Raw genomic sequence first — 72,089 nt, forward strand, 5'->3', positions numbered from 1 at the left:
AAATTTTGTGTCTCTAAAGAAGTTTAAACTTTGTAGTTTAATTATCAAATGATCAAAGTTGAAAAAAATGCACACACATGACCTCTATTTATAGCCTAAGTGTCACACAAAATTGGAGGGAAATTTGAATTTCAATTCAAATTTCACTTGAATTTGAAATTGAATTTGTGGAGCAAAAATTTGGAGCCAAAATGTCAATAATCATGATTAGTGAATTTCAATTATGGTTCAGCCCACTAATCCAAGATCAATTCCAAGATTCTCCACTAAGTGTGCTTAGGTGTCATGAGGCATGTAAAGCATGAAGGGCATGCACAAAGTGTGACTATATGATATGGCAATGGGGTGTAGTAATAAAATGCTCACCTCCCCCTATAAAATTTAATTGGATTGGGATTCTACCAATTCAATTAAATTTATTTCCCAACACACACATGAAATATTCACTTAGTGCACGTGAAATTACAAAACTACCTCTAATACAAAAACTAGTCTAGGTGCCCTAAAATACAAGGGCGGAAAAATCCTATATTTCTAGGGTACCCTACCTACATTATGGAGCCCTAAATACAAGTACCAAATATAATGACATCCCAATCTAATATGTACAAAGATAATTGGACCCAACCTTGGCCCACGGGCTCAAAAATCTACCCTGAGGTTCATGAGAACCCTAGGGCCTTCTTCAGCAGCTTTAGCCCAATCCTCTTGGAGCCTCTTGTTCATGGCTCTAGTGACTAGTCCCTTCCTAGGGAGGATTGCATCACCAAGGCACAACACGTACTCTCTAGCAAAGAGTAGTTCATCTCACACGCATTGAACTTCTTGCTCAAGTAATAGATGGCCCGTTCCCTTTTTTCGGATTTGTCGTGTTGTCCCAGCACATACCCCATCAACTTATCTAATACTGTCATGTATAGGATAAGAGGTCTTCCAAGAACTGGTGGCACAAGCATGGGAGGATTCATGAAACACCATTTAATCCTTTCAAATGCCACTTGATAATCATCATCCCATTGGACAAACTGATTTTTATGCAATAATTTGAAAAAAGGCTCGGAGGTGGCATTTAACTGTGATATGAATCTTGCTATGTAGTTCAACCTTCCCAAGAAACCTCGGACTTATTTCTCGGTACGTGGCTCGGGCATTTCGAGGATTGCTTTTACCTTGTCTAGATCCACCTCTATTCCTTTCTGGCTAACGACAAAGCCGAGTAATTTTCCGGATCTTACCCCAAACGTACACTTTGCGGGATTCAGCCTTAATCTGTATTTACGCAGTCGCCTAAACAAATTCCGCAAATTGACTAGGTGTTCCTCCTCCATCCTTGATTTGGCGATCATGTCATCCACGTAGACCTCGATCTCTTTATGCATCATGTCGTGGAATAACGCCACCATGACCCATTGGTATGTTGCCCCATCGTTCTTCAACCCAAATGACATCACCTTGTAGAAGAAGGTTCCCCATACAGTGATGAAGGTTGTCTTTTCCATATCCTCCAGTTCCATTTTTATCTAATTGTAACCCGAAAACCCATCCATGAAAGAGAATAGGGCAAAACTAGTTGTGTTGTCTATGAGAACATTGATGTACGGTAAAGGAAAGTTATCCTTTGGACTCGCTCTGTTTAGATTCTGATAGTCCACACACATTCGCACCTTCCCATCCTTTTTAGGGATCGACATGATGTTGGCGACCCATTCTGGGTACCGAGCAACTTCCAAGAAACTGGCATCAAATTGCTTTTTCACTTCTTCCTTTATCTCTAGGGACATCTCGGGTTTCATTCTTCTCAATTTTTGCTTTACCGAGGAGCACTCGGGATTCAGAGGTAGATTGTGTTGCACGATTTCTGAACTCAAACCAAGCAAATCTTGGTAAGACCAAGTGAAGATGTGTTGGTAGTCTCATAACAGAGTCACCAACTCATCTCTGACCTTCATGGACATAAAAGTGCCGACCTTGACCTCCTTTTTCTCTCCACAAATGCCTAAGTTCACAACCTCTGTTTCTTCCTAGTGCGGCTTCACCTCTCTTTCTTCTTGCTCCAACATTCTAACCGGAGCCATGTCAGAGTTGTACTGATATTGCCTGATGAAGGCAGCCATTAAGTCTTTCTCAGAACGGATCTGGGAAGATTCCAAATTAGTGTACCAAGTGATCGCTGCCCTAGCCAAACTCTCTTGAAAAAAATGCATCAAGAGTTTCTCATCCTTCGTGTACGCCCCCATCTTCCGGCAGTACATCGTCAGGTGGTTCTTGGGGCAAGTAGTCACCTTGTATTTGTCAAAGTCTGACACCTTGAACTTGGGAGGAATGATGACATTGGGTACTAGGCATAGTTCTGCCATGTCGGCAAAAGGGTGGTCCCCACCTCCTTCGATGGCCCTCAGCCTTTCTTCTAGGTGATCAAATTTTTCCCTTTCCATCATGGGGGGAGGCAGTCTTCCCACCGAAAAATGTAAGGGTTGTAGTTGCGGTTGTGGGCGATAATGAAGGGCACCAAAAAGTGTTTGGCTGGGGTATACCACCAAATGCTTGCCCCTCAGTGGCATACCCAGGGTAAGGCTTGAAATCGGCTAGAGCATGGTCTCGGGGTACCTCATTTGTCTCCCCCATGAGTTAAGTGACATGTGCGTGCCCAGACTGAGGTTGTTGGCTCTTAAGGGGTATAGGAGCGGAGTGGTCAATGTTCTCCTCGGGCACATGTATAGCTTTGGGTGGTGTATAGTTGGAAGGCAGGCCATACGGTGGGAACAGATGCTTGCTCTGTACCTGCACAAAATAGGGGTCACCTGCACTTCTTAATACTTTGCCCCTCCCCCCCCCCCCCCCCGACCTACCATGTCCGGGACTGGACGACTTACTTAATTCACACTAGATATGAGGAGGATGTTTAAACATAGGATACTCAGGACCAGTCACATGAATTCTAAATTCCTAATTATGCTTTTTGGATTATTATTATTATGATTATAGTTTCAGTACAGTATTTTTAGTGATTTTGGTTGATGTTTATATACACTATTGTTTTTGTTTATGGTTAGTTGGCTTGCTTATTTTGAAGCATTTAGAACAGTTTGACTTAATTTTGATGATACTATAGTCAAACACTTTTATCTTTATGTGAAAATTGGTGTATGATTTGATTTTGGATTGAATGCATGATTGTGATGGAGTTTTTGTTTCTCTTCATGAGTTTGAGCAAGTATGCATGTTAGACAAAGAAAGAACAAGAATGTGAACTTGCAATTAGAATTATTAGTTAGTAGATAGATTGATTGAGAAAGAAAAGCTTGAACCAAACCCGGTAAGAGTGTGATCTTAAACTATGAGTGAATAACTAGCTTTGAGTAATAGTCTTTGCATCAATCTCTGAATTTTAGAATGAAATGTATGAATGAGAACATGATGAAGGCCATGATTGTGTATATACAAGCCGATTGACCAAAAAGCTTACCTTGAATTATAATTGTATCCTTTGCACCCTTTGTGAGCTGAATGATAGTGTCAAATAAATTTGAACCCTGAACTTAAATGATTATCTCCATATACCTTGCTTAGATTCTAGGAGAGCATATGGTTCAAGGCAAATTTACCCCAAATTTGGGGGAGTGGATTTGATTGGGATGTAAAGTAAAAGGCAAAGCATCAGCACACACAACAAATAAGTTGTATGTTAACAAAAAAAGGAAATGTGTGCTGTTGTAATAAGGTCAAAAGCAAATTAAAATGAAAGGCTAGTGAGTATGCTAAATTGTATTGAAAGGATTACTTGGATAAGTCTAGGATTTGTGCTCTCTTAGAATCTAAGCCTTTGAATCCTAGAAAAACCAATGATTTTTTGTAGCCAAGCCTCACTACAAGCCTGTGAAAGTCCTTCTGATTCTGTTCATGCATTTCTGATTTGATGACATGAGATGAAGTTCAAAGATTGGACCTTTAACTAGTTGTTATGGATGAATAGCTTAAACACTTGTGCGTGAGTGAAACAGTAGCCGTGAGACTGTGGTTTAAGCTACTTTCCTTGATATCTGTCTTATGCCTAACTTCATCTAATTGTACAGGTTACATCTTATTCTTCTCTTTGGATAACTGCATGCTTTGTGAAAGACAAGTGATGAGGGCATTTTGCTTTATTCTTTTATCATGCAATCAGTAACTTTTGTGTATAAAACTTGTGTAAATTGTATCAAACTCCTCCAATTTAGGGTTATTTTGTAGTGTTATAATTACTTTTTGTTAAAGATAGGTAATAAATACTTAGTATGTCCATTTTGTGTGTTTAATAATCATTTTCTCTCAATTTCAGGTTAATTAGGCAAGTTTGTGAAGTGTTGATTTTCACCCTCTTGCTAAGCCAATCTTCTGGCTTAGCGAGCCATCCGTTGAGCGAAACACCCCTTGACTAAGCGCGAGGAAGAATCTGGAAGAAGGATGAGTTGTGAAATTGCGCTATGCGAAGGGTCATCCAGCGAAGCGCACCGCTTCAGCCCATCCGTTGAGCGAGGAAAGCATGTGCTAAGCTGAAATTCACTAATGCACGCTAAGCGGTTTAGAGTTGCGCTAAGCGTGCAAACACGAACAAAGCCACCTATTTAAGCTTGAAATCAGATTTTGGAAGGGAGTTTGGCCTTTTCTTGAAGCTTCTGCATGTCTATAGATTTCTAGAGAGAGAAAGGTCAAAGTTCTAGAGAGTTTGAGAGATTTTGCTGTGTGAAGACCTGCAGAGGACCGAGCTTAAAGAGGAAGCCGTCCTGAGAGCTTGAGATGAGTTTGTGAGTGATTGTGAGGTCCTAGAGGTGGAGGAGACATCCCCACCTTTTTATTTCTTCAATCCTTCATCTTTCTCTTCTCTTTGATGTAAAGGAAGCTTCCCAGTTATGGAGAGCTAAATCCTCTATTGGTTCTTCCTTGTAGGTACTGGATGTAAATATCTGTATATCTATTTAATGATGTTTTGTGTGTTCACTGTGCTATCAGAACTTCAGTCTACCAAGCTTTTTCCTTGATCACGTAGATGCATGTGTTTTTAGGATCATTCAACAGTGGAAACTGGTCTGATTCTTAGAACTTGATAGGACAGGGTTAGTTTATCGTATTATCACGAGGGATCGGGGTATGGTAACATAGTTGTTGTATGTTTGTCTTAATGGGGTTCTGGTCAAATTTAGTCCAACAAGAGGAATCTGTGGATGATGCTTGATCAGGATTAGGCTAGACTATCATGAGGAATCAGGGTTTAGCATTTCAGGAGACACCATAGAACACATGAGCATTGTTAAGTAGAGAATATCCTTTTAACATCAGGCACCTATTAGGAAGACCAACGTGTTGTCTACTTGTCTTTACACATCATTACTCATGTGATTTTCCTTCTTAGTTAGTTTACATACCTGTTCATAGTAAACACATATCTTTTCATACTAGACACCTATTCACTGAAATAGCTTTACCAAGTAACACAAGTTCCCCGAGAGTTCGATACTTGATTCTTACCGGTTTATACTACTTGCGCGATCCGATGCACTTGCCACCACCGAATAGTAACTAATAAAAATATAAAGTTTTGTTAAACTTACCAAACAAATATCATACAGTAATCGATTAAAATGAAGAGTAATCAATTAAAACAAAGAGAAAACACAAAATAACTGAGAAAAACATGTGATCTTTAAACAAACTAATAAGTATGCACATGAACCAATAACTTGTAACTCAAACTAAACAAAAAACAAATGATATGAATAGCAATATGAATCACACACTATGCAAACAAAATATTATTCTATGCTAGATGCATCCAATATGCCTAGTTCCTTTCTAATGAAAAAGAACCTATCTCTAGCAAGCGGTTTAGTGAAAATGTCTGCTAGTTGATGCTTACTATCAATGAAGTCAATGTAGTTGTAACCTTTTAACACATGATCTCTAAGAAAATGATGCCTTATTTCTATATGCCTAATCCCTAAATGTGATCAAGGTTTACTCCAAAGTCTTCTAGTTGTTGCTTCATCCTAAGACTTTGAGCATAACAACTTCCTACAACTACATATTTAGCTTCGGTAGTTGAAAGTGCAACATAAGCTTGCTTCTTGCAATTCCAAGACACTAAAAAGCTTCCTAATAGGTGGCATGTCCCACTTGTACTTTTCCTGTTTAATTTGCATTCTGCAAAATCAGAGTCTGAAAAACCTATTAAGTTTAAGGATGTACCTTTGGGATACCACAAACCTACATTGGTTATGCTCTTAAGATACTTAATGATCCTACAATTAAGTGAGATTCCTTAGGATTGGACTGGTTTCTTGCACATAAGAAAACACTTAGCACGATATCCGATCTACTTGCAGTTAAGTAGAGAAGTGATCCAATCATACCTCTATATCTTGATTCATCCGCTGATTTACCTTTCTCATCTAAGTCAAGGTAGATTGAAGTAGCCATTGGAGTAGATGCTTCTTTGAATTTTTCCATACCGAATTTTTTAATCAATTCTATGCAGTATTTGGTTTGACTAAGGAAGGTTCCATGTTTCATTTGCTTGACTTGGAGTCCTAGAAAGAAATTCAATTCTCTCATCATAGACATCTCAAATTCTTTCTGCATGCAACATGAAAATTCCTTGCACAAGGTTTCATTAGTAGAACCAAATATATATCATCAACATATATTAGAACAGTTAATAAGTCATTGTTTACTTTCTTAATAAACAAAGTTTTGTCAACTTGACCTCTATTGAAAGATTGTTTAATTAAAAAACTACTCAATCTATCGTACCATGACCTTGGTGCTTGCTTCAAACCATATAAAGTCTTTTTTAGTTTGTAGACATGGTTAGGATGTTCATAGTCCAAAAAACCTAGTGGTTGATCTACATACATTTCTTCTTCAACGCGTCCATTGAGGAAGGCACTTTTTACATCCATCTGAAAAAGTTTGAAATCCATAATACATGCAAATGCAAGTAGCAATCTTATAGCATCTAACCTTGCACTTGGAGCGCATGTTTCATCATAGTTGATTCCTTTTTCTCGGTTGTATCCTTTTGCAACCAATATTTCCTTATTCCTTACTATGGTGTTGAATTCATCAAGTTTGTTTCAAAACACCCATTTGGTTCTAATTGACTTATGAGAGGTTGGTTTAGGAACTAAGTCCCACACTCCATTTCTCTTAAACTGGTTTAGCTCTTCATGCATTGCCATTAGCCAGTGCTCATCAGACAAAGCTTCATGAATGTTTGTTGGTTCAACCTGAGAAACAAAAGCCATGTTGTTACACAAAATTCTAAGTCTAGAACATGTAAAGACACCCTTTGAGATTTCTCCAATTATGTTGTCTAAGGAAAGATATTTCAGAGTTCTCGATTCTTTAGGAAATTCTTCAGGCATTGTTGTAAAGATCTCTTTGCTTTGCTCAAATTCTTCAGCCTTGATTTCATCTTCAAGAGTCGAATCCTTTTCCTAAAAACCTGCATCTTCTTCTATTCTCTTACCAATGTGGACAACTTTACCAGATATAGCTTCACTTATAAGACAACAATTCTTGTTGAACTCAATTTTGAAGCCCTTGTCATAAAGTTGACTAATGCTTAGAAGGTTATGCTTTAGTCAATCCACATATAACACATTCTTTATCTGAGTTTTATGTTGATTTCCAATATTTCCTTCTCCCATTATTTTTCCTTTGTTATTGTCTCCAAATGTAATGTATCCTCCATCTTTTGACACAAATTCAGAGAGTTTGGACTTGTCACCCGTTACATGCCTAGAGCAATCACTATCCAAGTACCATAGTGAATCCTTTACTTTTAGGCACACCTACAAGACAAAATCAATTAGAGAGAGGTGGTACCCAATTTAAGTTGGGTCCAATGGGGTTAATCTTCACAAATAAATCTTTTGGAATCCATATGCATTTTCCTCTTGGAATATCAAATCTTCTAACATAGCATTTATATGATGTATAACCCTTATTCATGCAATAATGACATGTTTTTGCATTTCTCTTAGATTACACCATGTTCCTCTTTTTAGTGACCTTGTTTGGGTTTACCCCTTTTGAGGATACAAACTGAGTTTTCTCTGAAAAGGAGGTTTGCTTGTTATACCCCAAGGCGGTTTTATCTGTAGTATGCTTTTGCACACTAAGCATGTGATTAAGATCACTCTTTCCTTTGTTTAATTTTCCAAATAAATCTTTAAAGTAGGATAACTCAGTTTGCAATTTTATACATTCAGCATAGTGATCCTTTTTGAAATTATCAAACTTAGTTTGCAAACACTTGTAATCATCCAAGTTAAAGGAAGTAGAGGTGTTATCACAAGCAGTGGCTTTACATCTTGAAACAAGCTTTTCATTTTCTTGCTTCAATACATTCAACTCACCTTGTGTTGAAGCCAATTTATTGATATGCAATTTCAGTTCACTTTTCAGCTTTTTGTTTAACACAACAAGCCTTTGAGCTTCCTCATGCATTTCATTAAATTCTTCTAAAAGTTCTTCTTCACTTGTTGACGGGTCATTCATGGATTTTGCCATTAAGCATATGTTTGAAATTTCTTCATCACTTGAAGAGTTGAAGGTTGTTGATGCACTATCTTCCCTTGCTATGTAGAATTTCTTTTGTTTTCTACCCTTTTTTCCTTTCTTTTCACTAACATGTTTTCTAAGGTAGATAGGACACTCATATTTTATATGGCCTTTCTTACAACAATAAGCATGTGTAGTTGTTGTTGTTGTCAATCTTCTTAGAGGACTTGGAGAATTTTTTGTCCTTGGAATTCCTAAGAAAATTTCCAAATTTTCTTACCATCAAATTGAAGTTCTTTGCATCTTCCTCACTGCTAGAATTATCCTTGTATTCTTCCCTTGAGGATTTCACTTTAAGTGCAATTCCTTTCCTTTTCTTTTTTGTTTCTTCTGCATAAGATTGTTGAGTCAATTCATGTTCATAGGCTAGTAATTTACCAAAGAGAGTTTTCATCGTCATTATAGCTAGATTCTTGGATTTCTTTATTGTTGTAATCTTTGGTTCCCAAGTTCTTGTGAGTCAATTTAAGATCTTGATATTCAGCTCTTCATCTATAAACTTTTTTCCTAGACCAAGGATATGGTTCACAATGTGAGTGAATCTTGTTTGAAGTTCTGAAATGGTTTCCCCATTCTTCATTTGAAATGCTTCATATTTGGACACGAGAGTATGCTTTCTTGCTCTTCTCACATCCGTTGTGCCTTCATGAGTGACTTCAAGCATGTTCCAAATTTCTTTTGCACTTTTGCACCTTGCAGTATAAAAGAATTCATCAGAAGATAAAACAGAATTTAAAATGTTCTTAGCTTTTTTTATCATCTTTTACTTTTATTTTCTCATCATCTCTCATTTCATCCCATTCTTTAGGTATTAATTCATCATTCAATTATTTAGTAGGAATAAAAGGACCTTTAATGATGGCATTCTATGCACTGGGATCAATGGATTGAATAACGATTTCCATTCTCTTTTGCCAAAAAGAAAAATGTTCACCCTCAAACAAAGAAGGTCGATTCAAAGATGCACCCTATTTGAAAGTGATTTGTTTTTAGCCCATCTTGTTAGAAAAACTGTGACTCAACTTTCCAGACTTAGCTCTGATACCAATTGAAAAAAGATGATGGAACTCAATAAACCAAGAGGGGGGTGAATTGGTTTTCAAAACAAAGTGTACTTTTAAAAACAGTTACAAAAAAACTTTTGTATGGATCGTACCATAAACAAATATATGAATCGAACGTAATCAATACTTAAATAATCCTTCCTTAAACATGATCCTTCATTAGCATTATTTCTTTCACAATTGTAAAACTTGAACCTTTATGAAAAACTTGATTAATACTTGAATGAGAGAAAAAAATTATAACAAGAGAAGAAAGCCACAATCTTTTTATATTGTTTCACTCTCTATTACTAGAGAAGCTAATACAATTATCGAATCCACGACCAGAATTAGATTTCACTATGCATCAAGAATCCTTACAAGTAATCACAGCCAATCTACAATTCCCACCCCGGAAAAAGAGACTAAGGCGCCAACACTAGGGTCCTTTGTGAATATAAGCTAAGAGAATCCTACTCTTAGCCCAAACTAGAAAACCTTATTCTAGCATGCTTTAAGCAATTCATGCATAACCAAAAAGATTGTGTAAAAACCATACACAAGAAAAACTGAGTAAGAGAGATACAACCTGACCAATCTTTCCACAAAAACCTTGTTGGATTGAGTAAGTGATCTTCTTCAACTCAAAAGATACAACTCACTTTGAAGAAAAGATCTTCATAACCTTGTTGAGTTACTAAAAAACTATTTTCTTCTCTTCTCTTATTCACTAATGACAACATGAAATCTTGATCATTCTGAGGCTAAGATGTTATTTTTGAGATGTGTCGAGTATCCTCTATTGATCTCTTGATCTGTAGATGTGAACACAAGCTGGTTATTTATAGAGAAAAAATTATTACTGCCTATAATTGATTAAATCTATACTGTAATCGATTAATTCAATGAAATAATGAATTAGATTATCTAAGTAATCGATTAAAGTGTTATTCCCAACACCTGGAAATAACTCAAGAACAATTTAATTGATTAGAGGCTCTAGGTAATCGATTAAAGTGTTCTTGTTCACCTCTGAACAACTAAGTGAGAGAGAAGTAATTGATTAAAGCAAAGACTCCTGAATAAATCAGTCATCATCTCAAACAACAGTGTAATCGATTATGAGACTACTGTAATCGATTAAACCGATATGAGACTGAACTCTACAAGCTTCTGATAGCTTGTTGTAATCGATTAAGACAACACTGTAGTCGATTAAAACAAAGTTTTTGCCTCTGAAGAAACTTTTCTAACTTAGAAATGTTTCTTCACACTAACCATGATGATGCATGATGCAATACAGATATTAAATTTACTAAGACACAATAACCAAGGTAACAACCAATATAAATGCCACTCAAGGAAGTGGGGCATGTAAAAGCCAAAAACTTCGTCAAAACTTCTTCAAGCTTTTCCTTGAGCTTTAAGCTTTAGCCTTTAGGTTGTTCACCATGTTGCTCATGTTGCTTATCTCATGTTGCTCCCCCTATCTCTAACATATAGTAGTTTTTCATTTTGACAATTATAATACCAATTCTCTAAATAGCTAATGAAGTAATATCAAAGCTATACTACACACTTTTTGATAAATGTCATTCTTCTGAAATTTTAATGGTTTGTAGTCGGAGATTATACTATCAAAATGTAGTCTCTAGTAGATTGAAGATTATGTGTGGATACTCTAACTTTTTTCATTTCCTAATATGGATGTATGACGTTCATGATAATTCAAGGCTTTCTCTGCATGCTGAAATTTGTGTAAAATGAATGTGATGCTTAAGCTTGTATAAATTTGCTTCTTTAACTTCTTGGACTTTGTATTTGTGTTTGTTTCATTGTTAGATTCTAGTATGAAAACCATGGTTTGTATATTTTAATTTTGCTTGTATTTTTTTGGGCTCAATTGCATTATCTTTTGTGTGTAACTGCAGAGGTTTTTTGAAGAAGTTTTGGAGATTGTATCATATATATGACTTTTTTCTCTCCAACAATTTCATTGGATATGTGGAGTCTGTGGCCATTGATGATGGAAGCATTGGAGGATTGGGCAATTGATTTCTTTCTAAGTATGGTGGTTTAGGCCATTGATCAACTACTTTCAACTCTCTTTTTTTCACTCTGATAATTAATCTCCTAGTGTATGAATAATTTGTGGGTGGCCTCTTTTGATTTTTGATATTAAAGAAATGAGTTTATCTCTAAGATAGACACAGTTATGGACTGCTTAGAAACATCTTTTTTAATAAAGAAACAAGCTAAAAATAGAACATGGACAATTTTTTGGTCAAATGAAATTAAAAAAAAATTGACAACTTACAAGCTATTTATTTGATAATAATTTGAATACACACACACACACACACACACACACATATCAATACTATCATTATACAAACTGTTTGGGTTGGTTGTTGTTTTGATTTGCTGGTTGCTTAAAAATATTTTAAAAAAAAATACAAAAAGCAACATTGGTTAGTCTAAAATCAATGTTATAAAGGCACATTAAATATTGGTTTTTTCATAACTGATGTAGAAAGCACTTAAGAATGCACAATTTTGGCCACCTTCTGCGTGGAAATTCAAAAAACCACCCCAAAATTACAAAGACACCAAATCACGAACCCACCCGAACTACCACAAGCCGCAAACGCAAACCCACCCCAAAACTACAGCAACACCAAATCAACACAAAATAAAGTGCATTCAAGGAAATGTCTAGGATGTTGATTTGGGTCTCAGATCTAGGTTGTTGTTGATTTGGGTTTCAAATTTGGGTTGCTCTCTGTTGGGTTAAGGGTTTGGTGTGGTTCGGGTCGAGGCACGGTGGTTGCAATACAAACCAGATTGCGGAAGTTGGTTCATCCAGGAATAGCACAATAGGGTCATGGATGATATCGATTCTAATGGAGATGCAGTGGCGTTCGCCACCAGAGACGGTCCATTGGCTCTCGTCATTGATGGTGACGGTGGAATGAAGGCCAACCTTACCCCCATAAGCCAAATTAAGTTCCTTGAGCTAGAAACTGAATTTGCTCTTCATGCACATGCACACACCCTGTGTTTGCTAACCACTAGAACCAGCGCACAACACCATCATCCTTATCCACGATTGCATGCTAAGGTTCAAAGTGTGAGTTTGAAGAAACAAAATCTAGGATGTTGGGGAAGAATGATAGTGTTTGTGAGATTTTTTTAATTGATTTAAGATTTGTTTATTTAAAAAAAACATTGAGATCTGTTTTGGAAAATGAAGGTTGAAGGAGAAGAAGGTAGGTGAAGGGTTGGTGGATGGATCGGAAGAGAGTTCTCAATGTTTAGATTTATTTTTTATTTTACTTTAATTGATTCTAGCGGTTTTTAAACGCCAGAAAATTTAAATTTGATTTTGAAATAAGTATTGGTAGTTTTTGAGTTGCCACAACTTGCATTATCAAATATTTAACGGACACTCGTCATGTAACTGATGGTAGGGATTTTGATGCAAGCTCCATTGGAGCTTGTAGGCCTAGGATCTTCTTCATCAATGGATTCCTTTGCTTCTTGGAAGATGAATGACAACGGAATGTAGAAGGAAGAGGGAGAGGAGACACCACTTCAAGGAGAAGATGAGTCTAGAAGAAGCTCACCACCATATGAGGCCATGGATAAGAGCTTGGAGGAAGAAGGAGATGAATAAAGGGAGAGGAAGAGAAGAGCACGAAATTTTGTGCTCTAAATGAGCTTTGAAATCTGAATTTTAATATTCAAATGATCAAAGTTGAAAAAAAATGCACACACATGACCTCTATTTATAGCCTAAGTGTCACACAAAATTGGAGGGAAATTCAAATTTCACTTGAATTTGAAATTGAATTTGTGGAGCCAAACTTTGGAGCCAAAATTTCACTAATTATGATTAGTGAATTTTAGTTATGGTTCAGCCCACTAATCCAAGATCAATTCCAAGATTCTCCCCTAAATGTGCTTAGGTGTCATGAGGCATGAAAAGCATGAAGGACATGCACAAAGTGTGACTATATGATATGGCAATGGGGTGTAGTAAGCAAATGCTCACCTCCCCCTCTAAAATTTAATTGGATTGGGCTTCTACCAATTCAATTAAATTTATTTCCAACCACACACATCAAATATCCACTTAGTGCATGTGAAATTACAAAACTACCCCTAATACAAAAACTAGTCTAGGTGTCCTAAAATACAAGGGCTGAAAAATCCTATATTTCTAGGGTACCCTACCTACATTATGGAGCCCTAAATACAAGGCTCAAAAATAATGAAACCTTAATCTAATATTTACAAAGATAAGTGGGCTCGTACTTAGCCCATGGGCCCGAAATCTACCCTAAGGCTCATAAGAACCCTAGGGCCTTCTCTTGCATCTCTGGCCTAATCTACTTGGAGTTTTCTATCCAATGCCCTTGCGGGGTAGGATTGCATCAGATTTGAAACAAAACATTTCAAATATCAGTGAGCAGATGCGATGAAAATTTTTATCAACGATCAAACGCAAAATTCAACTATATATTAAGGATAAAAAAAACATATTTAAGTGAATATTATAATATAAGACACTAGGCCAAGTACAAATCACTCGAAATATAACTTGAAATCTACTTTAAAATTCACTAAGTATAATTTTAAAATATAAACATATCAAAAATATTTTTCGGATGGAACAATAATTCAGATTAATTAGATGGATCATGAACACTCCTACCCTTATGTTTTTAAACATCGATACAATGCAAACCTTATCTTTAAGCATACAAGGTTAATTATTATTTTTTCTTTAGTACTTTAGCCTGATTTTAGTCTCCTAAGATTATATAATTAAATAAATTAAATTTTGTTCTGTTTCTTCCTAAAATTCTAAGTTTTACAAGAAAATCTATAAAAATGCAAGCAATTAATGTGAAACCTTATATTCCAAACTCATCAAACAAAATATCAATGTTTATGAAATTAAAAAAAAAAAACAACTTTACCTCTTTAAACTCGATCGTTATTTCATAATTAAGTTTTATATTTTATCAAATTTTACTTCTAAATTTTAAAATTTATTTTATATTCTAGCTACGTTGATCGTAACCTCCCCTTCATGTATTAGGATAGATTTCTTTAAGAGATATATTAAGATACATTGAAGATATGATGAAATATAAGAAAAACAATAAAGAAACTAAATTTTGTTTAGGCTAAAATATCATTTTGATTCATTATGTTTCTTCATTTTTCTATTTTAATCTTTTATGCTTTTAAAAGTCTCATTTTAATCATTTATATTGTAATCAATGGACTCAAAATAATAGGTTTTCCATCCATTAAATGATAATGTAATGTTAATTTTATTATCATTTTATTACGTCTTCTAGCGGTCCAAACCTACAAAAAAGTGTTTGTATGAAGTATTTAGTAGCTATTAAACGATTTAACTGGATAAAAATTATTAAAACTTGTTTAATACTTATCAAATATTTCAAAGAAGTAATTTCTAATGGTTTTGATCTATCATATAACATGATGAAATAATAATAAAATTAACATCGTTATTTAATAGATAGAACGACCATTTTAGGTATATTTGCAACCATAAATAATTAAAATTAAAAATTAAAAACATAAAGAATGAAAAAACAAATTGAAAACAAAAAAGTCTAAACTGATATTTTAGCCTATAAAAAATAGAAAGTTTTTTTTTTGTTTTTTGGTGTACATAAATAGAAAGATTTAATTGGCTTAGGAAAATGTTACCCTATATTCGATAGCATGGTACCTAAAAAATCATAAGAAGAAATGTTTTTGAAATTGAAATTAAAGAAAAATTACTTTTAAAAATATTTTTTTTCTCTCTTATTCCTTTCTTCTGGCGTCAAAGATACCTGAAAAATTAAATTTAATCACGTGATTCAAGACAGGCGGCGGAGGGTCTTCAACACCGCCAGGTCCGGCACCGGTCATCGGATAATCGAGGAAACGTTGGTGGTAGCAGTCACGGTAACGTCTCTGTTTCCATGAGATCCTTTGTCTCTCAGGACATTCTGGAAAAATACGACCCATGCATGCAACTGTAGTTTTATTTTGTGGTTGTGATAGTGGAGGAGAAAGAGCTATAGGAATAACTAACCATGCATTCTTTAGAGGGGGAGCGACCTGATGAGTGTAGAGGCTGGGTTTCACTTTGGACTCCATAGGCTGATTCGGAGGTGTGTTTTTGTCAGTGTTGGAGAATGGTAATAATAATGAAGAAATAAGATTGGAAGAGAAGGAGGTTCCGGCATTGGTTTTTTCGCTGGAGCAATATTAGTATATCTGTGCCTCAGTAGATTCCAAACTGAGGAAGCTAACAAGGATAACGAAGAATAGACTGTTATTATCGGAAGCCATGGATGACGTGTTAGTTTTTGAGATACGGGTATCAATTTTAACGTTCAACTATGGTGATGGAGTACGTACGGTGTGCTTGAAGTTTGTAAGAGAGTAAAAATTCCCTTCATTTGCTGGAAGCTTTTAGTAGGAGAAGGAAAAACACATACACTATGTGAGATCCACGGGAAATTTCCAATAGTAGAGAGAAAGACACATATTATACGATTCCATATAATGTATGTGTCTTATTCTCTCCTACTGAAAAATTCTCCTAAATGGAGAAAGCCTCAAACCCTTGCAAAGCATGGTAGAGGGATGGAAGAAATGTCCGCATGAGTCAATGATTAATTGAGCAAGTTAAGCTAAATAAAATAATGTTATGATCGGTCCAAGACATGAATTAATGGGAAAGCTAAGCTTAACATGCGGAAAATGATGGATTGGTGACCGAAAGTATGCTCAAAAGCCATATGGTGGATACCAGGAACGTGTTAGCAAAAGGGACGACCATGAATATTGAGCAAGTCAAGCTAATTAAAATAATGTTTTTGAGATTTCTAGTATTTTTCTTATACTTAGTAGCTTGGAGCGGTAAGAAGCCTAGCGTTTCTCATTTGTGAGTCTTTGGTCATACATATGCTCATGTTCCCAACAAGATCGAAGTTAGATGACAAGTGAAAATTATGTATTCATTAGTTATAACTCAAATTCTAAGAATTACGCTACTGCTCTCCAAATCGATCACTATTCTTCTTTTCACACGCTCTTGAAGACTATTTTGCTAACTTTTCTTCATTATATTTCTCTCAATTGAAATTTTCACATTCGAGTATTTTATGTCATTATATAACTTAAAAGTTATAACTGCTTGGCTGCACTAGAAAGAAAAAAAAACCAGCTTGGTTACCAACTTTCAAGGGTATTGCTAGGTGCACCCAGCAGATAAGGCAAAATGACGAAAATACCCTTGATTCGTAAGTCATTTAAGTTGATCCGTAAAAGACTTACAGATCAACTTGATTCGTAAGCCTTTTACGGATCAACTTAATCCGTAGAAGCTTTACGGATCAACTTGATCCGTATGCTTAATATCAACATACAGATCAAATTGATCCGTATCAACCTTACGGATCAATTTGATTTGTACGATTTACGGATCACCCTCACACACACCCATCAACAACAACAACAACGCCTTATCCCACTAGGTGGGGTCGGCTACATGGATCAACTTCCGCCATAATGTTCTATCAAGTACCATACTTCTATCCAAATCATTAAGTTCGAGATCCTTCTTGATAACCTCTCTTATAGTCTTTTTGGGTCTTCCTCTGCCTCTAATTGTTTGCCTTCTCTCCATCTGGTCTACTCCCCTCACTACAGAGTCTACCGGTCTTCTCTCTACATGCCCAAACCACCTAAGTCTATTTTCCACCATCTTCTCTACAATAGGCGCTACTCCAACCCTCTCTCTAATAGCTCCGTTTCTAATTTTATCCTGTCGAGTCTTACCACACATCCACCGCAACATCCTCATCTCCGCTACACCTACTTTAGTCTCATGTTGGCTCTTGACCGCCCAACATTCTGTTCCGTACAAAATCGCCGGTCTTACCGCAGTCCAATAAAACTTTCCCTTTAGCTTGATCGGTACCTTTGCATCACATAACACCCCCGATGCTTTTCTCCATTTCATCCATCCTGCTTGAATGCGATGATTCACATCCCCTTCAATTTCTCCATCATCCTGTATTACAGACCCAAGATATTTAAACCGTGTGACTTGAGGGATAATATGGTCTCCTATTTTCACCTCTGAGTTAGATACCCTCCTACTTTTGTTGAACTTACATTCCATATACTCCTATTTGCTTCTGCTTAGGCGAAAACCATGTGTTTCTAGAGCTCGTCTCCAAATTTCCAACCTCTCATTCAACTCCTCCCTCGACTCTCCAAGGAGGACTATGTCATCTGCAAAAAGCATGCATCTCGGCGCTATCTCTTGGATTTGTTCCGTGAGGACATCCAGAATTAAGGTAAAAAGGTAGGGGCTAAGGGTTGACCCTTGATGCAAACCAATTGTGATGGGAAAATCGTCTGACTCTCCACCCTGTGTCCTAACACTAGTCGATACCCTATCATACATATCTTGGATAGCTCAAATATATGCAACCCTAACCCCTTTCTTCTCTAGAGCTTTCCACAAAATCTCTCTAGGCACTCTATCATACGCTTTCTCCAAGTCAATAAAAATCAAGTGCAAGTCTTGTTGGTCCATGCGATATTGCTCCATCACCCGCCGTAATAAATAAATCGCTTCCATGGTCGACCTTTCCGGCATGAAACCAAATTAATTCTCAGTAACTTGAGTCTCCTTTCTTAATCTCCGTTCGATCACTCTTTTCCATAATTTCATGGTATGACTCATGAGCTTGATTCCCCTATAATTTGCACAATTTTGTATATCCCCCTTGTTCTTATAGATTGGCACTAACGTGCTTCTCCTCCATTCCTCCGACATGCGTTTTGACCTCATAATTTCATTAAAGAGTTTGGTGAGCCACTCAAGACCTCTATCTCCAAGAGTTTTCCACACTTCAATAGGTATGTTGTCTGACCCCACCGCCTTACCGTTACTCATTCTTTTCAACGCTTCCTTTACTTCCTGTTTCTGATTCCGACGATAATACTTATAGTTCCAATCCTCTTCTCTTGTGTCTAGACTGCTAGAGTCATATCCATATCCATCATTAAATAAGTTATGGAAATACACCTTCCACCTTTCCTTGATATCTTTTTCATGCACTAAGACTTTGCCTTCTTCATCCTTAACACACTTTACGTGATCCAAATCTCTAGTCTTCCTCTCTCTACCCTTAGCAAGCCTATATATAGATCTTTCTCCGTCCCTGGTTCCTAGAGCTTGGTATAGTCCGTCAAAAGCTTGGGCTCTTGCCTCACTCACCGCCTTTTTGGTTTCATTTCTAGCTATCTTATACTTATCCCAAGTTTCAGAATTTCTACACCTAGACCACTCCTAGAACACTCCTTGAAATCCTACCTAGGTTAGCTTTGCTATTCTTAGCCGGTCCCAAGTCCAGATAAAAGGAGAGGGTTGTGTTAGGCTTTCGACAGCCAACGTAAAACTTTGTCGAATCTCTATGACATGGATCAATTACACACACCCATCACAAATGCGAAAAAAGTATAGGAGTAGTTTTGGTATTTAAAAAAAATACTGGGTGCACGAGCAATAATGCTGCGTGCACCTAGCAACACCCACTTTCAATTCCAATTGTAAAATATTTCCTTTAAAAGGGGCTTTATAGGTTGGTCTCGTTCTCCCTTTGATTTATTGCGTCGATGGAAAATATTAACCTTAATTGATGATTGTGTAAGATTTACCAATCTATTTGGCTCGAGTCAAATCAGAAATATTCACCACAATTATAAAGTTCTTCAGCATGGTTCAAAGTTTGGTATATGATTATTGAGCAAATGGGAACTAGTAATGCCAAATAGTTGGCATTAAATCATATTCTTCACAAGTCAGAAACCATCCACCTATTGAGGGTCCTGCAGTAACCTGCTGCCAAATATAAATTATTCTTACTGCAATTGAATGTCAGCAAACATTCTTAAATGGTAACCTATTTGAAGAGGTCTACTGCAAACTCCACAATCTATTGGATTCCTAGTGAGAGGCTTCCATTGTTCTTCAAGTTCTCCATGCTTTATTTGCAAATGGCTTCGTCACATTCAATAATGATGACCACTCTCTTTTACCACTTGTGTCCGGGATCATGACAATTTGCCATTCAAATTCTTTCAACAGAGAAAACAGAAACTCTTGAATTAAAAATCACAAATACTAAAGTTCTCATAAATTTGATTATTAAAATTGCAACTTCGCGGGTGGTACATAATTACACAGTATGTATCGCAAAGATATGTCCTAAGTACATGAAGAGCACAGAAAAAGGCTCAAAAGATTCCCGTGTATATGGCTTTAGGTAAAATTAAAAATTATACGTGAAAATATGGTGGAAAAGGGCTAAAAAGAACCTCCCACCCTCAATTAATAATGGGCCTCCCCATAGATAATTGCTCATCGGGTCCACTTTGCTCAACCGCAAATCTCAAGAAATCGTCTGGAACAGGAATATTTAACTCTGAACACACAAGTTGGACAATTTTTCCCGTGACACCTCCAAAGGACATTTTGTTCAGTGTCACAGCAATAGAAAAGTTATTGGTGACATCACAAAAACCTGTGGAGCCACCCATTCCCGAGTGACCAAAGGCAATGGATGACCCATCCTTCGACGTAAACCTCTTAAACCCTAGGCCAAAACCTTCCCCTGGCAAAGCTAAATTCGTGTACTCTCCTGTACCCAAGAATTCATCAATAATCCTAGGATTCTTGTAGACCTTACCAGCAACATGGGATCTCAGATTATTACTAATTCTGCTACTACTGGCATCATCACCACTGCTACTCTCGCTGTTGGTATTTCTGCCCTTATTAGCCTCAGAATCATCGTAACTAGAAACTTTTTCATAACTGTTAGTAGTACTAACTGAAGTCGAAGTTGCTTGCTTCCTCCGTCCAATACATTTTCGGGTTTTAGGGGGTTTCGGGGAAGAAGATAATTTGGGGATGTGGGGATGGCTACCAAGTACTGGCTTAGAAGCAGAAGAATGAGGTGGTGGTATCTTGCCACCGTCAGCTAGGGCTGCATAATAACGTGCAAGTGCCCGGGCAGATACATGTCCATTAGCTGCTGGTATGATGGCACGGCGAACATTCAGTGTATTGAAAGCAACAGGTAAACTGGTTGCAAGTTGAGCAATTTGCTGTGGTTGGAAGGTGGAGGGAAGGTCAGGACGATTAGCGAGTGCTGAGACTTTGCTTAAATCAGCAGTATCTACAGTCAGAGCGGCAAGACGTGATTCCACCCCTAAAAATATACGCAATGAAACATGATTACAATTTACAATATCAGAAGGGAAATATTAGATGTATTTGGTTTAAGAAAACATTTTCTTTTTAGTTTCTAGTTGTCACAAATAAATAAATAAAATGACGTTTCATTTTAATTTGTTCCGTGATTTCAAAGATTTGTACAGAAATTGAAAATAAGATTTTGTTGTTCCACTATAGAAATCGTTAAAAACAATAGAAAAAAAGGTGACATTTTGTAATTATTTGTGAAAATAAGAAATGAGAACAGAATATGTTCTAACACCAAACAGGTCCCAAATTTCTTTACCTCCAACTACTATGACCTATACAAACAATTCAATAAAATGAGTTCACAGTATGCACATCAAATACAATTTTCATATCATCCATACAAAAATTACCTGGCGGAATCCCTACATATAACTCCCCTTCAATATGGAGGGGGCGAACTATTGCTTCTTCAAGAATCTCCTGAAATTTCTTGCCAGAAGCATGCTGTTTTTATACAAATAAATTATTAGAACATGATTGAAACTCTACTGGTAGGTATATTTTAATGGCAACTGGTTTAGCAACTTCGTTAAAAATAATAATTTAAAACTGACTACAACCATGCCAAAATTACTATTTTATATATATAGGCAACATCAACTATGTCCTACACCAAATGTCTCATCAACAAATTAGAGGGGCATGCCATAAGCACAAACACAATCCATACACGTTTAAGGTCCTATGTCCACACTTACACCCCACCAGCCAATCACCATATATTGTATTTTTCACCATTACAAGCATGACAAGAGTACTCAACGAAATCCTTCTTTCCATCCCTTTTTTCTAAAAAAAAAATCTCTTACTTTCTTTTTAATCAAAATAAAATACTATTTTATATATATATATATATATATATATATATATATATATATATATATATATATATATATATATATATATATATATATATATATAATTATCATCTACTTTTACCCTCATTTTTCAGAAAGTCCAATGAAGCATAAAATTTGAGAAATTTTTTTGAACAGGAATAAGAAATATATAAGAATTGAAATTTTCGATTGACTAGGGCAAGGACAAGCATTCATACCTCAATGATTCCTCCACACAACCAGCCAAATGATAAATAATGATAAAACTGCTCCTTGCCTGGTTCAGTCTCAGGTACTGACTGACAAATGCGATTTAAACATCCATCCCAATCAAACATCAGAAGAGGGTCTTCTTGAGCTATGCTTCCCATTGCATTGTGCAAACCAGATGTATGGTTAAGTACATGGTGAACCTGAAACAGAAGATTATAACATTCTTAAATGTGTTTATATTTATATTAGATTTGTAGAATGTAGAAGATCTTTGTGATGGCAAAATGGCCCACATGTGAGCTCAAGAACTAAAATTTGCAAAATCTCTCAAATGAAGCTATTTTTTATAATCAAGTTGTCCTCCATGGCTCCATATTGCCTCCAATCCGGTTTATTTTGAGAACCAAACATATTGATGAGGAATGTCATTTTATTAGAGAAAAGGTGCTCTCTAGCCTTCTTGTGTACTATCACCAACTGAGTCAACACTAATAACCAGCTAGCTAACATGACTAATGTTATATCCTCCTACTCTATCCTCCTATCTTATGAAGAAAGTATTAAATGAAAAGTAAATGCATTTATTGTCTTGAAAATATAAAACACATTAAATACATACCATAAAAAAGTAGGAGGATTTAAAATTATTTATTCTCACTAAAGTCCCTTAGGGGTCCCTCATTCTAAGTTCATTAGTAAGAAGTTGGGTGAACATAATGTGTATGCTCCATCTTAAGGGGAAGTGTTAATGTATTTGCACTAGGTTAGTAGAATTTAGGAGATTATTGTGCTGTCCAAATGGCCAACACGCTAGAATGCATATATACACGTGTCTTGTATCCTTTCTCATTAGAAAATTAGATAACACTTCTTTTTCAGCATTTCTCTCTCATTTTACCATTCCTTTCTCATTATTATCATTAAAAATAATAGCTACAGAACTTAAGTAGGGAGAAAATATAAATATTAGACCTTAATGACATCCTTCCCATTTGATCCAAATGCTGGCCAAATATTTGCAACATTCTCTTCAAGGTTTAGTTGTCTGCAAGATAATAAGCAAGCATATACTTATTTCAGGTTAAAAGCACCAAACATGAGTATATGATGTTAGAATGTTCATTGTGTATGAAAGTATGATTTTAAACTTTCAATGACAATTTACAAACAAGTATCTTGGTTAAATCGAAGTATACATCTCTGACTAACAAAGCTAGCACCAACACAGATACTTTGATAGTATTTAAAACTTAACACAAGCAATCTGATATTTACATACAACAATTAGATTCCATGGCTATCAATTCTTGATCAAATAGTTCAGCATATAAAAAGACAGTCAAACAATAAGGAGAAACTAATCATAAGTGTAATCATATAAATATCAATCCAACAGATGATTAAAGTCTCGATGAATGCATAAAATGTTTGTCATGTCATAAGTCATAACTTAGCAAAACGTTCTTTGAAATCAGCATAAAGGTGGAATTACTTATGGAGGGAAACTTAACATATGCTCACATGTGGGTGAGAATCAATGAATGGTGAGAAACATAAACAGGGAGTTTACTATTCCAAATCCATTTTTTATGAACTTTCCTCTTATAGATGAACAATATTAGATATAAACTGGGAATGTATATGATTCAGGTAGTCTACTTCTGTTCTGCTCAGAAATGCTATACAAAGGCAAAGAAATTGTAAGTATGTCCCTTAAATTCTTTGTTCCTTCCTCCTGATCTGTTCTACTTACACATTATTCGTTTATTTTTTGATAAAAGTAAGAAATAATTAAGATAGATAACAGAAATAAGTCTCTTCACTATTCTCGAGCGTTTCTGTGCAAATCCTTTTTCCATTTCCTAACTCATTCATTGCATAGAGCTACTTTCCATCTTAACAAAACCCTTTGGAAATTTCAAAGCTCCCTCCAAGGTGAAGTCTTTTATTTGGACTTCAATGCTTCGTAGAATCAGTATTGACATGTTCAAGAACCCTAATTCTATTCCTGGAATGCTGCTGCTTTGTGATGGAAAATCTGTTAGATTTCAGCTTAAAACCAATTGACACCAAGTGAAGTTGTCCAAGAGATATATAAGCTACACCTCAAGAATTGAGGTAGGCACCTAAATACCAACCCTCCCACCCCCCAGATGCCTGCCAGAACAAGCGAACCTACTAGAATAGGCAAGAACCAAGATGTGTTATAGGCTCTGATACCATGTTAGATTTTAGCTTAAGACCTATTTGGCAATAAGTAAAGTTGTCTGACAGATATATATAAGCTACACCCCAAGAATTGAGCCAGGTGATGGGGATTTCTTAACAAAATCTTGGAACCCCTTCCCCTAATTTTTATTTAATCAAAACAGAAATCTTCTTTTCCCTTCTCATTTCATTTGCGCGTTCAACAGTGACAAACCTGGCCCTTCTCTCCAACGAAGACCCACCTTTCCATGGCAACATTTCCGGCATTATCCAGCAATTTCTAGTCATTTCCCAACAACTCATCACAATTCCAGCAAACCTGTGACGCGTACATAAATTATGAATAGCCAAGCTCTAGGAACCAGGGACGGAGAAAGATCTATATATAGGCTTGCTAAGGGTAGAGAGAGGAAGACTAGAGATTTGGATCAAGTAAAGTGTGTTAAGGATGAAGAAGGCAAAGTCTTAGTGCATGAAAAAAATATCAAGGAAAGGTGGAAGGCGTATTTCCACAACTTATTTAATGATAGATATGGATATGACTCTAGCAGTCTAGACATAAGAGAAGAGGACCGGAACTATAAGTACTATCGTCGGATTCAGAAACAGGAAGTAAAGGAAGCGTTGAAAAGAATGAGTAACGGTAAGGCGGTGGGGCCAGACAACATACCTATTGAAGTGTGGAAAACTCTTGGAGATAGAGGTCTTGAGTGGCTCACCAAACTCTTTAATGAAATTATGAGGTCAAAACGCATGCCGGAGGAATGGAGGAAAAGCACGTTAGTGCCAATCTATAAGAACAAGGGGGATATACAAAATTGTGCAAATTATAGGGGAATCAAGCTCATGAGTCATACCATGAAATTATGGGAAAGAGTGATCGAACGGAGATTAAGAAAGGAGACTCAAGTTACTGAGAATCAATTTGGTTTCATGCCGGGAAGGTCGACCATGAAAGCGATCTATTTATTACGGCGGGTGATGGAGCAATATCGCATGGACCAACAAGACTTGCACTTGATTTTTATTGACTTGGAGAAAGCGTATGATAGAGTGCCTAGAGAGATTTTGTGGAAAGCTCTAGAGAAGAAAGGGGTTAGGGTTGCATATATTCGAGCTATCCAAGATATGTATGATAGGGTATCGACTAGTGTTAGGACACAAGGTGGAGAGTCAGACGATTTTCCCATCACAATTGGTTTGCATCAAGGGTCAACTCTTAGCCCCTACCTTTTTACCTTAATTCTGGATGTCCTCACGGAACAAATCCAAGAGATAGCGCCGAGATGCATGCTTTTTGCAGATGACATAGTCCTCCTTGGAGAGTCGAGGGAGGAGTTGAATGAGAGGTTGGAAACTTGGAGACGAGCTCTAGAAACACATGGTTTTCGCCTAAGCAGAAGCAAATCGGAGTATATGGAATGTAAGTTCAACAAAAGAAGGAGGGTTTCTAACTCAGAGGTGAAAATAGGAGACCATATTATCCCTCAAGTCACACGGTTTAAATATCTTGGGTCTGTAATACAGGATGATGGAGAAATTGATGGGGATGTGAATCATCGCATTCAAGCAGGATGGATGAAATGGAGAAAAACATCGGGGGTGTTATGTGATGCAAAGATACCGATCAAGCTAAAGCGAAAGTTTTATCGGACTGCGGTAAGACCGGCGATTTTGTACGGAACAGAATGTTGGGCGGTCAAGAGCCAACATGAGAATAAAGTAGGTGTAGCGGAGATGAGGATGTTGCGGTGGATGTGTGGTAAGACTCGACAGGATAAAATTAGAAACGAAACTATTAGAGAGAGGGTTGGAGTAGCGCCTATTGTAGAGAAGATGGTGGAAAATAGACTTAGGTGGTTTGGGCATGTAGAGAGAAGACCGGTAGACTCTGTAGTGAGGAGAGTAGACCAGATGGAGAGAAGGCAAACAATTCGAGGCAGAGGAAGACCCAAAAAGACTATAAGAGAGGTTATCAAAAAGGATCTCGAACTTAATGATTTGGATAGAAGTATGGTACTTGATAGAACATTATGGCGGAAGTTGATCCATGTAGCCGACCCCATCTAGTGGGATAAGGCGTTGTTGTTGTTGTTGTTGTATTTAATTTAGGTATTATCTTTTCCCCACTTATATGTATGTGTAGTATAATTTATGTGTACCTTATAAATTTCAGAATAGCAATCATATTGCTACCAGCCACAGCATTTTTAGCTGCTATGCACCACAACTTGGGGTTGACTACTATACTTCCATGTAGTGTAAATTGTAAGGCAAAACTATCTTTTTAAGAGTTGCCCAACAGATATGCTCAGAGATTGGACTGTTGCTGCATTAATATTTTTTTTTTTGTTTTTCCTTTGTTGTTTTGTGTTTCAAATTTCAATCTTGCATGGTGGACGATTCCTTACCATCCAAACTTATTGTAATTTCTTCTTTCATTAAAGAGGGGGAAAAAAGCCCATGATAAATACTAAATGGCAATGCCTATCCAAACCACCTAGCTTATTTTACATATTCCTGAAGACAACACTGACACTACAAGAGCCTACCATGCAACAAGATATACATTGTGACCATGAACATTTTATTCAAGGAAGGAGAAAATGCAGACTACTAGCAACTAACATTGAAGATCTTAGAATGTAGGTTAGCGCCTAACTCAACCCCAAAAGCTAGCCCGTAGGGTGAGGGATGTCCCTCACTTATATACTCTATCTAGGCACTATCTCTAATTGATGTAGGACTAGGGTTTTTCCCAATACACCCCCTTACGCCCAACAATTTTTGGCTTGGTGCGTGGATAACACGGTGGATGACACATTTAATGAATCTAGGATGTTATCTTGGCATGAACTATTAGAAAGATTTCAGTTTAGTAGTCAGCACCATGTAATTCAGAACAGCCCCACTAGCCCTTTTTTCTGTGTGAAATGAAAACTTCATGTCCAAACAAGAACTTAAGCAACCAGTTCAGAGGTGCACAGACAATATGGTCATAGCATGTTACAACATACCCATTGTCAACCAGCCAATGTATCATTCCTGCTGTGATACCCTTTGTAACAGAAAACACCGGAAAAAGGCTATCAGGCTTAACCGGACGTGGATCATATTTACCAAGCACTCCTGCAGCAGTGTCAATAATGACCTCTCCATCTTTGTAGGCACATACCTTCAAGTGATTATGCAGAATTTATCAAGACAATTGAACAAATACTTGAGCTATTTGATTGGCTCTTGACATCAATGCAACAACAACCACAATAATAGACAAGAAGAACATGAACCTTTAAAAAGAACAGTGCTATATGGTACAAAGAGTAACAGTACAAAATGCACGAAGAGCCAACGTGTTATTGTTTTAAATAATAAATCGAATTTTAATTTAAAAGAAAAATAAAATAATAGAACTGTAATACTATCCCACTTATCATGAAAAGTTCTTGCACCAACACCTAAAATTATCGATTTCAAAGCTGAAGAATTGGAGAAACCAGAACATGCAACAACTTTACGTAGTCTCTTAATTTTTTATTGAATGTCATCCAATTAGGGGAAGGCACAATCTGAAACTCATTCTGTAGGGCTCGTACCACAGAAGTTTCAGAGGAGCCATCTAGTGAATGTGTTTAACTGGGTTGAAGAAAAAGAGACCACTGTATAATCGGGTTTGGACTCATCGAGTGAAATCAGGTTTAACTGGGTTGAAAAAAACAAACCGATATAAAATGGTATACAAGAGTGAGAGCAACATCCCATTGTGAAATTGGAATTCAAGATTGTAAAAGAAGAAAAGTGAAGCAACCAACAACCCAATAAAATAAAACGGTGAGAAGGGAGCCCATGAAGAAAGCCGAAATTACTGGACATTAGATAAGCCACATCAGTTTGTGCATTTCATACTAATTTTTCTTCGTACTATGAAGCATTTTCCCAAAACAAAATGGAACACTTGGGTCACCAACAACAGTACTGGATCATACCAGAAATACATGTCAATGCAAAGATAGATTCTGCAACTCTGGACTCTTGACCAATATATAATATGCATACTTAATATTTGAGGCAGGAAAGAATATTTGACGGAGTAAAAACAGAATCTATATGCATGGTGATTAAAAAGGAATAAATATAGAATGTAATTTATAAGAAAAAATAATTAAGTTAATTATATTTCTTAAGCTGCAATGTATGATTTTCGAAAGTGGAATTATTATTATTATTATTATTATTATTATTATTATTATTATTATTATTATTATTATTATTATTATGTGATCCCAATTCCCAAAAGTATACATGCTCAGATACAATCTTAATTCATCAACTAAATATCAGATATAAGTTCCATGAAAATATGGCTTATTGTGGTTTTAGTCCCCATTTAATGTGAGTATACTCTGAAACATGGTGAGTAAATGCATTCCCCGTATGAAAAACATGTCGAAGTTGTTCACAAAATTCTTTAATACCTAAAAGGCACACCAGGAAAAGGTCTCTTTCTTCAAAAACACGAGAAGAGAGGAATTGAGAAATATTGATGTTGATTCGGCTGGTTCTGTTATGGATAGAAGGCCAACATCAGGATATTGCACCTTCCTATGGTTTAATCTTATCACATGGAAGAGTAAAAAACAAAAGTTGTTGCTAGGAGAAATGCTGAAGCTTAGTTTAGATTGACAGCTCGAGGAATATTTGAGGTTCCATGGCTGAAGAAAGTAGTTGAAGAACTTGAAAAAACAATAATTCTTCCTTTGCAGCTATGCATAATGTTGAAGATATGATTTGATAACTTTAATTAGGGAATTATCATTATTTGATAATTAGGGATTATTGTCATTAATAGTCTTGATTATGTTTTCTAAATTGTATTGTTATTTAATTATAAATAAGAGTATACATGTGTGATACAACACACAAATACAGTAAACCCTTTCTATATGGTATCAGTAGATTTCTATGTTTTTCGATCCCTTTCTCTTTTCTCTTTTTTTTCTTTCCTTCAGCTGCAGCCCCCGTTTTGTTACGACCGATGCGAGCTCTGTTGTGCTGCCACCGAGCTGCCATTTCACCATTGTGACCCATTGATCGGGGAAGTGCCACCCTCTGGTGAACCCAACGCTGCCAACCGCATCGCCACCCAACTTCACACGCGCCAACATATTCTCCAGCTTACCAAGGTATGTCTGCATGTCCATGTTCTCCAGCTTAATGCTCATTAAGCTGGATGGTTTAATTGCGGAATATTCCACTCTTACGCCCTTTACTACTGATGCAGACTTTTTACAAACAGCACGGACAGTTCTTCATGGTGGTTGCTCTTGCTGGACACATACCAGACCTTGAGGCAGTCCGTAACCAGATTTTATCGAGTCCCATGGTTCCTACCTATGACTTAGTTCAGGAACAGTTGTTGTGTCTCTCCATTCCACATACCTTTGGGCAGACCCTCTTCCACTTCTACCGAGGATTCCTCTGCCCTTGTCTTTCACTCCTCTCATTGTGGAAGACGAGGTGGAGGACGTGGTATTCGCTGCCACTACTGCAAGAACTGGGGTAAGGAGATTTTCACATCAAAGCTAGAGAATTGTCCTGGTCAATTAATGTGTCCCAAGTCACCACCTCTACCTCATATATTACTATCTCTGCTGCTAAATATAATGAGCTTCTCAAGCTTCGAGCAGCCAACAAACCTGCATCACTTGTTACCTCTGTGGCTCAATCTAGTAATCCTGTAGCCTTTGTTTCTCAATCCTCCTATCTTGGACCTTGGATTCTTGATTCTAATGCCTCTAATCATATGACTGGTAACCAATCTCTTTTCTCTTCCTTGACTTTTTCGGACACCTTTCCTTTTGTTACTCTTGCAGATGGCTCTCATATTAAAATCTAGGGCATCAGACAAACACACCCTCTTCCTCAACTTTCATTAAATTTTGTCTTATTTGTTCTTGGTTATCCTTTTAATTTAACCTCTATTAGCAAACTCACCCGCACTCTTATTTTTCTGTCCTATTTGTTAGTAATTTCGTTCTTGTACAAGATCGACGCACTGAATGGATGATTGGAGCAGGATATGAGTCTGGAGGATTATATCAACTTACACCTCGGGTTGTTTGTGTCTCATCTGCATTTGCATGTATTAGTTCCCAATCATTCTAATTTTAAGTCCTTTCCATGCGAGTCGTGTCAACTAGGTAAACATACTCGTATCAGTTATGGCTCTCATGTCAATAAGGGTGATGCGTTACCTTTTGTCTTAGTTCACTCCAATATTTGGGGTCCCAATTGAGTCTATTCCAAATTAGATTATTTTTATTTTGTCACATCTATACAAGATTTCTCTCGTTGTACTTGGGTTTTTCTAATGAAGAATCGGTATGATGTTTTTTTTCTATTTTTTGAAGTTTTTCCACTAAGATTCAAAATCAGTTTGCCTCCTCAATTAAAATTTTACGAACTGATAATGCAAAAGAATATTTGTCGTTCCAGTTTCAATCCTTTTTAAACTCACATAGGATTCTTCATCAAACATCATGAGCCCATACACCACAACAAAATGGTGTTGCAGAACGCAAAAACCGTCACTTGGTGGAAACAGCTTGCACCCTTCTTCTTCACTATAATGTCCCACTTCGTTTTTGGGGGATGCTCTTCTTACTGATTGTCATCTGATTAACTGTATACCTTCATCGGTTCTCAATAATCAAATTCCTTATTCCATCTAAATCCTATACAGGACCTTCATTATGTTCCCCTTCGTGTCTCTAGAAGTACATGTTTTGTCCATGATCTCACTCCAGGTAGAAATAAACTCTGCCAAGTATCTAAAATGTATTTTTCTAGGTTACTCCTGTCTCCAAAAGGGTTACCGATGCTTGTCTCCTTAACTTTAATGGTACCTGGTCTATGCAAATGTTACATTCTTTGAGACTACTCTTTTCTTTTCTTCCACCATTGAAGATGTCCTCTAGTGGTTCCACCTATTGTTCCAGCACCACTTGTTGCTCATGCTCCAAGTTCACCTCCACCTCCTCTACTCACATACCACCAACAAACACAAGCACTACCAGCAGCGCCACCTACTGATCCTCCAACATCATCTCCTGCTCCAAACATTTGTCCACCACCACCGCCTACACTTTAATTTCCCATCTACACAAAGGTGTTCGGTCCACTCATAATCCCAATCCTTTATATGCTTTTACTCTTAACTTTGATTATTTACCTCCCTCCTATTACTCTCTTATCTCTTTGGATTTTGTGTCTATTCCAAAGTCTACACGTGAAGCCATGGCTAACCATAATTGGCAACAACCGATGTTGGCAGAAATGGCTGCGCAAGATGCCAACAACACATGGGAGCTTGTTCCCTTGCCTCCCAACAAATTCACTGTTGGGTGTCATTGGATCTATACGATGAAGATCGCACCATATGGCACTATTGATCGCTACAAAGCTCGCTTAGTGGCTAAAGGATATATTCAGATTTTTGGTCTTGATTATTGTGACACTTTATCACCTGTGACCAAAATGACCTCTATTCATCTTTTTCATGCTATGACTGCAATCTGACATTGGCCTCTTCACCAGTTAGACATCAAAAATGCCTTCTTGCATGGTCAGTTGCAAGAAGAGGTGTGCATGGATCAGCCACCCGGTTCTATAGTCTCTGGTGACTCCCGCCTTATCTATAAGCTTCGCCGCTCAATCTATGGCTTGAAGCAATCTCCCCGTTCCTGGTTTGGTCATAGTTCAGCTCTACTCTACTTGAGTTTGGTATGACTCAATGTGAAGCTGATCACTCAGTATTTTTCCTTCATTCTAAGTCTAGACTATGCCTCTATCTCATTGTATATGTTGATAACATCGTCATCACTGGCGATGAGTCCGCAGGTATCCTACCCCTCAAATCTCACCTTCATAGTCACTTTTAGACTAAGGACTTGGGCCCCCTCAAGTACTTCCTTGGCATCAAAGTTGCTCAATCCTCATCTGGAATTGTCATTTCCTAGCAAAATTATTCCTGAGTCATACTGCCATGGATCCTAATATGAAGCTTCTTCCAAGTCAGGGGGAGCCATTCAAAGGCCCTAGAAGATATTGTCGTCTAGTAGGCAAGCTTAATTACCTCACTGTCACTAGACCAGATATCACATTTGCAGTTAGTCAATTCGTGAAGGAATCATGTGATAATCAATGGAATGTTGTGATACGTATCCTTCAATACCTCAAAAATGCACCATCTCGCAAATTAATATGTGGAGATAAAGGCAATGCCAAAAATGTCTACTATTCTGATGCTAACTGGGCAGGATCACCATCAAATAGGGGGTCCACTTCTGGATATTGTGTTCTCACTGGAGGGAACTTGACCTCTTGGAGGAGTAAGAAGCAGAAAACAATTGCTATATCCAGTGTTGAAGCTAAGTGTCATGCTATGGCAGCTATTGCATCCAAGGTTACATGGCTAGGCAAATTCTCCAACAACTAAAATTTGGAGACACTCAAGATACTATGCGACAATCAAGTTGCTCTCCACGTTGCATCAAATCCGATCTTCCATGAGCAGACTAAACAAATAGAAATTGACTGTCACTTTGTGAGAGAAAAGGTGCTCTCAGGAGAAATCATCATTGACTTTGTCAACTCCGGTGACCAACTTGCAGACATGCTTACTAGATACCTCAAACGTTCTCGTGTTGAGAACATATGTAACAAGCTTGGTTCATATGATATATGCTCCAGCTTGAGGGGGAGTATTGAACATATGATTTGATTACTATAATTAGGGAATTATCATTAGCTGATAATTAGGGATTATTGTCATTAATAGTCTTGATTATGTTTTCCTAAATTGTACTGTTATTCAATTATAAATAAGAGTATACATGTGTGATACAACACATAAATACAGTAAACCCTTTCTATACATAACAAGGTTGTGATTAAGCATATAGCTCATAATCCAGTCTTACATGACCAAACAAAACACATTGAGATTGACAAACACTTCATCAAGAAGATTGAAGGAGTAATTTGCATTCCATTTGTTCTGACCACTCAGCAGATTGTGGATGTTTTAACCTAGGGTCTATTAAGACAACCGTTCAAACATAAAGTTACCAAGTGGAGCATGATAGATATCTGATAAGGACCCACAGCCCAAGGCGTATTTAAGGAAAAGGAGGAGGCTTAAAGCACCTGACAAAGTCTAGGAGAGAGAAATTGTCCAATTCACTGTCAAGCTAGTAGTAGAAGTGGAAAGAGGGCACATGAGTTGGTTGCATGGAGAGAGAATATTAGTGGAGGAAATCACATGGAGAGGTAGGCTGGAATTTGGAATTGAGTTCTTAGGAGAGACTAGGCCTTTCGAACACCAAGAGTTTTCCAATTGTAAAAACCTCTATACCCAAGACTTTAATTCTTTGATTGGACCCATTTATACAATAATATATGTTCTCACTATTTATTTTCCTTATGGCTTTTCTGGTTCCTATCATTTGGGTATTGATAAGAACCTTAGAACCACGCCACAAAAGCTAGTTGTTGTAGTTGGAAATCCCAAGGCCTTATTAATCTGACACTAGAATCTCATACTTCCAATGTGAGACTCCAAGTCTCATACCTTGCAATTGGATCCTAACATCCCACCATGCTTCACAGCCCCAACATCCACACAGACTGGCTATGCACTATCCCTTTGATTAGTCTCGAGCGAACACTGCAATGACAACATCACCACCTGTGCTACTCTAATGCCAAATCATAAGAACCTTTAACAACACCACAAAAGCTAGTTGTTGTAGTTGGAGAGCTCAAGGCCTTATAAATCCTACACTAGAATCCCATACTCCGATGTGTGACACCAAGTCCCATACCTTGAAATTGGATCCTAACATTCCACCACACTCCACAACCATAACACCTACATGGAATGAACTGTGCACTAGCCCTTCAACTAGTCCCAGACAAATACTGTAATGTCGGCATCACCACCCATGTTGCTATTTTGCAGCTGCAAACGATAGAAACCAGACAGAAAAATAAGGAAAAAAAAAAGACAGAGAGCATATATTATGTATAAACATGCCTAATCAAAGGATTCAAGTCTTAGGTATAGAGGTGTTCGGAAAATAGAAAACTCTAGGTGTTCGAGAGGTGTAGTCACTCCTAAGGTCCCAATTCCAAATTCCAGCCTACCTCCCCCTACAATTTTACCCACTAATATTCTCTCTCCACAGAACCAACTCATGTTCCCTCTCTCCACTACTACTGCCAGCTTGGCAGTGAATTGGATAACTTCTCTCTCCTAGACTTGGGCAGGTGCATCAAACCTTTTATCTCTTCTTACATACAGCTTATTCACCTTGGGCTTGGGCCTGAGCTTTGGGTCCTCATCAGTATCATTGCACCAACTTGAGGGGGCATGTGGATAAATTAGGGATGTTAGGATTCTAAATAAGTTAAGAAGATCAAATTCTACAATTAAGGAAATGATTAGTCAATCCTGATTCATGGGATTTACCTTCCTATTTTTTTTCTTTTACATTTTATGGAATTCTAATTCCCTATGATTGAGGGATTTGTCTGCGTATCAAAGTTGTCAATAGCAGCCAGAGTGGTTGTGATAGCGGTGGAGCATGCCAGAGCAGCGATGTGTTGCGACAAAGATGTTGTTCGCTTCGCGTTTTAGTGTTGCAGTCAATGAGCACAGCAGCCGCAATCCCACTCTGGGTTTGCAACATAAAAGAGCCTATGAAATCGCACTCCTAAAATCCAATGAATTTGGCTAGGCAGAGATATTTTGTTTTTCGAATAAAAAATAAAAATGAAACATAAAGGCGGGGGATAATGGGAGAAAGTGAAAGAAACTAGGGTTTCAGTCTTTCAGAACATTTTCTGGACAAAGAAGACAACTAGATTAGGTGTTTATCTTTTACACAATGATAGCTGATGTGAGAAAAATAAACTAGGGTTTCTTTTGTTGTTTTGGATGAGAGTGGGATTTGGGCCCACAACCCAAATTGGACCACTCTTCATCCCAATCCCAAATAATCCTAAAATCGGAAGGCTATTTTACTGTTTTTATAATTAATTAATCATATATATTATACTATTATAAAAGTAATAAAATTATACAATACCCTATAATATTTAAGAAAAAATTAAAAAAAAATATAGAAAAATATCAATACATAATATATACATATAAACACAAAATATATTTTAATAAAAATGTAATAATTTAATAAAACTAATACAGCAATAATAATTTTATAATAAGTAGAAAGAATATAAAATATCATTAAATTAATATATATACATATAATATTAAAATAGCGGTCATTCCATTATCCAATATCCCAATTTTGTGGTTGGCTACTCCACTACGTGATACCGGACTGACTTTTATGCTCCGTATATTTTTCTTATTTAAGTTTTACTTCTTAGCTGTTAACATTTGAATCACTAAAGAAATTATTTCTAAAATCAATTAAGAAAAACGACTTGCACCTGGATTCCGAGTATTTTATCATTATTTCCCATCTCGATTAAAAGCTGCCTCAGCATGGATTCTACATCAGAATGGACTGGTGAATCAAAAATCCATCTATCATTTACGGATGGTCCTTTACTAATGTACCTGGCAAGTGTACCTCAGTTCAGCCACAAATGAAACAAGCATGTAATAAATACTAATCAGAAAATTTGCAAAAGACTCACCCACGCAAAACTGATTCTGCAAATGGCCTCATAATGTCCATATATACTATTTGTACATTCATAGTGGAAGAAAGCCCTACATCCACATCAGGTAAGTAAAATGTAAAATAAGACTAGGGAACAAATAAACATCACAGTGGAAGACAACAGACCTCTTAGAAGATTAAGAACCCTTCCAAATATTACAATATCACCAGGAAATGCATCAACCTGAAAATATTTTTAGAAAAATTATCGTTCTATCGTTCCAAATATTATAGTAGCATAATTTGGAACAGGGAAAAAATGTAAGTTTATAGCTGAACTCACAGGATTAAAGCGTTTCATTTCTTTTTTGTCAAGGTTCATTTTCTCCTGTATAACCTTCATATTTCTGTCCCTTTGATCGGCTAGAGATTTCATTGTTTTCTTAGTTACAGAAAAATACACCATAATTAGGGAAAAATTAAAAGTCTGAAAAATGAAGAAACCAAAGTATACTTCAGGAGCTAAAGGCATACTTACATGGTATTCATTTGCGGGTGTTGTCGCACGAAAAAATACAGCTGTTACTTCCATTGCCTGCTCTGGTATGTCCAGACGCAACTTAAGCCCCATTTCTGCAAAGGCAGACAGGAGGGCCACATGGTCCCCCTTTAACAAAAAGGCTTACATACTCAGTCATTGTTTAGAAAGATCATTTGGAGCAATTAAGGGAAACTTGTATGAATACTAATAATCCTATAAAAACTGTAATACAAAAAAGTGAAGAAAAATAATATTACAATAAAATTGAGCTAGACGAATTAAAAGTATTTGTTCCTGAATCACATAGACACTTCGTGATTGTGAACTTTTTTGCCATGAATGCATGAGTACAAAACCACCCATACCCAATCAAAAAGCTTATTTTTGTTAGGTGCCTAGGTGAGGTTGGGAAAATGGCATTTGCATCTCTAATAAATAATAATCCCTTTAAAAGCCAACTTGCTGGGGGGAACAAATTACGATTTAAAAGCCTCCCTTATGTTCTGCTCAACTTATCATCCGAAAAATGGAGAAAACGGAAGTCATGAAGATCAAGTACAATTTGTGAAAGAGTGGCTTTCACACCATGCCAAATATATCAAACAAAAATTTTAAGATACTACTATTACTAACTTTAAAGTTGTGCCTTGGTGACCAGTTGATCATTGGTTCGAATCAAGAAACAGTTTCTTTGCATATGCAAGGGTAAGACTACGTACAATGACCCTCCCCAACCATCGCATAGTGAGGAGCCTCCGGACACTTGGGTATGTTAGTAGTAGTACTAATACTAATAGATAAAGCCAAATAAATTTATCTAAACATTATTACTTAATATAACTACTAAACTAAACCATAAAAAACTTCACCTGCACACACTCATCTAAAACTTTGGCCTGATAAGTAGCAATCAATTTAAAGCACAACCCCCAAAAGCCAAAGATAGGATGGTCTAGCTGTTTAAGTCACTTTGCAAGAAGGGGGGTGAAATAGGCAACAGGTAGCTTGCATCCAAGCCATCCCAACGGTGGTTTTGTGCTAAAAGAAAAAAATAAAGGGAGTTAAGCAAAGACTGAAAGCTTGGAACAAGGAGTAATTTGGTGATACTCTGAAGAAGCTAAGAAGAATTGAAATGGAGTTGAATTTGCTGGAAACTGAAGGGGATGGAAGACAGCCGAGCGATCATGATTTAAAATTGTGAAAGCAGTTGCAGGAGTTGTGGGTTGCAGCCAACTCTCATGAATCCTTGCTAAGGCAGAAGGCAAGGACCAGATGGATCAAGGAAAGGGATTGAAATTCTCGCCTCTTCCATCTGATAGTCAATGGGAATCGCACACACAATATGCTGAGAGGATTGCTTGTTGATGGGTGCTGGATCGAAGAACTTAGCCGGGTCAAAGAGGAGGTTCATCAGTTCTTTAAAAAGAGATTTGAGGGGGTGATACCCAAAATAGATGGGGTTAGATTTCAGGTCATTGGCCAGCATCAAAATGATTTTTTGGTAGTGTGCTTTCATGAGAAAGAAGTAAAGGATGTAGTATGGGAATGTGGAAGTGAGAAGAGTCTTGGACTAGATGGGTTAAATTTCAAATTTATCAAAGAATTCTAGGACATTATCAAATATAATGTGCTTCGTTTTCTCGATGAATTCTATGTTAATGGAGGATTTCCGAAAGGAAGCAATGCTTCATTCCTAGCACTGATTCCCAAAGTTCATGATCCACAAAATCTCAATCAATAAAGGTCCATCTCATTAATAGGCAGCATCTATAAGATTGTGGCTAAACTGTTAGCAAGAAGGCTAAAGAGGGTGATGCCAGATATTATAGACGAGCAACAAACTGCCTTTATAGAAGGCAGGCACATGCTGCATAGTGTCGTCATTGCTAATGAAGTAGTTGAGGAAGCAAAAAGATGTAATAAGAGTTGCATGGTGTTCAAAGTTGACTACAAGAAGGTGTATGACTCAATCAGTTGAGATTTTCTATTGTACATGTTGAGGAGGATGGATTTCTGCTCCAAATGGATTACTTAGATTGACAGCTGTCTTAAATAAGCTTTTATCCCTATATTGGTCAATGGGATCCTTTCAATTGAATTTATTCCCCAAAAAGGGCTTAGACAAGGGGATCCACTAGCCCTACTTCTGTTTAATATTGTTGCAGAGGGATTAACTGGTCTGATGAGAGTAGCACTGCGGAATAACCAGTTCAAAGGTTTCTTAGTTGGAAGAAATAAGGTGGAAATCAGTATTCTGCAGTACGCAAATGATATGATTTTCTTGGGGAAGCGTTGATGGAAAATGTAAGAGCAATCAAGGTGAAGCGGAGGAGTTTCGAGTTGGTCTCAGGGTTAAAAATAAACTTTGCAAAAAAGCAATTTTGGGGTGATTGGGATGTCAAAACAATGGATGAAGAATGTTGCAAGATACTTAAATTGCAGTTTGTTGTTTGTACCTTTTCCTTACTTGGGTATTCCGATCGGGGCAAACCCAAGATATAGGACGACTGGAGAACCTATTGTCAAAAAATGTGAGAGAAAATTGACAAAGTAGAAACAAAAGTATCTCTCCTTTGGGGGAAGGGTGACTTTGATAAAGTCAGTCCTGAACTCCATTCCTAATTACTTTCTTTCGTTTTTCAGGATTCTGAAGAAGGTGGTGGATAAGCTGGTGAAGTTACCCTGGTGGTTCTTGTGGAGAGGTGACTCAAAGCAGAAGAAGATCGACTGGGTTAGTCAGGGCTCAATCTGTTTATAAAAGGAGAAAGGAGGTCTGGGAATCAGGGACTTAATCAAATTTAATTATGCCCTTCTCGGAAAATGGCGGTGGAATCTATTTCACCACCAAGGAGAACTGTGGGCTAGAGTGTTGGATTCAAAATATGGAGGATGGAGGAATTTGGATGAGGTTAGAAAGAGCACGGCAGAATCTGTATGGTGGCAAGACCTTAGTTCCATCTGTCATTCGGCTGGGGAGGGGAGTTGGTTTAAAAGCAAAATAAAATGGAGTGTTGGGTGTGGATCTCAAAGGTGAGATTTTGGGTGGAAGGAAGATGGTGTTCCATTCATGGAAAAGTACCCTAGACTCTACCTCATTTTGAACCAAAAGAATCAATATATCCAGCAGATGGGACCATTTCAGATGCAGCATGGGAGTGGAACATGCATTAGAGGAGATTCCTTTTCGAAACTGAAATAGTTATGGGTACCAATTTTCTGGAGGAAATACAAGGTCTCACAATCAATTCTCATCGACAAGACAAGTGGGTTTGGAAGGGAGACTCAACCGAGACATATACTGTAGGTAATGCATATAAGTTTCTTAACAAGGACTCAAGAGATGAGAATCACGACGAAGAATTTAAAGAACTGTGGAAACTAAAAATCCCAAGCAAAGCCTCTTTTTTTGCATGGAGATTAATACGGGACAGACTGCGTACTAAGAACAATTTGCATAGGAGGAATGTAGAGATTAACGATAACTTATGTCCATTCTGCAGAGATAAGGAAGAGGAGGCAGCTCATTTGTTTTTCAATTGTCACAAAATCTTGCCGTTATGGTGGGAATCGATGTCTTGGATAATCATGGTCGGAGCTCTCCCGCAGAATTCAAGCCATCATTTCCTCCAGCATTCCTTCTGCAGGTTTTCTGGTATTAGGGTGCGGTGCTAGCAGATTTGGTGGATCTCCCTAACATGCTGCGTCTGGCACCATAGAAATAGGATCGTTTTTTCAAACAACAGCTTGAACGTTAATAAATTGATGGAAGATGCTCTATTTTTCTGCTGGACTTGGCTAACAAACCTCGAAAAAGGATTTGACATACCTTTTCACTACTGGTCAAGTAATATCAGGGAGGGATTTTGTAAACAAGGGGGATTAGTACATAGTTGATGGGCTGATCTGTGATAACTCTACAGTCAGTTTTATGGTTTCTTAATTCATGCTATATAGCTTGTATTAAGGAACCATAGTTCTGCATACTAGAGTGCTGATTTGTATATACAACAGTAACCCTTGTGTTGTTTTTCTAATATAATATACTATTACTTTTGCTGATCAAAAAAATAAAATCCAAGCCATCCCAGCCACAAGGAATCAAGAGATCTTCACCCAAAAATGACAATTATAACCACTACATAAACAATATATATGATGTTATTAGTATCCACATAATCATGAAAAGCACAAAAGCCAAAACCAACCTCAGCAGAAGCCAAAAACATCTTTGCAAGTGCTTGCTTAATGGTGCTTGATAGTTTCTTTGTAAGGCCAAAGTCAAGTAAAATAGGACGATGTGGAGATTCCTTGCTCACAAGAAAATTTCCTATGATGATTCCAGTAAGAGAGCCAAAATAGTTCATGAGCACATGGAACAATCGGAAGTGTTACATCATATGCACATGCATACATAAGCACAAACGTAGAGGGAGAGAGAGAGAGAGTACCTGGATGAGGATCACCATTGAAAAATCCATCAATATATATTTGGTGGGCATAGGCACGAGTAATCTCCTCAACAAGCTTTTGTTTATCTACTCCATAAGCTTCTAGTGATTCTAAATCATTCAACCGAATGCCATCCATGTACTCCAAAACAAGGACTTTTTCTGTAGACTATAATTGGAAGCAACCAGATTATATAAATAAGAAAAATTATGGCAAAAAGATAAAAGAATAAGAATAAACAGGAAGCACATTCATTTTGAACCCCTAACAAACTTAAGGTACCAACACTTATCCAACCACTGGAAATTTGCACTAAACATGATATAAAAACACATTAATAAGCTAATCAGCATATAATTATGGAGAAAATTCATTTTTTTACTTGGTATGGCACCTTGTCGGGAAATATGTAAAAAACAGGTTACTTCTATTCTCAGATTGAAATAAAAATATGTAAAATACATTAATATGTCTAATCAGGCCTGGACATGATAATTAATGGCATCATGTCCCCATTCTAAGAAGTAGGGACTTTGCAAAAATTGCAAATAAAGGGGTCATTTGTTCACAGAATTTCCCTTAATATTCTGTGATACCTGATTTCTAACATCATCATTGCATTTTAATATTTCAATATAATATTTTATAGATAGAATATACCTGAATTACATCTGGGATTAAAACATCCACTCTATTGGCTCTCATATTTCCATCATATTGGTTTCTGCAGCCAAGATTTTTAGCCACCGTTCTAGTGTTTTCTACAGAAACAAATGTGTTAGTAAGAGACACACTTTAAGTGAAGGGAAGGAGGGGGGGGAATGAAATCAAATAAAGCCTGATTGCTTAGATGAGTCTATAGAGAGAATGCTAAAATCACCACATTCACGCAACCCCCTCCCCCTGAAAAGAGAGAGAGAGAGAGAAAACAAGAGAAGAAATCATCATAAAATCTGGAATTGTGGTAGATTTATTTATTTGGATATATTGGTTTTGGAATTTCTTGGAATTTGAGCTAAAGGCCTAACTCAACCCCACAAAACCAGCTTATAAGGTGAGGAGAGAGGACCGTCCAAGCCTTAATAAGCACTACTTCAGTCACATCTCTAGGCTAGCTATCTTTTGGTTTCTGCCAGCTGTCTCTTTTCTATAATCCTATTAATCTGTATCTCAATAATGGTTAACTGTCACAGATGGCATCCGTTAAGGTTTCAAGCTTTTGCACTATAAATATACAAATGTAAGTAGAAGTTCTGTGTTGTACAATTGATATCTTTCAAAAATACAAAATATTCTCTAAAATTCTCTTCCTCTCATTCCAATAGACAACAAGGAAACAAATTTCTTAGAATTTGGACTTAGAGCCTAACTCAATCCCACAAAACAGACTAGTAAGCCTTATAACCTCTATTTAAGTCATATCTCTAGTTGATGTGAAACTAAACACGCAATTAAGGTAGCCCCTAAAGAAGCTGCAATTGAGGTGGGTTAGGGGCAACAGCAATTAATGCGGCTTTCATACAATCCCCCTCATGCCCAAGGCTACCAACCTAGAGCGTCGCATGCAAGTGGCCCAACAATGAGTCTAGGATAGGCTCTAATGCTGACTTAGAATTTGGACTTAGGGCCTAACTCAACCTCACAAAACTGATTATAAGGTGAGGACTGTCCAAACTTATATGCTTTATTTATACCATATATCTAGTTGATGTGGAACTAAACACCACCCTTGAAGCTGCAATTAAGAGCCCCTAAAGTGACCGCAACTAAGACAGGCTAGGGTTGACTATAATTAAGGTGGCTTTCCAACACAAATACTACTTGTCAAAACAAAACAAACCATCAATAACTAGAACTCAATAATTTCTCAGCATATCAGTCAAAGAAAGCCATTAGGAAAGTCTGCTAAACACCAAAGAGAATGAAAACATTTCTGCCTATAAAAGATCTGTAAAGAAAACTTCTTGAATATCCAAGAACTTATCTCCAACAAAATACACCAAAGATATTTTCAAGCATTAATTTAGATCTATTACATCAAATGCAAATTTTATAAAAGATCCGAAAATACCAGCTTCATGATTGAAGTCAAGTTCCTTAGGAGCTTCTTTGCACCATTCATCGATCATAGGATTAAAGTTATATTGTGGCTCAGCCCATGCAATCCAGTCAACAATTGACTTCGCATTTTTTAAGTCCTGAAAAAAATGTAGGTACAAAGACCTTTTGAAAGGTTCCATGGACCTCTATATCCATACATCCCAAAGGATAAAAGAAGCAAACCTCCAGTATAATTGTCTTGATACCATCATGTTGAACTTTAACTACCACTTCATGTCCATTGAGCAGAGTTGCACGGTGGACTTGTGCTATCTGCATAAAATGTGTAGCTCAGATATGATTCACTCCACTCAATCAAGGAAAACACTTAACTAATAAAGATTCTTAGCTAAGTTATATAATCATCCGATCTTACTGATGCTGTTGCCAGAGGTTTGTTGACAAAATCAGCAAATAACTCATCCATCGATTTCCCCAACTCTTTCTGTATGGTGCCATAGACCTTGCATATATAAACTAAATTCAGAAGTCTAGTAGCATAGTGACTTGAGAAATAAATTGAAATTCTCAAGCGGGTTAGAAAATGAGGGCCCTTATTCTTGTTCATGGACTGTGGAGTCCAAACTAACAGTTCCATTTTCAGCAGCAAAGTCAGAATTTCACAGCCAACAGAAGCACAAAAAGAAAAAACTTTGAATTCTTGTACTAGGTTAATGAACAAAAATCATCTACAATGCTCAAAAAATATGTGGGGCTCTTTTTATTAAAGCCACATAATGTAAATTGTTTCCTAAAAGCATTTTTTCTTCCATAACATAAACTAAAATATTTTTAAAATAAAAAAAATTGAAGAAAAACCTCTTCCAAGGGTCGAGGAGGAAGAGAGTCCTGTAACTGCTTCAAAAGACGTATATAGGCAGCAGGAAGCACATCTGCACGTGTTGACATATATTGCCCAAGTTTAACCCATAAGCCTTCCATCTCTATTATCAAATTTAGAACACGCTTAGCATTACGTTCATGAGCCTTCTCCCACAATGAAGCTTGTCTTGATTTGCTAGTCCATTTCTCTCGTTGTTGTACACTCTATAGAGATAAATTCAATAAGCTTATTTATTTAAAAGGAAAAGAAAAAAAAATGGAGTAACCAACAAAGCTCACCTTATAATCCAGGTATATTATTACAGCCATTGTAAATACTCTAACCCGTCTCTTGTAAATATCTCCCCACCCCATTCTCGCAGGCAAGCTACAACAAAGAATGCGGTTAAGTTTAAGGCCAAAGATACAGATATGGCAGAATAACTAGACTGAAAATATATATTTCGAGCAAATCAAGAAACAAGAGAGTCAAACAAACAATAACAGAGTAACAAATGCCCATTACACATTTTAACTATAAAGAAGTTCTACAAGTTGATTATTGAAGAAAAAGATTCAAGAAAAATACAGAAAGAGCATATAGACTAGTTCAATACTCATAATTAATAAACACATTGAACAAAACAACTCTGAGATTATTAAATATCTCAATATAAACAGCACTTATCTCAAATTTATTGAAACTAGTATTTCCATTGTTAAATTAGAAATAAAAGCATTGATACTCCTTCACTTAACAACTTAAGCTTTTGAGTTAAGTTGGTCCATGAAATGGTATTAGAATTTATATGACCAAGTGTTCAAGTGCTTTAGCACATGCTGAAGACTCAAGATAGACATTATCCACAGTACAAGCCCAAAGGCTCTTATGTGCAGGACTGTGCTAGGGATGTTATAAAGCCACATTCATGAGCCTTTACCCAGTTGCTTATGCTTTTAGGAGAGTTGGTGACTGATATTGTCTCAGACCTTCTATGACCAAGTGGTCAAGAGTTTGATCTTGCCGCCCCATTCTTCTAAATAAAAAAAAGTTGAATTTCTGCATAAGGTAGGGCTGACTTATGCATTGTCCATGCTTTAAACCCAAAGGACTTTCATGCAAGGGACTTTTGTGTGAGGGGAAACATCAATTATAAAACCATTCACAAAGTACTCACCTAATAGCTTAAGTTTTCAGGAGGGTTGATCCTTGACATCCAGGGATCTTTCAAGAAGGCATTCAGTAATCAGTACATTGCACCAACATTTTAACATTTGTATGATTGTATCAATATAATGGATTCCACCAAACAAATTCTGAATGATTTTTAAATTTTAATAGCAATGTCAAAGGCACCTTTATTTCCCTACATCCACAAAAATCCGGTACACTATATGTTCATCTCAAAATACCAGCACCAGACACCTCCTAATAGTTAGAAGTCAATGTCCTCAAACATATACTGTTCCTAACAGTGAATTGGAAATATTCAAGGGTAACAAGAAAAACAGGCAGTGTAAAAAGTTAATGAACCCATGTTCGAAAATAAAAACATATATAAATCCACAAAATAAGATAATATGAAAATAAATAGATTAATCTTTGTTCTCAGGCAGGCCTCAAAACAATGAACTAGAGGAAACTTTAATATTCCATCATTCCATAAAATGCTACCCCGCCCATTATTTATGTGTCCATCTTATGCACTCAACAAACAGCAAAGTCTATGAACACAACCAAACTTTGTCAACGACGCAAAATTCAGGTCTAGTTAAATAGTTGTGTGTAAAACTCTTAATCCCCATAATAAAAAAAAAACAAAACAAAACAAAACAAAACTCTTGATCCCAAGTGCTGTTTTCAACTACTGTCACTACTATACATGGACTTCTTCCCAGTAAATTTTCTAGAATGCCATTGAAAATTTAAGGCTGTGTTTGGAAAAGCGTTTAAACCACGCTGAACGGGAAAAAAAAAAGTTCCGAGACAAAAACGTCAAAGCATACTGCCTAGCTGCTTCTCCATTGCATCAAGTCAGATGCCCACGAAAACACACACTAACGTGTAGGCAATCCCCATGGCAAGAGGATCATTTATTAAACTGTTAAGGTAATTCTAGGATGAGACTCAAAGAATTACAGAGAAGAGTAGGGATGCCAATGAAAGAACGGCCTCCAAATCTTATTAGAAAGGAAATTGAGATACAAGAGTGTTTACAAATTCTAATCTACTGAATCAGAGGAATCAACCTCTATTTATGTTTAACCGCTTCCCCCTTGGAAAGATCTGTTATTCTAACTACCCATCCCTCTCTTGACTTACTTACAAGAATATCCCGTATCAATTCCCCACCCTTAGCTTCAGTCTTGTCCTCAAGGCTGGAAGTGAGGATACCTTTGCTTCAAATCAAAGAAAAATTCCCAAGTTGTATCCTCTGGCAAGCTATGCTTCCACTTTACTAGGACCTTAGTAACAGCTCGACCCCTTCTCTTTACTGTCATGCGATCCAAAATAGCTTCAGGCTCTTTGAATAGAGGATCTCCTTCTACTAAACTTAGAAGACTCAAAGAAGTTACTGCTTCACCTACATGCTTCTTCAACTAAGAGACATGGAATACATCATGTATACTTGAACCCGAAGGAAGCTTGATCTTGTAGGCCACTGCCCCAATCTGTTCCAATACCTGAAATGGGCCATAAAACTTGGGGGACAACTTCACATTGCTTCTGGCAGCTACGGAAATTTTCCGGTAAGGGTGCAATTTAACATAGACCATATCGCCAACACTGAACTGCCTCTCAGATCTATGTTTATCTGCCAGCTGTTTCATTCTATCCTGGGCCCTCTTCATGTGAAATTTAATGAGTTTCAGCATCTCCTCCCTCCTCAAGAGGCTTCTATCCACCAACTCAGTCTTAGAAGCTTCTGCTAAGTAAGGAAGATTCACAGGAGGTGGCTGTCCATACACCACTTCATAAGGAGTAGCTCGAATAGAGCCGTGAAAGGTGGTGTTATACCACCATTCAGCCACGGGTAACCACTTAGACCATTGAGAGGGTGAATCTGCACACATACACATCAAATATGTTTCCAAACACCTGTTAACAATCTCTGTTTGGTCATCCGTCTGAGGGTGATAAGCTGTGGAGAGCTGGACCTGAACACCCTGAAAAGCCATAAGGTTCTGCCAAAACTGATTGAGAAATATTGAATCTCTGTCACTGGTGATAGAATCTGAAAATCCATGCAACTTGAATACATGATCAAGGAAGGATTGAGCAACATCAGCAGCAGAATAAGGATGAGAAAGAGCCATAAAGTGGGCTGCCTTGCTCAACCTATCAACTACTACAAAAATCACCTACTTACCAAAGGAACTAGGCATGCCTTCTATAAAATCCATGGTAATATGCTGCCAAATCAGATCCGGAATAGGCAATGGTTGCAGCAATCCAGGAGAAGCCTTGGTCTCATATTTACACTTTTGACATACACTGCATTTCTGAACAAAAGCTCAAACATCTTTACTCATCCCTTTCCAACAGACCACAGATTTGAGTCATTGTAAGGTTGCATTTCGTCTTGAGTGACCAGCAGCGGCAGAAGCATAAAAATGCAGAAGAATATCCTGTCTTAAAGCATCATCTCTACCCACAACTAGTCTTCCTTTCCTCATTAACTCCCCATCCTTCCAAGAATAATGTTTGTGAGAACCAAAGTTTGCTTGTAATTCTGAAATCAACCTCTAAATTGTAGGATCTGAATCCCAAGAGGCTTTAATCTTTATCACCAATTCAGAAACCACCTGATGAACCGCGAGAGCTTGACAAGCAACTGGTTCCACTCGCGACAAGGCATCAACAGCTACAATATCATGTCCCTGCTTATACTCAATTGAAAAATCAAACTCCATTAATTTCACCAACCACCTTTGCTAAAGTGCCGTAGTCCATTTTTGATCCAAAATGAATTTCAAGCTTCAATGATCAGTTCTTTATCAACAGCTTGAGTTGTAAGTGAGTTCAAAAGACCCCTTTGTCCATCACATACTTGCAAAATTGACAAATGAACACCAATTGTCATAGCCTTTCCCAATTGTTGCCTCTTAACTGTTTTTAATCCAATCCAGTAGAGGCCCCTCTTAACACATGTCTCCTTCCCTTAACATAGAACTCCATCTGCAACTTATTAAAATTCCATACAATATCGCCCAAGGAAACCAGCCACTCCACTCCCAAGACCAAATCACAGCATCCCAATGGAATGAGTAACATATCAGAAGTGAATTTGGTTTGCTGAATTGTCCACTGGAATCCTCTAACGACAGCAGACACGTTTAACTGTGTACCATCAGCAACCACCACTCTCAAGGAATCAAAAGCATTACTTTTGCAACCCAATCTCTTGGCCGCCTCAATGTCCAGAAAATTGTGGGTACTCCCACTGTCAATCAACACATGAAGAGGCTTCTTTTGGTAGTAGCCTGTCACACGCATGGTGTGGAAATTGGCAATTCCCGTGAGGGCATGGACAGAAATTTGAGGATCTATAGAGTTGGACCCCATTGAGTTTTCAAGCAACACTTCTTCCTCCGCACCCTCCTGTAACTCATCCACTTCCATCACATGCAACTGCAGTGTTTTATGAGTCAAACCATGCTCAGGCGTAAAGGGTTCATCACAGAAATAACATAACCCTTTTGCTCTTCTATCACTCATATATGCAGGGGTTAAAGTTTTAGAGGCTTGCTGTTTTGTTTTGGGGATATCTTGTGTCTTGGAAATAGTTTTAGGAAGTGTAGGTAACAATGGTGGTTTAGAAGAAGCCTCGGGTTTAGACTGCTTATTCCAAGATTTTGTAACAGAACCATGCACAGTTGCTGCCTCATGCATTTTTGCTAATGTGAAGTCCCGTCGGACAGAATTTGGTTGAAACATTCGAACAAGCATCTGGACCTCTTGTTTAAGCCCCCCCCCCCCCCCAAAAAAAGCAACTCAGCCTATGCTCCTCACTCAGATCCAAACGAGCTACATAGCATCAAAAGCTTCATGGTACTCCACTATCGATCCCTTCTGCCTCAATTGCATCAATTCAGCCATAGGATCATCACATACTTCACCAAACCTTTCAATTAAAATCCTTGTATATTCTGACCAAGGTGGTAAGTTCTGCAATCCTACAGATTTCACATAAGAGTTATGCCATTGAAGGGTTTTCCCTTCGAAATGTACCACCGTCAACCTTACCTTAAACTCCTCAGGTGTATTATCAATAGAGAAGAATGTATCACATTGGATTAACCATTGTTTAACATCAATACCAGAGAAACGCGGAAAATCAATTCTAGCTAGACGTGTTCCGCAAGAATAAGAAGATCTCTCACCTCGAATTGGGCTTCCCCCAGTTTGAGAATGAGTTTTGCCCTTGCTGTTATTGTGTAGAAGGTCCTGCATTTGCTGCGATATCGACAAGGCTAACAACTGTGTCAGGGAATCGTGAAGAGTTTGCTGCATCGAAGCTTCCATCTCCATGAATCTTTCATCAATCTTGGAACTGAGACGATTCTCCACGCGATCTTCAATTTCACGCTCAAGAACGCGATTCCGTGTAGCATCCGCCATGGCTGGTCATGCTTGGAAGGTTACAGGCTGATACCATTTGTTAAGATAATTCTAGGATGAGACTCGAAGAATTACAGAGAAGAGTAGGGACACGCCAATGAAAGAACGGCCTCTGAATCTTATTAGAAAGGAAATTGAGATACAAGAGTATTTACAAATTCTAATCTACTGAATCAGAGGAATCAACCTCTATTTATGTCTAACCGCTTCCCTCTTGAGAAGGTCTGTTATTCTAACTACCCATCCCTCTCTTGACTTACTTACAAGAATATCCCGTATCATAAACCCAAAGTAAAATTTCCATCCCAAAAACTATGGATCCTTTCTTAAACCCAAAGTGAAGTTTTCATCCCGAAATTGAACAACCCCGTAATAATTATGTACAAAGCAGAACCGACATTTCAGTCGCACATATTCAATCAACCATGTAACAATCCATCATCGATGTTCAAGTTACAAATCAAATTCAAGCAAAATTGAAAACATCAACACGACGAATCCGTTACTGTTCGTTAGCAGCCAACAACAAACACAGACAAGTCAATTCAATTCATCAGTGAGCACTGAAAAGCATCGAAACAGAGAAAGAAGAGAGAGTTCATGAAAATTCAGATTATGTCGTTTTGGTGCAAAACGGGAGAGAAGAGCGGTGGTGGTGCAGTTATTACCTGAAAGCCTTGGAAAGAGCACTGAGTAACTGCTTGGACGAGAAGGTGTGGTGTGGGGGGAATGAGGTAGCAGTGTGAAAATAAAAATAAGATTTTTATATATACTTTTCGTTTTTTAAGTTTGCATTTTTTTTTTAATTTTAATTCTGTAAAAAAGTTGTTCATTTTAATTTATATAAGTATATGTTTTTTAATTTTAGTTCTATAAATATTTTTATTCAATTTTAATATGTGTAAGTTTGTATTTTTCTAATTTGATTTTTTATAACACAAATTTATAGGAATTAAAAATATAAATAATTAAAATTTTAATGAAATTAGAATTAAAAAGTATAAATTTATATTTATAGGTACTAAGAATTTAAAAGATACGAATTTAAAGAATCTAAAAATCAACAAAAATTTTACAATCATTAAAATTTAAAAAGCACAACTTATGAAACCAAAACATATTTAAGTATCAAAATAATATGAGAAATGACTTTCTGTGGAAATTGAAACGACGGCTACATTAGTGTCGTGTAGTGGGGTTTGGAATTTTCGCAACTCGTTTGCTTGCCAACCAGGAAAAGTGTATGAGGCTTCCTCACCAAAAAATGTGGAAAAGGAAAAATCAATGCCTTTTTTCTCTTTTTGATCCTTCGGCTGGCGGAATTGACTATTCAGGCGCCTTTACGTAAGCATGATACACGTGTACTTTTGTGGATCATTTTAATTTACTCTAGATTGCTTTTGTCTTCTTTGACATTTTTCTTTCTTCATCAACAAATTGTTCATACTGGAAAATCAAAAATATCTTTATACATAGCATATACAGATCGTAAATATGTGAGACCTAAAAAATTTAAAATTAATGATTTATGTAAATCTCAAATTTATGACTTTTGCATTATTGGCACAACACACTAATCAATTGAGCTAATAGGTCAATTAGGTAACTATGATAATCTTTTTGTGGACCATTTTAATTTACTCTAGATTGTTTTTGTCTTTTTTGGTATTTTTCTTTATGCACCCAACAAATTTCTTTAGATCATTTTAATTTACTCTAGATTGACGTTCCCGTTATTTGCAGGACACACTAACCGAGTTAATAGGTTCATTATGTTAAAAAAATAATTAATGTCGCTATATATAATATTAAATTTTTTAATATATATCTAATACACATATAAGTTTATATAATAAATTTTATAACAGTTAATTTTGATCTATTAATATATTTTTTACATATATAAATTTTTATTAAACTTATGATTTTTATTTAAACCTATAATTTTTCGTATAATCTATATGGATTGAAAATTTGTATAGGTTATGCGTAAGAAGAAAATCCTCTTTTTTGGTTAAATACACTTAGGGTGATATATGCCCTGGAGTTGAAGACCCGTTTAGTCCGTTCGGATAAAGGTCTAAAAAATTTAATGCAAAAATATCTTGTTCATGTAAAATTATTAAGGTTTGATTTTAATTTCTTTTAATATTTTATTCATTTTTTATCTTCGCTAAATTATAATATGTCATTTTTTTATCTATAGTTAGGTTCAGTTATATCTAAACATGACATTCTTTTAAAAAAAAAAAAAAAATATATATATATATATATATATATATATATATATATATATATATATATGACTTATGAAAATTAAGAATCGCCCGAAAATTATAAAAAATATTAAAAAATGCATAATACAGTTAGGACAGCCTTACCTCCAACCTAAACCTGGAGTGATCACTAATAAAGATTAACCGCAAGGAAATAGTAAAAAAAATATTTATAAAATATTAGAAAATTTTAAATTTGAATACCTTGTAACTATTGAGTTGTTTTCACTGTGACACATTGTACATGTATAGGTAGACTTGGTGAAATCTTTCTTCTTGCTACAGTTAGGACATCCTTCAAAGCACCAACCATTTGCAACTAATGGTTTGCTAATAGCTCCAACAGTCACAAAATAAGATTATTGAAACAAACAAACATAACAATTTAAGAAACACTTAAATTAATATTAGTAATAACTAAGTTACCAAATTTATAATTTGGCATACCTTATCCACGCTCATTTAAATATTTAACTGGTGCATTAATCAGAAATTTTCCTCCCTTGGTTAACGGGGAACTTGAAGAATTTTGGCTCAGTCTTAGACTTAAAGAAATGCTATCGGTATTACTGGCTACAGGAACAATATTCAATAATGGTAAAAAATTATTGAAAAAAAGGTGCTTTCAAGATATTTAAACCTTTTCTTAAAATGCTCTATCTCTGGAATGCTATCGTCATTGATAAATAGCTTTGAACAAAACATGGAGTTTTGAATGGACAGGGAAAACTTATCTGAGTTTGCATAAAAGCAGAATTTTTCTGGTTAATAAAATTAGTTTATAAAGACAAACAATTAAATGATTGTCAATGTGGACCATGTTAAGATTTTTGATTGAACCTGTAGCCTCCTTTATCTTGGCCTGTGTCAGGATGACAATCATTGGTCCAAATTTGTGTTTGTCCAAAAAAATACCTCATCTGAGTTGCAAATGATCCTCACAATGCTCACATAACCATTTCCCTGCTAACATCAAAATAATAGAATCTTGTCATTACAAAAATTAACAAAAATGAAAACTAAACAGGACTTAAACTTATATTGAGAATATACCCTTCATCTCTCATTGTGAATACTAATTTCTTGGGCCTAGTTTCAAGGCTGCACTGGACCAAATCAACAAACTCACCAATAACTTCTACACAAAACAACAATGAACATGTAAGAAAACACTATCATATAATTTTTACATAAAATATAAGTAAAATCTAAGATATTAACTACATAACAAAAGAAACTAAATGCTAAAAGTGTATCATTTACCTATTAACACATCAGCAACAACATTCTTATTGATGATACTCTCAAACTTTGTAAAATCATAAACATAATGAGGGATGTCAAGTAGATCTTGCTCCTTAAGCATGGTTCCCTTAACAAAGACCAACTTGTACCCATGCTTTGTTGTCTTGTAATCTTCTTTGTTGCTCTCTACTTCAAAATTTTGTGCGATATAAGTCTTGCCCTCTTTTAGTTGTTGTTCCCATTTTTCTATGTCCAAATTCTTAACTTTGAGCTGAAATTTTGTCCCCCTATTAGAAACAATTGAAAAAGCAGAATGTTTGAGTTCATCTTCTAAAAAAAATGGCATGCAAATATTGTGTTGTAATTAATAAATTGATACAAATTGTATAGGCAAAGAATTCTTACATTTTGATCCATGAAAATAACTTCTATTGTTGTCCTCCACTATGATTGGATACTCGGCACATTGATAATGTTGGGATTTAATTCCAAATATAGGGATTCAATCAATCAACCTAATTTCATTCTAGCAAACAATCATTGATCCTAACCACATGCTTTCTATTCATGTATAGAAGAATTACTGTACATAGATGAGTAGAATCCCTTTGTGTTCCCATACTCAAAATCATGATAAAAACTATATGAGCGTACTAGGATTAGCCATAATGGAATGATGATGATGAAAGGTTGATAAGAAAATTGGGTTTTGTGATTTTCTAATCGTAGAGAGCCCTTATCTTTCCTTCTCTGGATTTTTCTCTTCTGACGGATGAAGAAAAACTATACGGGCTGCGGTGCGTTAAGTTGCACTCTACAAATGGGGACTATAACCCCTTATATTGGTAACTTCCATCAGTTACCCCACATTTGATAATTATAATTTGGCTCCTCATCAAATTATAATATCACTGGTATATACACAATTATCCTTTCATGACATATATGTCCTCAGCCATATTTTGATATTAATTAGACCACTTTAATATTTTGGCTAATTATATAATGGCCCTAACTCATTCAGTTATGAGATATATATATGTATGACCCAAAATTACTAACAATCTAACAATCTCCCACTGGTCACAAATATATATATATATACTTAATCCTTATGAATGTGTTAGACTTTATGAGCTCAAAATTTTCCATTACATGCCTTGAGCATATTCCAAAAATCTTGTCCATTGATTACATCCGCATGTAGAACCAAAGCAGTTTTCATTGTATCAATCACAACTAAACCCATCAATGATCACTAATGCTGACAGAATCACATGACATAGACTCATCATGAAATGTGTAGCATGAAAATCACGTGAAGGTGGTCTGTACACGTATATTTTCATCTGGTCCTACTTTACCTCAATGAGATCATTTAATAACCTTAATGTGCAAAGTGTAACAACTGAATAATAAACCATATTTATATATATAACCAAATATATCTAAAAGTCAATGTATGCATACATAAAATCTAATAACACCCCAACTATGTATGCTATATCCGGAGGCGTACATACTTGTGCATACATCAAACTCCCTATAGCTGATACATAGGAAATCTTCTGCATTTCCTGAATTTCCAAACTTCCTTTTGGGCACTATTTGAGACTAAACTTGTCTCCCTTAACAACTAGAGTATCCACAGATTTACATTCCTGCATGCCAAACCTTTTAAGTACCTTTTCGATATAGCTCCTTTGTGATAATCCTAGAATACCCCGAGATTGATCTCGGTGTATCTGAATTCCTAATACAAAGGAGGCGTCACCAAGATCTTTCATTTCAAAGTTTCTTGATAGAAATCTCTTGGTTTCGTGCAACATGCCTATATCATTAGTGGCAAGCAGTATGTCATCAACATATAAGACCAGGAAAATGTATTTGCTCCCACTGAATTTGTGATACACACAATCATCAACAAGATTCATCTCAAAACCAAATGAAAAAATTACTTGATGAAATTTGTGGTACCATTGACGAGATGCATGTTTTAGCCCATAAATGGATTTTGTCAGTTTGCAAACCATATTCTTTGGGTCTCCTAACACAAAGTTTTTTGGTTGCACCATATAAATTGTCTCATCAATATTGCCATTGAGAAACATCGTCTTAACATTCATTTGATGAAGCTCCAAATCATAATGTGCAACAAGAGCCATGATTGTCCTAAAATAGTCTTTCGATGAAACTGGAGAGAAAGTCTTTTTAAAGTCAATCCCTTCCTTTTGGGTATAGCCCTTCGCCACAAGATGAGCCTTATACCTCTCCACATTACCTTTGGAATCCCGCTTGGTCTTAAATATCCATTTGCAACCAATGGGTTTCACACCTTCTGGTAATGGGACAAGTTCCCAAACTTTGTTTTCTTGCATGGACTTATACTCCTCATTCATTACTTCAATCCACTTTTCTGAGTTGTAATCTTGCATGGCTTGATGGAAGTTGACTGGGTCATCTTCCATCATACCATTATTTTCCTCATGTTCCTAGAGAAATACCACATAATCATCTAGAATAGAACTTCTCCTTTCTCTTGTGGATCTCCACAAAGATATTGGCTCATGAAGCATAGGTTCTTGAGGATCTTGAGTTTGTTCTTCATGAACGACCAAATTATCTTGAGTGGAAGATTCAATAACAATATCTTGTAGAGGTTCTGAATTTGCTTTATCAAAAGCAACTATATGAATCAGTTCTGGAATTGTTACCGATTCTTCCTCTAAGACAAAGTCTCTAACCTTATTCTTCCCCCCAAACTCAATATCCTCAAAGAATATAGCGGTTCTCGTCTCCAAAATTGTCTTTAATTTGGGATCATAAAATTTATAACCCCTGGATCTTTCAGAATAACCAATAAAGTAGTTGCTCATTGTTCGGGAGTCCAATTTCTTTTCATTTGGCTTATAAGGCCTTGTCTCAATTGGACATCCCCATACATGAAAATGTTTCAGACTAGGCTTTCGCCCAACCCAAAGCTCATACGATGTTTTGGCAGCTGCCTTGGTTGACACTCTATTAAGAATGTAAGCTGCAGTCTTTAGTGCCTCTCCCCAGAGTGACTCTGGTAAGTTAGAATAACAAATCATACTTCATACCATATCCTTAAGAGTTATGTTTCATCTTTCAGCCACACCATTCATGCTAGGTGACCCTGGCATGGTGTACTATGGGACGATTCCACATTCCTCTAGGTACTTGGCAAAAGGCCCCAGATGTTGTTCACCTGAACCGTCATATCTGCCATAGTATTCACCACCATGGTCAGATCTGACACACTTTATTCTTTTGTTGAGTTGATTTTCAACTTCAACTTTAAATGTTTTAAACACATCCAGAGATTGTGACTTTTCATGTATAAGAAACAAGTATGCATATCTAGAGTAATTGTCTATGAATGATATAAAATACTGTTGACCATTCCATGAAGGTGTATGAAATGGCCCACAAATGTCTGTATGTATCAATTCCAAGAAGTCGTAGCTCTATATGCACCTAATTTCTTGCTTTTGGTCTGTTTACCTTTAATGCATTCAACACAAACATCAAAGCTTGTGAAATCAATGGAATCCAAGATTCCGTTTGACAGAAGTCGTTCAGTTCTATTCTTAGAAATGTGACCTAAGCGTTTTTGCCATAATGCTCCTGAGTTTGTATTATCAATTCTACGCTTAGTACCACACAATTATGCATTAAAGGATTCACCATAAGAAGCTACAGTATCAAGTAAACATAGATTATCATTAACCAAGAGTGAACCAGTTCCAACAATATCTGAATTAAAAGACAACCTGAACACATTGTTTCCTAATGAACACAAGTAACCCAATTTGTCCAAATAAGAAACTGAAACCAAATTTCATCTAAATGATGATACAACAAAAGTGTCTTTCAAATCCAAATAAAAACCAGTACATAATAATAATCTAAAGTGCTCTATAGCTTCCACTTCTACCGATTTACCATCTCCAACATAGATCCATCTCTCAGAATCAATTGGCTTCCGGTAGCTTAGGCAACCGTGCATTGAAACGCTGATGTTAGTAGTGGCACCAGAGTCTAACCACCAAGTGTTTCTAGGTACTGAAGCTAAATTGACCTCAGAACATACCAAAGTAAGAAACATACCCTTCTTTGCACGCCAAGCATGATATTTGGTACATTTACATTGCTTCTTTACATGTCCAGGCTTACTGCAAAAGAAATAGTTGTCACCTTGATTTTTTTTATTTTGTCCTAGACCCTTAGCAGCTTCATTCTTGGGCTCCTCAGTCCTTTTTCTTTTGCCCTTGTCTTTAGAGGTACTCACAACATGAGCACTTTCAGTCCTTTCTTACTTTAGTCTTTCCTCTTCTTGCACACAGTATGAAATGAACTCATTAAGAGACCATTTCTCCTTCCGACCGTTATAAGAGATCTTAAGCTGACTAAACTATGAAGGTAGATAAATTAGAACTAAATGAATAAGCAAGTCTTCTGATAGCTCAAGCTTTAATGCCCTTAATTTTGAAGCAATATTTAACATTCCCATAATGTATTCCCTAACATTCCCTTTGCCTTGATACTTCATGGAAATCAGGTTCTGAAGGAGAGTACTTATTTCCACCTTATCGCTTTTTGCAAAGCACTTCTCAATTTCAGCAAGGAATTCGTTGGCATTAATTATATCATATGAATCAGTACCCCTAAAGACCTCAGGAATGTCACACTTAATGATCATAAGACTAATGCGATTTGAGTGATCCCACTTCTCATGAAGTTTCCTCTGTTCAAAGGTACTAGAATCCGTAGGAGAATGGGGTTTCTCAATCCTTAATGCAAGGTCTAGATCCATGCAACCAAGAATAATTTACATGTTCTCTTTCCAGTCCTTAAATTTGCACCATTAAGAACTGGAACCGAATTCATATTAGCAGATATAGATGCAACAATTGAAAAGATCAAAACAAAAATAAAATAAGCTCACATAACAATCATCAATGCATTTAAATAATGGTATATCTCATCTCAAGATATCTAGTGCACCATTAATATCAAGTCTTTGGACAATGGTATTAATTGCTAGTTACATCCTTGTTGTAATGTTCAAACATTGATGATAAATGCATGTCAAATAAAAAACCCATCTTTTGATGTGACTTATCATTCACATGCAAAACCTGGTAATTATCACATGTTTAACATCACAAGTGTGTACATAACTTAGTTGAATGATAACTTTCCTTTGGGTCAATCACCATTCATATAAATAATCACACACGTTAACATTTAACATTTCTCATGAACAATCTACACAAGAGAGGTCACTTTGGTGATATCTTGATTCAATTAGCTCATTTAAATGCTAAATAATTAATATGATATACCATAACTAGATTTTGAACATTGATGCACCAAATCCAAAATTAAAATATTTCTTGAGTAAATTATTTTAACTTTATTTATTTATTTTAAATTTTAGAAACCCATGATTATTATTTTAATATACTGCAGTGGCCTCTAAAAGTAAGAAGAACAAACACATAAATGATGCATTTAAATTTATACCAAATGCTTTATATCATTGTTCTTCCACAGTAATGTGATAATCTTATTTGTTTCCTCAAAACACTATATCTAATGTGTGTATGTTGTCCAACCATCATACATGAATCAAGTATGAGTGACTCTGATACCAAATGGGATTTAATTCCAAATATAGGGATTCAATCAATCAACCTAATTTCATTTTAGCAGACAATCATTGATCTTAAAGAGACTTAGCAGACATTTTGGGGCCTAAGGCGAAAATGTTAAAGAGGTCTTTTTTTTACAAGAATTTTAAAGAGACTTAGTATATTATATAAAATATCAATTTTTATATTAATCTTCTAGCTTTTTTAGCTGCAAAATCATTTATCAGAGTTTTATAATCAAGCAATTTTAACACTTCACTTTCAATAGATAAAATAACTAACCCATTCAATCTATATTGTAACATTGTTGGTTCTAGATATGATTTAAGCAATTTTAATTTTGAAAAACTTCTTTTAGCAGTAGCAACTGTTACAGGGATTATCAATAAAATTCTATATGCAATGTAAACATTTGGAAAAGAATCTAAAGTTTTAATATAACTCAATACTTCTATTGGTGTGCTAATTTTTTCTCTTAACACTTCTCTTAGTACTTTCAATTCTGAAAATAAATCAAGACCATCAATATCAGAGTATTCATTAAACCTTAAAAGCTTTTCAAGATTAATACAATATTTTTTCAATTCATCCTCATCTAAAGCTTTAATTTTTTTGGAATCAAATAAAAAACCAAAAATAGTCTCATATTGTAAAAATTGTTCAAATCGTGTCTCAATAGAATTAATTGATTGATCTAATATGTATAAAAAATACTCAATACGAAAAGATTCTTCAAGTGAATGTGTGATCTCATTACTAATATTTTCATCAAAATGAGGTTTTCTATGAATTTTACGTTTTTCACGAAATTTTGGCTCTATATCCATTTCGATAGCCATTTTTTCTATGGATTCTAAAGTCAATGCAAACCTATTTTCCCTATAATGTTTTAAATAAGTGATAAGACCTTTTAAATGATCTATAGCAACATCTATATGCATATATTTTGATTGTAGAATCTTGCTAACAGAATTGACAACAAACAAAATATCATACCAAATATTCATTCCTAATAAAAATTCAAAATCTTCAAGTTCATGAGTTGCTAAAGACATGGCTTCACTTTTTAATTTAGGATCTTCACAATTTTTTGATAATTCAGACAAAGCATTTCTTACCTTTGGAGCTTGAAACTTAATAGCTTTGACATTTTCTATTCTACTTTCCCAACGAGTTTGAGATAATGATTTAACAGAAAATTTAGATACATTATCTTGCAAAATTTTCCACAGTTTGGTAGATGAAGCAAACAAAGAATAAATACGTTGTAGAACTCTAACAAAAGAAATAGCTCTAGGAGACGAACTAGCCATATCACATAAAACTAAGTTCAAGTTATGACACCCACACGATGTATAAAATGCTCTAAGATTTATGTCTAATAATCTTCTTTGCACTCCTTGATTTTTACCCTTCATGTTGGAACCATTATCATAACCTTGTCCCCTTATATCATCAATATTAAGGCCATATTTGTTTAAAACATTAACAAGCTCATTAAAAAGACATTTTCCTGATGTGTCATCAACTTTTAAAAATTCTAAAAAATACTCCTCGATTTTAATTGGAGATTTAGAAGTATCAACGCATCTCAAGATAAGATTCATTTGTTCTTGATGACTTACATCAGGAGTACAATCAAGAATAACAAAAAAATATTTTGCATCATTAACTTTCTCTATGATTGACTTTTTAACTTGGAAGGCTATCATTTCTATAAGCTCGTTTTGTTTGGTATTACTCAAGAAATGATTACAAGTTTCATTACTTTTTATGCGCCTAACATGTTCTTGCATAATTGGATCAAATTCCGCAAGCATCTCAATCAAACTCAAAAAATTACCATTACCCTTTTCATATATCTTTTCATTTGTGCCACGAAAAGAAAGATTATTTTTAGAAAGATATTTGACTATAGCTATAATCCTAAGTATAAACTTTTCCCAATGTTCCTTTTCTTTGTTAATTTGTTCTTGTATATGCTTATCAATTGTTTGTTTTGTTGTCAATCTCTTTTCTAGTTCAATCCACTTGGTCATATTAATTATATGTCCACGATTTGTTTCATGACTCTTAAGTTTGGAACCAAGATTCTTCCAATCTTTAGTCCCTTCATTTGCTAGTTGACTAACATTTGTTGAACCAAATAACTTACAGCAAAAACAATACACTTTGTCTAAATCTTTAGAATAAACTAGCCATCTTCTATCATGTTTTTCTCCATTTGACAGTGTTCGTTGATAACATGATGAATAGAAATATCTATTATTTTCATCTTTTGGATATTGAAAATTGTCATGTCTGATAGGATCCTTTTCTATCATTAATTTTCCATCAATATTTTTCCATAGTCCTGGGTCATAAATATTTGTAGGTGTGAAGTGTTATTATGCTCAACATTCCCTTCTACTCCTATTTCTAAAATATTGTCTTCTAGTTCTTGATTGAAATTATGACTATTTGTGTTGTCAGTATTATTTATTTATAGGTGATTGTTCTATCACGTTTTTACCATTGTCAGTATCATCTCTAGGTGGTTGTTCAACACTGTTGTCAGTATTATCTATAGGTGATTGTTCTATAACATTTTCCTCGTTGTCAGTATGATCTATCAGTGATTGTTATATCATATTTTCACCTATTGAACTTGCTTCTGCGTCATTTTTATGAATAATAACAAATTTATCACGGGCACCACGTTGAGATTCAATTAGCTTTTCAACTTTTTGTTTTTTCTTCAATTTTTCATAACCAGATTCATACTTTCTATTTGACATTTTCTTTTGTAAATAATCAAAATAAAAAAATTAACTAAATATTAAAGAAATCTAAATAAACTAAACTCTAAAATAAACTCTAAAATAAATATAGAAAATGATGATCGATGAACAGAACGATAGAACCTGGAATTGGAAACAGACAGAGATTTTGTTGTTTAGATGTTGTGTCAGGCGCAAGGATGCTACATGATACGTGTTGTATTGCTGCGTACCCAGAGTCATGCCCGTGAAATGAATCGTTCCACCAATCCATCGGGATGGAGATGAAAGGCTCCGTATGCAGGACGCCAAGATGTATGCAGTTTATAGGCGTTCAGAATCCAGATGATGTAAAATCCAGAGAGGTTGAGCTGCGGAGACAAAGTTTGATCAATAGACAATAGGTTTCATTCAAGGGAAGGAGAATAATAATTTTTTTATGAATAGAAGATGAGAAGATGAAAAAACGTGAAGAATGGAGTCTGGAGAGTGAGATACGTTAGTTAAGGAATTGGGATGGGTTAAAGGAAAGTTAATAGGGATTTACTTTTTTGGGATAAATAAAATACTTTAAATGACATTAATTGTGATATTGGTTAATTTTTTAAAATATGATATTGATTGACTAATTTTTAGGGAAGAGAGAGATTCCTAAATTATTTTATTTTGATGAGTTAAAATTTGTTAATAGTTAGTAAAAAAAATTTAGGGGCCTAAAAATTTTTTTTTTTTTGGGGCCTTAGGCTGATGCCTAAATTGCCTTGCATCTTGCACGACCTTGACCACATGTTTTCTATTCATGTATAGAAGAATTATTGTGCAAAGATGAGTAGAATCCCTTTGTGTTCCCATACTCAAAATCATGATGAAAACTATATGCGAAAGCATACCTGGATTAGCCATAATGGAATGATGATGATGAAAGGTTGATCAGAAAATTGGGTTTTGTGATCTTCCAATTGTAGAGAGCCCTTATCTTTCCTTCTCTGGATTTTTTTCTTCTGACGGGATGAAGAGAAACAGTAGGCATTGCGGTAGCATTACAAACGGGGACCATAACCTCTTATACCATCAATTATCCCACATTTGATAATTATAATTTGGACCCTTATCAAATTATAATATCACCGATATCTACACAATTATCCTTTCATGACATATATGTCCTCAACCATATTTTTATATTAATTAGACCACTTTAATATTTTGGCTAATTATATAATGACCCTAACTCATTCAATTATGAGATATATATATGTATGACCCAAAATTACTAACAGATAATTCTAATAGCTAACTCCCATGTTTCTCTTGAATCATCAAACTCCTTAATGGGAGTAACTTTGTGGGCCATCCTTGTTATTTTATAAATAGTCTCAAATTATAAATACATAAATTTGTAGCAATTTTATATAAAAAACAATTCAATAATTTTCATAAAAAGTACATATGCGTAGTGCCAACATTATAATAATTATAACATTAAGCCATATTGTTTTCAAGTAGTTACTAGTAGAATGCTCTAACCAACTGAGCTAATAGACTAATTATGTTATAAAATAAATAATGTTGTTATACATAACACTAAACTTTCTAATATATATTTAATGCGCATGTAAATTTAAATAATAAATTTTGTGATAATTAATTTTGATATAACTCATATGAATTATTTAATCCGTATATTTTTATAAATAAAAAATGTTTACTATTAAAAAATTTAATATATTAATAAATTAAAAGAACATATTTTTGAAGAAAATTTAAAAAAATACTTACGGATTGTGTGATCCGTATAAGTCATACAAATTAACTCATACGGATTACATGATCCGTAAATGTTTTTTTTTTAATTTTTTTTTCAAAAATAAGTTTTTTTAATTTATTAATATATTAAATTTTTTAGTAGTAAATATTTTTTTATTTATAAAAAGTATATGGATTAAATAATTCGTATGAGTTATATCAAAATTAATTGTCACAAAATTTATTATTTAAATTTACATGCACATTAAATATACATTAGAAATTTTAGTGTTATGTATAACAACATTATTTATTTTATAACATAATTGGTCAATTAGCTTCGTTGGTTAGAGTGTTGTGTTAATAACTTGAAAGTCATAAGTTTGATTCTTGCTTGACCATTAATTTTAAATTAATTTGTAACACATATTTTTTTTAAAAATTAAAAAAAAAATTTGTTGCGCTGGGTGCCAATGTTGGAGAACAAAAATATTTCCTATACCTATCAATTTCAGTTCCTAAACAATAAGGAGTTTGTTTTGAGTGTAACTAAGAAGTTATAAAACCTATGCTTAACAACCAATAATAACACATTTTTAAACCCTAAATTCCAAAAGATTTTTCATAACAAGGGTTGAAAGTGAAGATTTCAAGTTTACATTTCTAAAGTTATCTTTAATCATATTTTCTAATTTAAACAAGTTATAATTTTAAAATTTTAAAAAATAATAACCAAGGAATAATTTGAAAAAACAAAAAATAATTTTTGAGAATATGACATATAATTTGATTGGTTAAAAAATTAACAATATCAAAACCTCCAAATTATTGGGAGTACCATAATAACTCTCTTTTTATTAGATATGATTAAACTAAAAAAGTAAAACTAGGGGTGCCAATGTAGGCCTTGACCCAACGGACCGGACCATCAGCCTTTTAAAAATGGCTAGGTGACTAGATCTGCCAGCCCAAATCGATTCATCCCTCCTAACCTACCAACCCGGTGGACCAATGACAGGACGAGTTGCACCACCGACCCGCCATACATATAGTTTTCTTAAAAAAAAATATAAATACTAATAGGTATTTTAGCTTTGGATTGTCATGCACTTTGTTTTTTTTTTAAGTTTCTATTGTTATTCAAAAATCAAAGTACATATTTGTTATTGTTTTATATTATTTTATAAATTGAATTTCTCTAATACTAATAGGAAAATTTATATTAAAATCAAATTTAGGATAAATAATTGATATATTTTATTTTCTTTAACTAAAATTATTTATATCGGTTAATTTTATGAAGTAAGATATTAAAAATTTATTATTTTTCTTTTTCCCTTTTTATTTTTATTTATGGTGTGCCGATTTGTCAACCCACCAACCCACTCCTAAATAGGACAGGCTAGGATTTTTAGCTCAACATTAGAAGCTGGACTACCCCGCCCAACCCATTTTGGCGGGCTACCGGTAGAATGGACCAAAAAGAGTCAAGCTAGCTCGCTTTGCCACCCCTAAGTAAAATTTTTTGAAATTAAGCAACAATTTGTGGAAATACATCATTTCAATGGGATTAGTCTCCAACTTAATAGATTAGAGAACATGATTTCTGACCTAGGATATCATTTCAATCAAAACACTTAATTTTTATTCAATCAATTTGATACAATATCGTAAAATTCAAAAATTTAACAGTTGTGATGAACATGCTAAGCGCAGCAGGCATGCTTAGCGCGTTCATTGCGATTTCCAAATAGAAACATAGGGGTCCTCACCCCTTTTAGCAGCATTGCCCCTAATGGGCTTACAACTCAACCTAAATCCTAAAATAACAAACCCTAAAGCTAGAAACCCTAACCTAAATAGTAATGCAAGCTAACAAAGCAAGAAATCGTCTATCCTAAGGTTCAAAGCATGAAAATGGAAATGAAGCACTACTTACTTGGATTATGATGGAGTGAATGATGTAAGATGAAAGCAAGAATGATGCAGGGATGACTTGAAATGCAGGCAGAAGAAAGCACGAAAGCACAAAGGCACAAGCACAAGACAAGCTTTGGTGTAAAGGTAACTGCCATTGGCAGTTCTATTTTATTTTGGCATTTTCGTTTGGCGCGCTTAGCGTGCCAATGTGACGTTTGAGTTTAAAATCCATGCGCTTAGCCTAACCTCGCGCTAAGCCCAACTTGAAGTTTCAAAATCCAGTGAGCATCTGGGGCTTAGCGTAGCAGGTGGCGCTTAGCGCTTTTTGCAACATAAAAATTTATGCAATATGCGCTTAGCCTGCGATGTAAGGCTTAGCGCGCAATCAAGCTTCAACTTACAGAGAGTAGTTCAGGCTTAGCACAACAAGCGCGCTAAGCGCACTTCCAAGAATTCAAAAATAGTAAGGGATTGGCGCTTAGCGCATCCTACAACTAAGCCCAACTATGAAAGCTCAATTCCAGAATTGATCTGGGGCTTAGCTCAGGACAGCGCGCTTAGCGCTGCTACAATAAATTTTTCCAGAGAAGAAGTGGCGCTTAGCGCATCATCTCCGTTAAGCCCACTGCTTGAAGTTTACTTCCAATGAAGATGTTGGGCTTAGCACAGTGATGTGCGCTTAGCTGAACTATTTAGCCAACTAGTAAGGGGTCTAAGCGCTTAGCACGAGCAAGCTCAGGCTTAGTGCGTGAAGACATGGCGCTTAGCACAAGGGTTGCGCTTAGCAGATGGACAATTGAAAAAAAAAATTTAAGTCTTTTCTGTTCATCTCTTCCCATGAGCTTAAAAACCCTCTTGTTCACTACTAAACAAGCTGCAAAATTAATCACAATCACAAGCAATTATCCTAACTACATGCAAGATATAAGAATGAAAAAGAGAAAAGGGAAAGAAAAGCTAGGTTGCCTCCCAGTAAGTGCTCTTTTAGCGTCACTAGCTTGACGCATCATCCTGTTATCCTTGTTCCAACAAGGTTCCAACTTCCAAAACCTTCTTCTCTAGTCTCTTTTCCTCCATCACATTAACCTTCAAACAAACATTTTAGTCAGGCAAAGCTTTCTCTTCATGAAACATATCAAAACTGATTTGCTGGTCTTCTATGGCCATTTGTAGTTTCCTCTTCCCCATGTCTACCACACAGCTTGCAGTGGACATAAAAGGTCTTCCAAGAATTAGGGGAATGCCAGCATCTTCTTCAATGTCTATCACTACAAAATCAGCTGGAAAGATCAAATGTTTGACCCTAACCAAAACGTCTTCGATCACTCTATATGGTCTTGTGATGGAGCGATCAGCCAACTGGAGGGTCATTGTTAGCCAGTCAATACGACTAAATTTTGTGTAAAAAACTGTTGTAAATTGTATACAACTCCTCCCATGTATAGTTGTTTTTGGTGGTATTGTAATTACTTTTTGATAATTTAGGAAATAAATACTTTAGTATCCCAATTTTGTGTATTTAATGATCATTCCACTTCAATTTTAGGTAAAATAGGCAAGATTGGTGAAGTGCAGATTTCATGAACTCGCTCAGCCACTCATCATCTGGCTAAATGCATCATCTGCTAAGCGCCCCATCTGATGGCTAAGCGCATGGACAATTCTGGAAGAAGGATGAGCTGTATAGAGGCGTTGAGCGAAAGCCAACTCGCTAAGCGCACCGTCTTCACCTTCAGGTTGAGCGAGTGTGGCTGGCGCTAAGCCAAAAGTCACTTACTGCGCTGAGCGAGCTCATCTTCCGCTAAGCTCGCGTCCACCGACAGGATTGCCTATTTAAGCTGAAATCACGATTTTTGAAGGGGGGCAGTTTTTTTTTAGAGTTTTTGGCTGTTGAGAGACTAAGAGAGAGCTAAGCTTGAAGAGGAAGCCATCTTGTGGAGCTTTGGATGAGATTTTGAGAGATTGTGAGGTTTCTAGAGGTGGAGGAGACATCCCCACTACTTGTATTTCTTCTATCTTTCATCCTCTCTTCTCATTGTTGTAAAGGAAGCTTCCCTGCTATGGAGAGCTAAATCCTCAGTTAGTTCTTCCTATGGGGTACTTGATGTAAATACTTTCATATCTATCTAATGATGTTTTATGTGTTCACTGTGCTATCAGTACTTAATTCTTGTGTGCCTTTGCCTTGATCACGCACTTGCATGCTTAGTTAGGGTCACTCAACATTGGGAAATGGTTTGATCCTTAGAACCTGATAGGACATGGCTAGCTTATCGTATTTTCGTGAGACATCGGGGCACGATAACCTAGTTTTTGTTATGTTATGTCTTAATGCGGTTTTGGTTAAGTTTAGTCCAACAAGAGGGATCTGAGGATGACGCTTGATTAGGATTAGGCTAAACATGCATGGGACATCGGGGTTTAGTAGTCCAGGAGACAACATAGAACACATGAACATTGTTAGGCAGAGAACATCCTTAATAACATCAGTCATCCAGTAAGAAGACCAACACGTTTTTTTATCTGTCTTCACACACCACTACTCACGTGATTTACTTTTGAATAGTTTAGTTTGCATACTTGCCCATACCACACACCAAACTTTCATCCAAAGACACTTATTTATTGAACCACAACTTTACCAAGTAAAACAAGTTCCCCGAGAGTTCGATACTCGGTATTCACTTACCGTTTTATACTACTTGCGCGATCTGGTGCACTTACTGGCCGTCGAACAGTCATGCGTGTGGGCATTATCTCTATCTCTCCAAGTCGCTAGAGCATGGAGAGAGGCATTAAATTGATACTAGCTCCCAAGTCTATGAGAGCTTTACCTACAACAACCTCACCAATAGAACACAGTATAGTGACACTTCTGGGATCCTTATGCTTCGGGGGAAGGATGCGTTGAATGACAACACTACAACTTCTTTCCACAACTATTGTGTCACTGTGTATGTACCCGTTCTTCTTTGTCAGCATGTCTTTTAAAAATTTGGCATAGAGTGGCATTTGTTGGAGAGCTTCTCCAAAAGGCAAAGTGATCTCAAGCTTCTTGAAGATGTCAAGAAATCTGGCTAAGTGTCGCTCTTTATCCTTCTTGGAAGGTACCAATGGATATGGTACTTCCTTGCCTTCAGCTGAAGTAATCTCTCTCTTTTTCTCTCTTGAAACCTCACTCTTGCTCTTCTTTTTCTCCTCATCAACCTTCTCTTTTTCTTTTTCATTTTTCTGATTTTTTTCTTTTTCTATTTCTTCTTTTTTTTCTTTTTGTTTTTCTTGTTCTTCCTTCATCTTTATTCCTATTTCACTCTCTTTTATTGGTGTCTCTCTCTCCTGTTGGTCATCTTTGTCTTCCACAACTTCCTCAAGTTCAATAAGATCAGAAACTGGTTCCAGTGCCGGCTCAGCTATCGACTGTTTTTTATATTCCTCCACCTTCTCTTCGGCTCTACCTTCATCAGCCTGAATTTCCATTCTACTCCTTGTCATTATAGCTTTACATTCTTCCTTCAGATTCTTCTCAGTGTTAACACTAAAGCTGCTTGACGGCCTATCCGCCAACTGGTTTGGCAGTTGTCCCACTTGGACTTCCAAATTCTTTATGTTAGACTCTGTGCTCTTATGGTTTGACATAGATACATGCATAAATTGAGCTAGGGTCTCTTCCAGCTTCGTTGTTCGATCATAGAGATTTGGCCCTTATTGTTGTGACCTGTTAGATGGACCAACCTGGTCTTTGTTGAATTGGTTTCCAGGGTGATTCCTCCATTGTCCTTGCTGTGAATTATATGGATGGCCATGTTGAAACCCGAAATATCCACCTGCATTGAAATTTTACCTTGGCTAGTTCCCCATATAATTGACTTCATGAGCTAGTTCATCATTGGGGATACAACAGCCAGAATGGTGAGCTCCACCACAGATGGCATACCCTACAACCTGCAAAACAGTAGATAGTAAAGATTGTGCATAATGTATTTTAGTTGGCAACTTACTTAGTGTTTCGGTCAATGCTTCCAATTGCTTGGACAACAACTTGTTCTGTGCCAACAATGCATCTTGTGATGTAAGTTATAGAAGGCTTTTCTTTGTTGGTATATGGGCTCTATCTTTGAGAATAGCAATGTCACTTGCAACCATATTTTCAATAAGATCCATGGCTTCTTCAGGGGTTTTCAACTTTATTTTCCCCCCAGCAGAAGTGTCTAATAGCTGCTTAGACTGTGGCCTTAACCCACCAATAAAAATGTTGAGTTGAATCGGTTCGGAGAATCTGTCAGTGGGTGTCTTCCTCAATAGACCACAAAATCTTTCTAAGGCCTCACTCAGGGATTCATCTGGAAATTGGTGAAAAGAAGAGATGGATGCTTTTCCTTCTACAGTCTTAGACTTCGAGAAATACTTCTTCAGAAATTTCTCAACCTCTTCATCCTAAGTCTTAAGACTGTTGCCTTTGAACGAGTGAAGCCACCTCTTAGCTTCTCTAGACAATAAGAATGAAAACAAACTCAATCGAATTGCATCCTCAGGCACACCAACCAATTGAATAGTATTGCATATTTCAATGTAAGTGGTCAGGTGTGCGTATGGGTCTTCATTTGGTAGACCATGAAACAAATTATTTTGAATCAACTATATCAAAGAAGGAGGATATGTGATTGTTTGTGCCTGAACCTCTGGTTATGCAATGTTGGTGAAAAATTGCGACACACTTGAACTTGAGTAATCTTCTAGGGTCACTCTCCTTGGATCAAAGTTGAAAAAATGCACACACATGACCTCTATTTATAGCCTAAGTGTCACACAAAATTGAAGGGAAATTTGAATTTTTATTCAAATGTCACTTGAATTTGAAATTGAATTTGTGGAGCCACATTTTGGAGGCAAAATTTCACTAATTATGATTAGTAAATTTCAGTTATGGTTCAGCCCACTAATCCAAGATCAAGTCCAAGATTCTCCACTAAGTGTGCTTAGGTGTCATGAGGCATGTAAAGCATAAAGAACATGCACAAAGTGTGACTATATGATGTGGCAATGGGGTGTAGCAAGCAAATGCTCACCTCCCCTTCTAAAATTTAATTGGATTGGGCTTCTCCTAATTCAATTAAATTTATTTCCTAACACACACATCAAATATTCACTTAATGCATGTGAAATTACAAACTACCCCTAATACAAAAACTAGTCTAGGTGCCCTAAAATACAAGGGCTGAAAAATCCTACATTTCTAGGGTACCCTACCTACATTATGGAGCCCTAAATACAAGGACCAAAAATAATGAAATCCTAATCTAATATGTACAAAGATAAGTGGACCCAACCTTGGCCCATGGGCTAAAAAATCTACCCTGAGGTTCATGAGAACCCTAGGGCCTTCTTCAGCAGCTTTAGTCCAATCCTCTTAGAGCCTCTTGCTCATGGCTCTAGTGACTGGTCTCCTCCTAGGGAGGATTGCATCATCGCAGAAGAAAAAGACGAACTGAGCTCGCGGAAGAGAAGAACAGGAATGCGAAAAAGAAGAGGAATAGGCGTTGGGTGCACAAATTTTTTTAAAAAACCACAGGGGTATTTACGTATTTTCACATAAATTGTTGGGTGCACTAGCAATAATGTTGGGTGCACCTAGCAATAGCCCCCTACTTAATATGGGCCTAGGACCAAGGTTAGCTGTTCATTTTCCCATATGGCTTCTTTTTCTCCAATTTTCAACAATTATATTCAAGGGAAATGAAACACCGGAAAACGCACCGAGTCATCAAGTATTTAAAATTAAAACGGAATGATCCGAGTATCGAACTCAGGGAACTTGCTTCTTAGACAGAGTTTTATTCAAAAGTAAGGCATTGTTGGAACAACATTGATAATCAATGGTTAAAAACAGAAATAAACTACTTCTATGGTAAAAACAGTAAATGCAAGTAAGTAAAAGTTGACAGCAATAGGTAAAAAGCATTGGGTCTTTCTAACAAACAAGCTGATGCATATGAAGATATTTCTCTAATCAATCATGTTGTTGTGTTCTATGTTGTAGCCTAAAATACTAAACCTCGATCCCTCGTAAGTTTAGACTAATTTAACCTAAGCTTCGTCTGCAGATCCCTCTTGTAAGACTAGACTTAACTTAAACAGCATTATCGTAACAACATATTCAGAAAACCAAAACCCCAACAATCCATCCCTGGTAATGTGGTTATTTAGTCCTACTTCTATTAAGTTCTAAGGCAACTGTACATTTCCTAATGCTAAAGTCACCTAACTGTACACACAAATGGGTGATCAGACCAAGAGCATGCAAAAATTAAGCTTTGAAAGAAGCATTGAACACATAAAACACAATTAATTAGATATTAAAGTAATTACGTCAGTTGTTCCTTAGAAATCCCCATCAAGGGTGTTTAGCCAACCATTACAGAAAAACCCTAACACAAATGAGATTGAGAGTACAGAATAATTGTTCCTTACACAAGAAGGAGGATCCTTTTCTCAGCACCTCACAATCACTCTACAACTCACTAATCTCTCTCTAATTGAAGAACCCTAGGCTTGTCTGCAAAGCTGCTCCTCTTGCTGCCTCTAGAGCTTCTATCTCGAAATTTGCATTGTGGTGTACTTACTTCGAAATTTTGTATTTCTTACTAAAAATTGTGTACCCTAATTCTGCACAAGACAAGCTCTGAATCCGCGACGTTGCACTTAGTGCCACAAACGCGCTTAGCGCGAGTTAGTGGATTTGAGCTTAGCGCCAGTCATGCGCTAAGCCTGGCTAAAGACAACCATCACGCTTAGTGCGCAACCTTGATATTTATGCTCTGCCAGATTCTTCTGTCGCACTAAGCGCGCTAAAGTTGCACTTAGCGTTGGATGCACGCTAAGCTCAAATGGTGAGCTGAGCGCAACTGCTCCCTTTAGCACTTCAAGATTTTAGCCTCTTTTGACCTGAA

The 72,089-nt window shown here is 36.2% G+C and overlaps 1 protein-coding gene and 1 long non-coding RNA gene across 4 annotated transcripts; both read right to left on the minus strand.

Moving 5' to 3' along the window:
• Window positions 1-19,865: 19,865 nt before the first annotated feature.
• LOC100802638 (uncharacterized) lies at window positions 19,866-50,271 on the minus strand. Of its 3 annotated transcripts, none has more exons than XM_003544612.4 (19): window positions 50,187-50,271; window positions 44,196-44,283; window positions 43,893-44,120; window positions 43,450-43,536; window positions 43,257-43,346; window positions 43,045-43,171; window positions 41,634-41,734; window positions 40,973-41,141; window positions 40,730-40,851; window positions 36,522-36,650; window positions 36,327-36,425; window positions 36,170-36,227; window positions 36,018-36,093; window positions 35,808-35,937; window positions 27,305-27,462; window positions 23,052-23,124; window positions 22,085-22,279; window positions 21,378-21,471; window positions 19,866-20,971 (listed from the first exon to the last, which is right to left on the minus strand). In XM_003544612.4, exons 2-19 carry the CDS (start codon window positions 44,268-44,270, stop codon window positions 20,085-20,087), a joined length of 2,898 nt encoding a protein of 965 aa, XP_003544660.1. In that variant the 5' UTR covers window positions 44,271-44,283; window positions 50,187-50,271; the 3' UTR covers window positions 19,866-20,084. The 3 variants fall into 3 exon arrangements, with proteins under 3 accessions (XP_003544660.1, XP_040865283.1, XP_040865284.1); XM_041009349.1 differs by lacking the exon at window positions 50,187-50,271 and adding an exon at window positions 45,074-45,120; XM_041009350.1 differs by lacking the exon at window positions 50,187-50,271 and adding an exon at window positions 44,837-44,856.
• Window positions 50,272-52,148: 1,877 nt separating this feature from the next.
• LOC121173494 (uncharacterized) lies at window positions 52,149-53,161 on the minus strand. The gene is made up of 3 exons (XR_005888506.1): window positions 53,058-53,161; window positions 52,848-52,932; window positions 52,149-52,757 (listed from the first exon to the last, which is right to left on the minus strand). It is a non-coding gene; the product is annotated as an uncharacterized lncRNA (long non-coding RNA).
• Between the last annotated feature and the right edge of the window lie 18,928 nt (window positions 53,162-72,089).

This window comes from Glycine max, chromosome 14, assembly GCF_000004515.6.
Source record: "Glycine max cultivar Williams 82 chromosome 14, Glycine_max_v4.0, whole genome shotgun sequence".
Classification (NCBI taxonomy): domain Eukaryota; kingdom Viridiplantae; phylum Streptophyta; class Magnoliopsida; order Fabales; family Fabaceae; genus Glycine; species Glycine max.

Excerpts from the sequence above, each read along its gene's own strand:
- LOC100802638 (XM_003544612.4), bottom strand. The coding sequence starts at position 44,270 with ATGGGGTGGGGAGATATTTACAAGAGACGGGTTAGAGTATTTACAATG. Across the intron at positions 41,735-43,044 it reads TGACTTCAATCATGAAGCTG|AAAACACTAGAACGGTGGCT; the intron begins GTATTTTCGGAT and ends TTGTTTCTGTAG. Across the intron at positions 21,472-22,084 it reads TGTGTGGAGGAATCATTGAG|CATGCTTCTGGCAAGAAATT; the intron begins GTATGAATGCTT and ends GTATAAAAACAG.